The sequence below is a fragment of the Nicotiana tabacum genome, unplaced genomic scaffold, assembly GCF_000715075.1.
Source record: "Nicotiana tabacum cultivar K326 unplaced genomic scaffold, ASM71507v2 Un00083, whole genome shotgun sequence".
Lineage (NCBI taxonomy): Eukaryota > Viridiplantae > Streptophyta > Magnoliopsida > Solanales > Solanaceae > Nicotiana > Nicotiana tabacum.
Window position 1 is genome coordinate 49,032 of NW_027438321.1, and position 72,089 is coordinate 121,120.

The 72,089-nt window shown below is 38.9% G+C and overlaps 2 protein-coding genes across 2 annotated transcripts; one reads left to right on the plus strand and one right to left on the minus strand.

Annotated features, from left to right (window-relative positions):
• Positions 1–14,770: 14,770 nt before the first annotated feature.
• On the plus strand, positions 14,771–22,780 carry LOC107783124 (syntaxin-22-like). The gene is given in 9 exon segments (NM_001325354.1): positions 14,771–14,864; positions 14,867–14,874; positions 14,876–14,958; positions 16,247–16,340; positions 16,569–16,708; positions 17,139–17,213; positions 20,956–21,113; positions 21,195–21,295; positions 22,715–22,780. Coding segments are annotated over 9 exon segments (819 nt in total).
• An 893-nt stretch (positions 22,781–23,673) lies between these two features.
• On the minus strand, positions 23,674–26,641 carry LOC107783125 (uncharacterized). The gene is made up of 5 exons (XM_075248761.1): positions 25,471–26,641; positions 24,931–25,273; positions 24,690–24,856; positions 24,121–24,481; positions 23,674–24,025 (listed from the first exon to the last, which is right to left on the minus strand). Exons 1-4 carry the CDS (start codon positions 25,552–25,554, stop codon positions 24,200–24,202), a joined length of 876 nt encoding a protein of 291 aa, XP_075104862.1. The 5' UTR covers positions 25,555–26,641; the 3' UTR covers positions 23,674–24,025; positions 24,121–24,199.
• Between the last annotated feature and the right edge of the window lie 45,448 nt (positions 26,642–72,089).

The window sequence follows — 72,089 nt, forward strand, 5'->3', positions numbered from 1 at the left end:
AAAAAAGAAGTTGGAAAGCACCAAGGGAAAGTGGAGGGAAATATTGCCCGAAGTGCTGTGGGCATACCGAACAACTTTAAAATAAAGCACAGGGGAAACACCTTTCTCTCTAGTATATGGTGCCAAGGCTTTGATACCTGTGGAGGTTGGAGAGCCAAGTGCCAGATTTCGATACACTACCGAGAGCTCGAACAACAAGGCCATGACTACGACCCTCAAACTATTGGATAAAAAGTGAGAAGCCTCACTGGTCCGAATGGCCGCCCAAAAGCAAAGGATCGAAAGGTATTATAACAGGAGAACAAACATCTGACATCTCGGAGTCGGGGAATTAGTCCTAAGGAAAGTCACCCTCAACACCTGAAACCCTAATGAAGGAAAGCTAGGCCAAAATTGGGAAGGACCGTACCACGTCCTCAGAGTAATCGGCAAAAGGTCCTACAAACTCGGTACCATGGAAGGCGAACAACTTCCAAGCAATTGGAACATATCAATGTTGAAATGATATTATTGCTAAGGTGTCCGATGGAAGATTCTGAAACACCCTCGAGCTCGAGGACCTCGGGCTCTTAAAATCATGCGTTGCACTCTTTTCCTTTGACCCTAGAAAGGTTTTACCGGCAAAGTTTTTAATGAAGCAACAACTATATGCTACCTAAGGAAAACTCAACAAGTATTCAAGGCTTCTTTTGCAGTCAACCTCGGATAATTGGGGCACCCCCCCAAAAGGTCACCTCCTCGGAAAAGCCAAGATGTGATGAACGGGGTCTCGATAGGAGAATAGTGTACCAGGCCAAACGGTCGAACGAACCGTATCCGAATGAGAATAACCGAGTCCCTAACAACAAAAAATTATATACTTGTACTAAGTAATCGAAGAATACTTTCCATCAAAGTATTTCACGTTTCAAATAAGCTCGGTATTTTTGCAAAAACGGCCCCAGAGCCAAAATATCTCGAACACTTGGAAACTGGCGCCAACAACTTGAAGTTGTATGACCCCCGGGTTGGAGCTTCAAATTCGTAAGCCCTCAATAAGGCAACATCAAGATCACAAAACAGCCTTGGAGCCAAAAACGTCCCGAACACTTGGGGACTGGCATCGAAGACTCAAAGACCACATGACCTCCGGGTCGAAAACTCCGTAATCATAAGCAAGCCCTTAATGAGGCAATACCAAGTTTACAAGTAATGGCTCCCGAGCCAAGAAACTTTCAATGACTCGGGGACTGCCGCCAACCACCACCCCTATCGACTTATCAAATCCCGAGGCCATAAGACCACATACGGGCAGCCTCGATCTCGTAAGACCTATATAAGGAAACAATAGTATCTGTAAGACCTCAAGCAAGGCATGAACCACACTTGTACCAAGTGACAATATCTGTAAGACCTCAAGCAAGCCATGAACCATACTTGTACCAAGTAGCCAAAACTGTAAGACCTCAAAGGCATGTAAAACTTGTAAGACCTTACTAAAGGCATAAACCCGATCTTAAAGTTAAGGCTATATATCGAACTTGTAAGACCCTTAAAAAGGTATACCCTCGATATAGACGCCGAAACTACTTCACTCGGGGACTAAAAGGCTCTGGCCAAACACAATAACTACAGTCACAAGGCTGTACCAGCCAAACTAATACGACTCGGGGACGCCCGACTGTCGCTATAAAATCACAGGCCTTCAATTACTTCAAAAATACTTCGAAAAGAACCGGTTAAATAGGCTACCCTCAACATAGGCAAAAGAGCTTCGACCATGTTATATCCAAACTATAAGGCTTCGAGATACTCAGCCGTCGAGCTAAACCTCCCGAGGTGCTCGATTATCGCCATATAATGACTCACAATTGAGGTTTCTATCAAACCATCGAAAGAGCGAGACAAACACAATTCTAAAAAGTCCTTAACGAGGGAAGAATAAAGCCTATATAAGAGGTCGTACCAACCCAATGCGTAAGAGACACTATCGCCAGCCCATACAAGAGGTCGTACCGACCTAACGCGTAAGAGCCTAAGGGCCAACTTTAAATTCAAAAACTTGAGGGTCGATCGAGCTCGATCGAAACCCGACTCGGAGCCTGAACCCAAAACAGTTAACTAAATATGCCTAAGAGTAAGAGCATAAGAGCTCGAACGCCAACTCACACTAAAAGGTCGTACCGACTAAACGCGTAAGAGCCATTGTCGCCAGCACTAAAATTGAAGGTCGTACCGACCCAATGCGTAAGAGCCACTATCGCCAGCCCATACAAAATGCCTAACGCCCAACGCGTAAGAGCCACTGTCGCCAGCACTAAAATTGAAGGTCGCACCGACCCAACGTATAAGAGCCAAGCCTAACCCAAGAACACTCAGGGACTGACCTTCGACTATTACGAGTCGCTGAGCAATAGCAAAAACCCAAGGGTCTAACCCAAGGTCTGAGATCTCGGGTCGATTATCAAGAAAAACACCACACATTATTCCCAAAGGGAAAAAGAGAAAAGAAGTGATAAAAATGAAAAGCCTTTTATACATATCACTCATAGAGGTACGATTACAAGGCCTTTAAAAACCCTTACAAGGAAGGAGCCTAATAGAACCCTAATCTATTATCGAGCCTACATCTTTGATGGCTCCGCCAGAGGTTGCACCCCCACGGTTCCGGCTACAGCCCCAGGACCTTCAACGGCCTCTTTCCCGCTGGGGATTCCGCCTTCATTCTCATCATCTCCTAAGACACTACCTGGCTCACCTCCAGAAGAAAATAGGGCAGCAGCCTTCTTCTCTAGGGTCTTCACCCTCTCGAGCTCGGCAAACAAACTAATATCGCCCGTGTGTATATCCTCGAGAGTCTGCCTCCAAGATTCTAACCGAGCATGCTCTACGTCTCGAGTCAATTTCAATTCTTCCTCCACAGGCACTCTCCCGGCTTGAGCGTATATTACAACGACATCCTCTTTGTGCAAAGATATAAGCGCCTCAGCTTCAGTTTTAATCCCGGATAGTGCAACAACTAACTCAGAATGGAGAACTCTATACTTTTCACTATCCGCCCTCGCGTCATGAAGCTAGTGCCCGACTAAGGCCATCTTTTCCTGGAGGGTATGCCTCTCAGAAGTTATCTCTCTCACGTGTCGTTTGAGTTCGAGAACTTCAGAGTCTCTGGCTCGGAGCTCCTCCCTTAGTAAGGCACCTTCCTTCTCAAGCTGCATGAATCAGATCAAAGATGTCAAAACGCTGGGATCTGGCAAACATTCAGACAATAGCAAACGGAAACTAGGTAACCTGTTCAACAAGATGAGCCTTCTCACGCTCATGACGGGTCACCTAAGCCTGAAACTAGGCAAAAAGTCTGATTATAAAGCGTCCTAGCCTGAAGCCATGAAAAAGACAAGTTAGAAAGACAAAGATCAGGATGACAGGTAGGATTTACAAAAACTACCTGCTCATCTCGCTAAAGACAAGTGAAGTATCGAGCTCGGGAATTCCCTCGGGAGCGGCTAAAGGCCTTTCAAACACATCTCTATCTCCGATAGGCACCCCTACGTCGGAAGGTTCTTCATTCGGGGCATCTTGCGTTCCCTTAGGAGGTAAGGTCGTTCCCTGAGGGGAATCACTCACAACAACAACACCAATAGGGTTAATTGGGGCCACCTCTTGTCCCTACTGGGCTTCAAAACTGGGTTCCTTCGAACCACCTACCGAGTGCGTCTCAGTTCGAGGGATATTTCAGCCATCGACCGGCTCAGGGACATCACCCAATACTCCTTCAGTGGCCTCTCCATCCCGAAGTTGGACCATGATGACATAAAGCTTCGACTCGAGAGCCACCATCTCTATGGCTTGAGGGTCGATCGAGTTTTTCCCTCACTCAGACGCTATCAAGAAATTATTTCCCCCTCGGCTTCAGCTTGAGGACTTCCCATTGCTTTTGGAGTTAGGGCTGCCGGGTCGGCCTTAGTTTCTTCCACCTTGGTCTTCTTGGATTCCGAAGGTTCATTCAATGGTTCCCTTTGTCTTTTCTTCCCTTCATCATGTCCCGAAGTACCCTCTTCACCAAGCGACGTTCCCTTTATCAAGGGGACCTCCCCCATACCTACACGAATGCAAGAGATAAGTACATGGAGTAAGAACGCTATCAGTATCAATTCTGATTAAAAGGTACGACTGCAGCAGGAGTAAAGGCTCACCGTGGTCCTTGGCATCCCATCAGCTTGGGACAGATCACGCCACACTCACTCGGCGTATGGGCAAATCGAGTCCAGCCAGCTGACCCAGCCCGAGAGGTCTGTAACCGCGCCAGAGTAAACTGTTATGGCTGCATCAGCAGAAAAAATTAGCGTGTGAAAAGATTTACCTAAAAAGAAGCAAGGAGATGTTAGATAACGTATCTACTTATGTCTGTATTCCACCTTTCGGGGAACGACATCCTTTTCACCGGGATCAGGTTCGAAGTCCTAAATCAGACAAAACAGCTCATCCACCCTCCGTTCCCAACTTCGTCGATGCAAGCAAAAAGAGCCCTCGAAGCTCGGCAGCGGAGCTTAATCAGGCCCCCATGAAATAGACGGGGACTATACATCCTAACCAGGTGATTGAGGGTGAAGGGCATCTCCCCAATCATGTTCACATAATACCTGATCATGTAGACAATGCGTCAGAACGAAGGGTGAATTTGGCCGAGGGTCACTCGATACCGTTGGCAGAAGTCGAGAACCATGGGGTCTATTGAAGGCAGGAATGGCCCCACCAACCCAAGGATAAATGGGTAAGTATACACATTGAGAAAATTGACTTTGTATGTCGTTATATCCTCCTCTCGAAAAGGGATCTCCTCAAGCACCGTATCCCTCCAGCGGTAATCAGTCCTTACCCTTTCGACGTCTATTATTAAGCTAATACATTGAGACATAGACTCACGATGCCCCAGCTTTGAAGAAGGTTTTTCGACCTTGAAATCGGAAGCCGTTGCAAAAAACCCTGGAATGCATTCCTCAACACGAGGAGGCATTGCTGCTTTACTTTTAGATGAAAGCGAGGAAGAGGAGGATACATTCCCTTGAGAAGCAAAGGCGAAAGTTTTCGCCATTCTTAAAAGATTTAAGAGGAGAAAGAAAGAACAAAAGTAAAGGTAGAAGGAACTTTTTTGAGGGCTTGATGGTGTAGTGAACAATAAAGAACAAGAGAAGAGGTATTTATAGAGGCCCAATGGGCACGTTGAAGGAGGCCAAAGGATAGCCAGCCGATGTAATCAATACGAAAGCTTTTAAGGATGTGTGTATGCGACCTTTTGGCACCTTATGATTGCCATCATTATGGAAGTACCAGAGGGGCAAGAATTCGAGGTCGTTTCTTATCACTTTCACTCTAAAAAACACGGGGACTATCTGTACGCGATAAAATCGGAGAGTCCAATTTTCCATCGTTGCGATGCCTCGTGAGCACTTTTCGAAGGTTCGAGACTATGGTCGAGATTTATCCCCCGAGGACTATCGACACTTGACCTCGGGCAGTGCAGACCAACGGTTATGGTGAAAAAGTGAGGAGTTCCCAAGGCGCGTAACGAGAGTTGACAAAGTCTAGTGAGCTAAGTTCAGACCCGAATCAAGGCATTAAATGGTTGTACCAGCCCCATATCTTGGTATTAAATACATTTGTACTACGTTGGGATTCCCCCTCATATATAAAGGGGATCCTTGTCACTTTGTAATCATCTGATGCTCAATATTGAATACACAAGAACATTCTCTCTGCTCTCTAACATATTCTCTTGCTTTCATTACTACCATTTATTGCTTATATTTATTGTGTTCTAGTTATTGTTTTTCATTTATTGCTTATCATTGATCATAAAGAGCCATTGTCTTAGCTCACATAACTGTTAGTCCTCCCTCGATTGCTCCAAGCCAGCATCCAACTCGACCTCGAGGCCTCATATATGACAGCTCGAGGCCCCGATCTCCAGCCGTTTGGTTTGACTATTACATTGTTTTTGAGCTATAATCTTGACTTCTAACCTTTTACTTTAGCATCCATCGCCTAACAACTAGCATAAAAATAGATCACGTATTTTTAGAACCACAAAATCAAATTTAATTGTTATTACCATTTTCACGGTAAACAATACTATTTTAATTATAAATTATAGATAAAATACTAAATTTAAGAAATAAAAGAAAGTAAGCAAATAAAGTCAATATATTATTAATAAATTTAGATAATTAAAGAATTAAGCAAGCTTGAAAGTGAATCCAAGTGGTAGTCAAGCTTAATATGAAGATAGTTTATTAAAAGTGATCTAAATTATACTAAAAGGATGGTATTCAAGCTTGATAAATTTCTGTTTTGCTATTTAATTTTAAACTAGTATAGCACTCGGGTGATTACGTAATATACTAGTATAGAAAGAAAGAAATTTATCAGAAAAAGTTTTTTTTTAACACAACACTAGGATATTTTATATATATAATAAAAGAAATTACATAGGCATAGTAGATGTTTTTAGGGCACTATTGTTATCCATAGTTGTCAAATAGTTACAAACATTCTTGGAAATACTCCTAACACTATTACAAACTCCATGCTTGTTCTTGATCACTTCTTGTTCCACAAAAAAAGGTGGACAGACATGGTATAAACACTTAGATGATAGTAGGTTTTTGGCAGCTTGTTTGGCCAGTAGATGAGCGGCCATATTGCCTTCCCTGAAATTATGCTTCAGCTGCGGGATCTTCAATTGGTGCATTAACCATCTGCATTCAGAAACAATATTAGAATAGTTAGTGTTATCTTCATAAATAAGTTTGATAACTTCCGTGCAATCAGTTTCAATTTCCATATTGAGGAAGTTCATGTCCTTTGCAATTTTCAGTCCTTCTAGCAAGGCCAACAACTCTGCATGGATAGGAGAAAAAGCTTGGCATGATTTATGGTAACCCACAAGCCAATCTTCTTTGCTATTTCGAAATGCTCCACCAAGACCTGCCATTCTATTCTTACTAGAGAAAGCATCATCACAGTTTAACTTGATCACACCTTGAGTAAGTTTGTTCCAACCGATCTCTACATTGATAGTTTTTTCCACAAAGAGATTTTTTTCAGGGAAGAAGGTGAATTCCCATGATGTATGAATAGCTTTCTTTAATTCTAAATAGTTTTCTAGGTTGTTAATGTTATTATAGTTTCTGTTTTTTTATAATTCCTATATGAAGAAGGGGAATAAAGTAGTCCATTGTATATGAGGTTACAGTTTTTAATAAAAAAATCTCTCAATATAACAAATCAATTTTTGTCATTCCTAATATCCAATGGTGGAAGACCCATATTTTCCCAGAGATGTTTAGAAGTAGGGCATTTAGTAAAAATGTGTTGAATGTCCTCTACTCCGGATCTGCAAATTGGACAAGTAGCATCAATATTGATACCTATTTTAGCTAGGTAGGCTCGACAAGGAATACGGTTGTGCATGCATTTCCATAGAAATAACTTTAATTTATTAGGGCAATGAAGATCCCAAATTCACTTAAATGGCCTGGATGTAGTGTTGTTTTCAGAGAGGGGTTTATAGCATGATTTGGTGGAGAATATACCTGATGAGCTAAGATGCCAACTTATTTTGTCAACATTTGAATCCTTGCTAGGGACGGGTGTAATGTGTAGATTGTTGAGGATATCATTGGGCAGCTCAAAGAAAATAACTCTACTATTCCATTCTCTGTTGTGAATGAGGCTTTTAATTGAAAGGGTTTGGTCACTCTTATTTAGAGGCCCTTCAATTATGCTTCTAAGGGATTGCGAGTTGTAAATCCAATTGTCATGCAAAATGTTAATCCTAGAGTTAATACAAGGATGCCAAAGGATACCCTTGGTGCACACTTTCCATCCTTGCAAAATAGCTTTCCAGATGAAAGAGGTGTTACTGAGAGTTTTCTTTGTGGCATATTTGGCTATTATCTTTTGTAATGTTTTGCCAACTAATTAGGTGAAGCTTTTTAGTGGTGTTTGTGGAACCCCAAATAAAGTCCCTTTGGATTTTATCAATCTTCTTTAAGACTTTAGGGGGGAGAAGAGTAAATTGCATAGAATGAGTAGAAATTGCACATAGAGTACTTGAAGCTAGAGTAGTTCTTCCTGCCATATTTAGGAACGAGCATTTCTAGTGGGACAACTTAGATTTCATCTTATCTATGATAAATTAGAAGTCTTTAGTAGTAGGGGAATGGTTGAGGATTAGGAAGCCAAGGTACTTACCAAATTCATTGGTGGATTTAATACCAAAGAGGTTGATAAGGAATATTTTCAAATTCTGGGGACAATAATTAGGAAGGACAATCCTTGATTTGGCTTTATTAATGGCTAGCCCAGATTCATCACAAAAAAGATCCATGCATGATTTAATGCAATGGCTAGTGTTTTTGTTAGCTTTCCCCATTAGAGTAATATCATCAGCAAAGAAGATTTGGGAAAAGGAGGGGTCTTTATGTTTAAAATAGATTGGATCACATTGTAAAGTGTCTACTTGGTGGTTTATTAGTATAGATAGCAGTTCAAGGCAAAGGATGAATATATATGGGGATGTAGGATCACCCTGACGAATACCTCGACTAGGTTGGAAAAAACTTGTTCTAGCCCGTTTACTACGATACCCATAGAGCTAGTACAAATGCAATGCATGATCAGACGAGATAATTTAGGAGGAAAATTGAAATACTTTAGGGTCTTATAGACAAATGACCATTCCAAACAGTCAAAGGCTTTTTCCAAATCCAATTTGATATTATAATTTGACCCCAGGGAGAGGTAATATTCTGTAAAAATCTCCAAGCAAGACTTGAGAGTAAGACTAGATTTTTGGCTTTGGCTGGGCGTATACCCAAACCCCCCTCAGTTTTATCTTTTGTAATGTTTTGCCAATTAATTAGGTGAAGCTTTTTAGTGGTGTTTGTGGAACCCCAAATAAAGTCCCTTTAGATTTTATCAATCTTCTTTAAGACTTTAGGGGGGAGAAGAGTGTATTGCATAAAATGAGTAGGAATTGCACATAGAGTACTTGAAGCTAGAGTAGTTCTTCTTGCCATATTTAGGAACGAGCATTTCCAGTGGGACAGCTTAGATTGCATCTTATCTATGATAAATTGGAAGTATTTAGTGGTAGGGGAATGGTTGAGGATTGGGAAGCCAAGGTACTTACCAAATTCATTGGTGGATTTAATACCAAAAAGGTTGGTAAGGAATATTTTCAAATCTTGGGGACATTAATTAGGAAGGACAATCCTTGATTTGACTTTATTAATGGCTAGCCCAGATTCATCACAAATAATATCCATGTATGATTTAATGCAATGGCTAGTCTTTTTGTTAGCTTTCCCCATTAGAGTAATATCATCAACAAAGAAAATGTAGAAAAAGGAGGGGTCTTTATGTTTAAAATAGATTGGATCCCATTGTAAAGTGTCTACTTGGTGATTTATTAGTCTAGATAGTAGTTCAAGACAAATGATGAATATATATGGGGATATAGGATCACCCTAACGAATGCCTCGACTAGGTTGGAAAAAACTTGTTCTAGCCTCGTTTACTATGATACCCATAGAGCTAGTACAAAATCATCAGACGAGATACTTTAGGAGGAAAATTGAAATACTTTAGGGTCTTATAGACAAAAGACCATTCCAAACGGTCAAAGGCTTTTTCCAAATCCAATTTGATGATCATATCAAAGTTGGATTTTCTTGTTCTACGGAGATTATTCATAATTTCTTGGATGATAATGGCATTATCTCGGGCTTTTCTATTCTTTATAAATCTAGATTTCATTGGACTAATAAGGTAAGGGAGAAAAGGTTTTATCCTATTAGCAATGATTTTTATGATTATCTTGTAGGAAGTATTGCAAAGACCAATAGGTCGAAATTTTTGAGGTTATTTGCATTAGGAAATTTAGGAACCAGACAAACAAAAGTATCATTGATACCATTTGGTAGAGATTGGTACTCAAAGACCTTATGGCAGTAGCTTATAGTCGAGTTACCAATGATATACCAATATTTCTGATAAAAAAAAGGATGGATGCCATCCGGGCCCGGAGCCTTAAAGAGTTTAAAGGAAAATAAAGCTTTAGTGATTTCAGAATTGTTTAGAGGACTATCCAGACTACTTAGGTCCACTTTCTTAAGAAGGGAGACATCACCTATGTTAATGTTGCTTGGGGACGAAATTTTTGATGTTATAAAAGCATTCCTAAAGAATGCTGGTGCATGGTCTAGGATTAGTTTTGGATCCGATATCCTATTCCCGCTATCATTAGTGAAGTACATAATAGCATTACGATGTTTATGATTTGAGGCCATGATATGAAAGAACTTGGTATTAGCCTCACCCTCGTTGAGCCAATTTATTCTAGACCGTAGTTTCCAGAAATCATGTTCCATTTTTAAAATAGAGTTATAATCATGCTGTAATTTAGACTCAAGATCTTGTAAGAAGTAGCTATCATGGTAATTAAGAGAGGATTGGATGCCACTTAGCCTAGCAAGTATCCTTTTTTTCTTTTTAAAAATGTCACCAAAAGTTTCATTTTTCCAAATGATAACCTTATCTCTAAAGGTTTTTTGGGCACAAATAAAGTTATTACTAGTCCAACAGTGCTTCACTAAATTAATGAAGTCCGGATGTATACACCATATCGTTTCCAAACAGAAAGGTTTATTAAAATGATTCACATTTTTTGGGGAGAGACTTAGTAACAAAGGATTATGATCTGAGTGCGTTTTGGGAAGGTGGATTACCACATCCTTAGGGTACATATATAACCAATCCTCATTAACAAAGATTCTATCTAGTCTCTCCATAATTAAACCCTTAGATTTCTTCCTATGATTAGACCAAGTGTACTTAGGTCCTTTATAACCAAGGTCTAATAAGCGGCAATTATTGATAGTATTCCAAATAGAGGTGTTACGCCTACAATTAATAGGATTGCCCCCCAACTTATCATTAGTACTAAGTACATCGTTAAAGTCTCCTCCTAATAACCATGGACCCTTATAACTAGTACTTATATTTTCTATGTTATTACATAATTCTCTTCTTTTGTCAGTTTTAGTGCTAGCATATATGGAAGAGAAAAGCCAAGAGGAGTGAGAAGGGATTAGCTCAATAGTTGCATGAATTTCCTGATTTCTCCTAACAAAATTGTGAACTTTAACAATACTAGAGTCCCAGAGAATGACCATGCCTCCCGACTGACCATCACTTGGTACTTCAATCATCTCAGAGAAGGCAAAGTCGCTTAGAAAGGAGATATGATTCTCCATTCTCGTCTCCAGCAGTGTAACCATGCATGTCCTATGGGTATCTATCATTTCTCTGAAATTAACCCTAAAATTCTCATTATTTCCCCAATGGATGTTCCATATTATAATATTTGTAGGCCTAAACATCATTGCATGGTTTTTTGTCGGACCATTGTCCACCTAAGCTTGCAACACTGGGTTTCTCCTTAAAGAGGGCACTAGAATCATTGCATGGTTCCCTACCGTAGGATCCTGAGGGGGTCTCACATCCATTGAGCACTTGTAAAGTGCTGGAGGGCAACTGAGCACATATATCTTCTCTAGTAGGTCCCTGAAAAGAAACACTTTTACCTCGTTGAGAGTTGAAATTCTAGGACTGGTCCGGACCCCAGTAGGTTTATCTCCTCTTCCTCTTCCATATGAACATTTTCTGGTTCTGGAGCATTGGGAGGGGGTTGATCAAGTGGAGCTGGGTGAGGTACTGGTGGTGGAGCAAGATGTGGCATTTGAAGTGGGATATTTGGTGGATTTTCTTGTTGGACTGGATTTGCATGGGGAGGTAGTTGCATGTTGGGGTTGGGTTGAGTTTGTGGATTTTTCACTAGAAGGGACCATGGAATGAAGATGGGGTTCATGTTTGTGATTTCCCCTGGAGGAAAGAAAGGAAGTTCCATTTAGACATTGTGATTCTGGATAGGGTTGAAGTGGGGTGGTAAGCTCCATTGATTTCTCATGGCTTGAGCTTGATCTAAGTTCATCGAAGGATCAAGAGGATGAAGGATGTTGTTCATCCATACATGGTTGAGGTAGTTATTCATTGCCATGTGCATTCCCTCCGACACTAATTGGGCTAAGAGTGTGAGTTTTGGAGGACAATCACTATCTCCTGGCCATCTAGTACCATATTGAATGTTATTGCATGGCCCATTAGAGCTTGTTCCACCCATGAGAGGGGTTGATGATCTTGGGGTAGTGGAGATTGAATGAAGAATATTTGGTTGTTTGCTTGATTGTTTGGGGGGAGTGGTGGATTCGACATGTTTAGAGCTCTTTGGTGTCTCACTATTTGGACTAGGCGGAACCTTCTTCTCTGTGAGATTGGAATCCTTGGCATCTTTAAATGAGGGCTGATGGATTATATTGTAGGATTGTGTTGGATTTTCCTCTATTGGTATTGAGCTTACCGATGGAGTAGAGTGGTTAATTATAGTAGGGTCTATTTGCATATCTTTGATGTTGCTTGGAGGAGTGGGATTTGAAAGACTTTGGTTAGATTGTGTAGAGGAGACGTAGTTGGCTGCTTTAGCCATTTGTGTGTTATCCAGGAGTTGCATGGACACGTGTAAGTTGGTTAGAAGAGAAGGGTTATCTCCCATGCAATCTGAATTATTGTCATTATGGGTGATTAGAGGGTCATTTGGAAGATGGCGTGTATTGGGGGGTGGGGTTATTATGCATGTTGATAGGGTTGCTTAGGGTTTCATTACCCTTAGGTAGGGAATTATCGAATTGCATGTCATCTAATTGGTTGGGTTTTTATTTGCCATTTGTACAGTCATAACATGGTTTTCATCCACGTCATTAGCCATGCAGATTAGTTCGTTAATAACTATATTAGTTTTCTCTAAATTATCAAGCTTTGGCGGAGGAATCAAGGCATCAAACATATTACCAGTAGCAATGTACATTTTAGCTAGCTGGTTTTTTCCATGAATTTTAGGGGGTACAGTGGTAGTGCTATTACCATTATCAAGAGATTTACCTGGTGAAAACTCATTTAATAAGGGAGATGGAGACTTACCTGGAGGGAGGGTGATTGAGCCGTGAGACTTACCAAAGTTGGAGGGTATCACCTTTGTATTTTGATTGGATTTTTTCTTCTTGGGGGAACACAACCGTTTGCCAGTTGCTTTCCTTGGGCAGGAGAGGGAGATCTTCCATTTTGTCTTGAGGGCCAACCAATTCTTTGGATTGGTTACTGGCTTGAGCTCCGTGGGAGTTTGTAAGGGGGAGGGGTCCTTGATATTATGTAATGGCAATTGGCCATTGAATGCCCTAGTCTGCCACACTTTTTGCATAAAAAATTAACACCTTCATAGTGGATTTCTTGCTTATGTTGGCCAATGAAAATGTAAGGGGTGACTGCCACATCAAGAGGAACTTCAATGCAAAGCCTAGCATATCTTCCTCTAAGAGTGGATGAAGTACATGCATCAATCTTTAATAATCTACCAATTTTCTTACCCACTATTTTTTTTAAAAAAAATAAAGACCATCGTAGAATTCAGTAGGTAATTGTGGTAGTCGAATCCAAATGGCTGTATTTGATATTTTAGCTTCCGAAGCAATGAAGTTTGGAACCCATTTTTGGACTGAACGAAAGTGACTAAAAATAAACCAAGAGGCATTATGAAGTGCTTTAAGCATACTATCCTCATTATTGAACTTTATAATGTAGAATTCTAATCCTAGATCAATCAAAGGGAAATTTTCTTTTATTTTCCACAAATCTTGAATTTTTCTTTTTAGAATATGGTATTGGATCTTTTTCCCTTGAAGCTTGATTATGGTTGAAAATCTCCATGGATGGTAAATTCTTTGAAGATCCTCTAGAGATAAATGAACCCCTTGCATTTGATCCTTATCTAAGTGATTGGGATGATCTCCATTTACTTCACTATGTAGTACATAATTTTCTTCGGGAGTAGGATCAATGATCATGTGGATTTGATCTTTATACATTCCATCCATTAATTTTTGTTTAAAACTTGGGATAGAAAAGTCAGGCACTATGGTAGATTGTGTTCTTGCAATATCCGGCGGATTAAGAGGGATTTGGTGAGTGGACTTTTGAAGTTGCATTGTGACACTACCAGCAATTGTTTGAAGATTAGTAGAGGTAGTAGTGGAAAAGGTATTAGGCTAGAGAGAAGTTAGAGCTTCTCAAGTATTGTATAATTTCTATTAAAAAAATTGTTTACAGAAAAAGGTTAAGTTGGGGAGAAAAAATAAGGTTTAACAACTAATAAATGCCAACAAATGCATAAAAAGCTGCCGACATCCACCTGTTACATTATATAACCATGAGTCCCGCCGGCTATTACATGGCCCCTAACCTTCCCACCACGATCCCAACGCATTATCGAATCATTACGTCCCTTTCTCCACTATTTCCCCCAATTTAAAAAGTAAATCAATTTTTTTTATTCAGCTCTACTCCTTCAGTTTCTACCTCAATCGTTGCCCAGTTCTTCTCTTTTCCTTTGCCCAAAGTTCCCAGCCTCCTTTTCACCTAACCAATATAGCAGCTGGAAATTTTCCTCTTCTCTCTTCCCAAATTCCCCCCCAAAACCCCCAAATTCTAAGGTTTTCATTTTCAATCATCTGTTGAATTTTGGATCAGTGTTTCATTTTATTTCCCTTTTAGAGGTTCCGATTGTTGGGTTTGTGGGGAATTTTGGGGGATTATTTGAAATATATAAGAGAAAGAGATGAGTTTTCAAGATCTTGAATCGGGTCGGTTGTTGGGGCCCCGACGGGGATATATGAATGGGAAGCAAGACCCGACTCAAGCTATGGTTTCTGGAATCTTCCAGATTAATACTGCTGTTTCAACGTTTCAAAGGCTGGTCAATACACTCGGAACACCCAAAGATACCCCCGAGCTACGTGAGAAATTGTAAGCTTTCAAAAATTTTAGTGCAAATTGTTATAAATTGAAGTTGACTTGCATAGGGTTTTAGAATCTATTTATTAATTAGAATTTTTTTGGATTAAATTTCATTTTGTAATAGATTTGGAATTGGATTCGTTACGTGTTGAATTTGATGTTTATGTTGAAGTTTGGCTGTTTCTTGTTTTTGTGGACGTATTGTACTTTCAATTGCTGGATCAATTGAGGATAAGTTTATAACTTCTGTGGTGATTGAGGTCGTATAAACTTGTTCAAATGATACTATTTTAGGTTTGTTCTTTGGGGATTTCATCCTTAACTATTAATTCGTGAATGTTATAAGCGCACATTGAAAGAGAGCATTATACTTGATATTTTACATTTTGAAGAAGGGCTCTGCGAATGCTAAAAGTGATGTCTAATTTATCAATGAACATGTGCAGATGAATATTTTTAATGCTCGAGTGTTTTGATAGAGAGAAAAAGCAATAAGCTTGGTGAAACATTATTAAAAAATACGAGAGAAAATCATGTTTTTTCGTCCACCTTGATTTTGTCTTGATGATTAGGAAGGACAATATTTTGTTCAATACATGCTTCTGATAAATGATACATGTATTTACCCTAAATATATACATATCGTGGAAGAAGTTTGAAGTGTAGGTTCATATGCCTTATAGAGGTTCAAAGCTGTGCTTGACCCCTTTTCATTGTCAAAGTGGAATTGATTTTCTGAAGGCATTAACTAGCTGTATGGTGCACAGATTTTCTATGGAAATAAATCTAAAAGTGCTGCTCGCATACTATGTCTGATACTGAAACATTTTTTGTGTGCGCAACCGGTGCTTATTGTGCAACATTCTACAAAATAGCATTTGAGTTGTTTAGTGAGTTCTGGTAGGATGACTCAAAGAGGTTTGCCTATCAAATGCCTCTAGCCTGGACTGCTGTTGAATGTTGTGTCACTCATTCCTATGTGAAAAGTAAATAGAGTTGGTGATGGTCACTGGGAAAAATTGGGGTGAGGACAGAAATAATATGTGACCATCATGATCATGAATCAGAATCTGGCATTCACGTTTAACCATTACATGAGCAGATTATAGTTAATACTACCTCTTCAGTCTATTTCTATTTTCCCGTTTGTGCAGCAATGCTGCTGCTATTGCTGCAATAATGAGATTTTATAGTGTTTCAATGTGGATTCCCCGTTATCCTGTAGTTAGTACTGGTTATCATTCGATTAAAAAGCTTGGTTTCAGTTGGTGCTTATGCTGATTTTGCTTAAGTACAGGCACAAGACGAGGGTACATATTGGTCAATTAGTGAAAGATACATCTGCAAAACTTAAGCAAGCCAGTGAAACAGATCATCGTATTGAAGTCAGTGTAAGTGTTAAGAGCTCACCTACTTCCTCTTGCCTTCTGTGTTTGCCTTTGCTAGTGTGCACTTTCATGACATATTTTCTGAACACGCATGCTCTTCATCTTCTGTCCTCACTATTTATATGAGGTTCTCATGATTTTGGTTGATTAGCCTTATCTCTACGTCATACTCTTCTCTAGTCTAATTTTTCTCTTTCACTTATAACATATACTTCTGCTTTCAACTATCAGGCTAGCAAGAAAATAACAGATGCTAAACTCGCTAAAGATTTTCAAGCGGTCTTGAAGGAGTTTCAAAAGGCTCAGCGGCTTGCAGCTGAGAGGGAGACAGCATATACACCTTTTGTTCCCCAAGCAGTTCTTCCTTCTAGGTAGTACTAATTTTTTCCAGATGGTGGTTTATAGTACGAATGTTCTATTAGCTTTATAAAAATAGGAATTGTCTATTAGAAACCTGCACATGAAATGCATATAAGCAGCACCCTCTAGGATGGTAGGAGCGGAGCGCATGATGTGTGGCTGAGGTGCACGTTAAGTGTTTGAACCTTGCCGTAGACAATAGCCTGGTATTTAAGTGGAGAGGGTAGAGGGCAAGTGCATTGCTCGTCGAGTTTCGGACATTGCGTCAGTAGCCCTCGGAGATTTGTTGGCCATAAAAGAAGTACATATAAGCAACTTCTGATGCAGACTGCAGTAATGATAAATTCATGATCTCTTTAGTTTACAATTTCAAGTGAAATCTTTTATTTTCAAGTTCACGCATACCTCTCATGTTCTGTTTGATGATATTTTGGTAAACAGTTATACAGCCAGTGAGATAGATGTTTCTACGGAAAAGAGTCCAGAACAGCGAGCTTTCCTTGTGGAATCAAGAAGGTCAGTTAGCTGATCATGTTCTTCTACAGGTTTAATCTTTTGTGCTTGTCTGTTGGATTGTTAATATCATAATTATCAAATTCAGTTATGCATTAATTGAATAAGACACAATGATGATTAGATGACTGATTGCAAAATGTAGCAAGCAAGACTGATTTCAATCATATCAGGAGATTGATTGATGTCTGAATTTGGATCCAAGATGACTGCTGGGTAGAGTAAATTTGATGGAGGATTTTCTTGTGCAGCATAGAGGTTAGATGGCAGTTGAAGTTTGGGGCTTATAGTGTTAAACTTTAGCATGCAGTGTAAACAACTGGAAATTTTGTTAGTGGTAGTATCCTGTGAAGGAAATGTCCAGAAGAAATGTGTCATTTATGAGTGACTCAACTTGCTGTTTGCTCACTACCTAAGTCATTTGGTTAAAGCAAACTAAAACTAGTGATCCAAAATTTTGGCTTGTTCTCAACTGTCAATCAGAGTTGAGCAACTCCTATACTTTTGTGAAAAGACGAGGTAGAACTGTGTGTTAATTGTTTAGGCATTCATAAAATGACAAGGAATAAATTTGTTACATGAATGAGAGGAACATCAGAGGATGGTGAATTGTAAACCCCCCTTAATTTGGGCAGTTTTTAAAGCAAAGCTCCAGAAAAAAGACTAGGCGTTGGGGCTTCAAGCGAGAGTGAGAACGCATGCTTTTTTGGAGTAAAGCACACAATTTACACAAAATGCTCCCTACTATTTCCATTTTTCGGTGTTGCAAAAGATTTGACATACTTCTCTTTCTATAAAATTCACACAACTTTCAATTATTCAAATACATCTAACTATTCAAGTTTTGAAATGTGATGTGTTATATTTTCTCTTTCAAACTAGCTTTCAACCATAAATTTAATGTTCTCATCTATCACTATGCAATATTAGTCAAATTAATATCTTTAGCGGTGTCTAGTCAAATATTGTCATATAAAAAGTGAGAATAGTACAAAAATCAGCTGACATATATGAATTTAGTAGACATTGAAATGCAAACAACATTGCTAATTTCAATATACAACAATGACAATGTTACTTAGAACAATTAAAAGGAAAGATCATCTCAATGTTATTTCAACAAACCTATAGAAAGATAACTTTAAATGCAAATTAACTTTCAGCTTTGAATTAATCACTAATAAAAAGAAGTTAAATTCTAGCATTCAATTTCATATTCAGTTGCCTTCATAGTCATACTAATATTTAGTTTCAAATGCACAAGTATTTTGTTAATGGATCATCACAGAAAAACATATTTTGGTAGTGTGTGTGTATATACATACTAACAAAATATAAAAAGTACGAAGACCCTTAGCAAAATGTCGTTGGCCTTTTTTACCCCTTTAAAAATAGAGTCCGCACTAGACAAAATAGTCATTTAATTAATTTTCTAATATGTAGGAATAATTATTTAATTAGTTCCCTAACATTTATGAATAGTAATTTAATTATTTTCCTAATATTTAGGACTTTGAGTTTTCAATATTATCGTTTAATTATTTTCCTAAAATATTGTACTTTGAAATCAACTAAAATTTTAGTACTTATTAATTTTTTTCCTTATTTGAACTAGAATTGTTTCCTTTAAATAATATTTGAACCCCTTTCTTTCTATGTATGAACGTAGAACATCATTGTCGCTTTAAATTTGTTTTAAAAAGTCAATTATTATTTAAATTAAGGATTTACTAAATAACAATGAATTTTTTGCTAAGACTCTTTATGATGTATATATTTGAAGAGAAGTTAACGTAAATATAAATATAATAAAGAAACTTAAAAATGTAAATGTTAGTTATAGATACTTTGAAGTGCATTATAACATTTGTGATTCCCTCCATAGTTATTAGACCATCAAGCAAGGTTAATAAACATTTATAAATTATAGAAAAATACTACTGAATATTTAGCTTATGAACATGGTTTACAGTAGTTGAAAGCGATTTAGTTATAATTTTATTTCTTTTACAAATTTAGTTTTTATGTTTCAAAGCAATTTCCTTTTTCTTTCGTTATTTAGTTGTGGATGTTAAAAGTTGAAGCATGAGGTATGGTGCAAAAAATTTCTGTCTCACTTATAATTTAAATTTTGCTAATCACTATAATTGTATTGCTTACGAAAATAATGTATTATCTTTTAAAAGTTATATCCCATTAATTGAATTTAGAAGATTGTAAATAAACTCTTATATGGTATTAGTATGTATATTTGTAAATTAACCTACATTTGATATTATAAAATGGTACACTTAAATACTAGACAAATTGAAGAATGATGGTCTGTGTGTCGTTCAACGGGTCAATTGTTTTTTTGGCTCTTTACAAACTTGTTTTTAGTTTTATGACCCTACTTCTTTTTTAACACATGTGAGATTTACTTTTACACGTAAGAGATCTGTGTTTTTACACATAAGGGATATAAAAAGATCATTGTCTTAAATTCAAAATTGTAAAAGAGCATGATGGACAAATAGCACTCGTTCAACTCATGCAAACTAATTATTGTATATTGTGGCGTTAATGCATTTTAATCTTCTCAATCCTTATTTTTAATCCAAGTTATTCTTTTAAATTTATATATTTGATTTTAACATGTAAATTTATAAATAAATTTTGTTTGATATTATCAAGAAGAATATGTAAAATAAACTACATTTCGATATGGGACAAACTTGCAGAAAGATGATGTGTATTGTTTAACTCATGTGAGCTAATTATTATATACTGTGTAAATAAATTACACTACGATACTGAGCAAACTTGAAGAATGATGGTATGTGTTGTTCAACTCATGTGAACTAATAACTGTATATTGTGCATTGATGCATAGGGTAATAAATTCCTAATCTTGTTTAATCCTAATTATGAGTTCAAGTTTATATTCATAATTTTTTTAAAATCTTTATTCTATATACTTTTATTGACAGATGTAAAATTCACGTGCAACGCACGTAAATTAAAGCTAGTTGCACGTAAATTAATACTAGTGAAAACATATTTTGTTAGTATATATATATATATATTTCTGACAATTAGCCTAGAAACCAAGAATAGGAGAACAGAATGTGAAGAAAATACAAGAAAAAAGAAAGGAATAATGTTTGACAGCAGATAAGAAGCTTAAAGGCAGAATTTGTAGGAGAAGAGGCTTCAAGCAAAAGAACAAATAGAAATAGTTATGTTTAAGAAGAAAAACAGAAAGAAAGAAGTAAATCAGTACAAGTAGGGAGACAGAAAAAGAAGGAGAGAAGTTATTATAACGAGAAGAATGTTAGAAAGTACCTGGATACCGAGTCCTTGTATTCATATTGTATAAGGCCTGCATTTTCTTCTCCTTTTTCTTTATCCTGTTCATATTTTTAAAATCAGATTCTTGCTTGGGTTTTTCCCTGTTCAAAGTGTGTGGTTCTTCGAAGTCACGCTGCTTCAACTATGAGAAAGCGGTAATCATCGATGGGATGATCATTTTTACTAACATTGAACCTGCAGGCGTGGATGTGGTTTTAATGAAGCTACATATCAGAGTTCTCCTCAGTTGGTCTGATGGTCATATGTTGAAGTCATATTTTGTTGAAGCTTAAATGTGTTAGATGAAACTATATTTGATGATGTTGTGATCTAAGACCAATGGTGTTGCCTCATCAGAAGTTGTATCTCCTTCTCTTTTCTGTATTCTGTAACTTTATATTGCATTGTGCTGCAGACAGGAGGTTTTGCTATTGGACAATGAGATTGCTTTTAATGAAGCAATTATCGAAGAAAGAGAGCAGGGAATACAAGAAATACAACAACAAATTGGTGAAGTGAATGAAATTTTCAAGGACCTTGCTGTGCTTGTTCACGAGCAAGGAGCTATGATTGGTAGATCACTCCTCTTTTGTTTTAGTATTCAAATCTCCATTTTGAACATCATTTTGATATTTACAATTCTGTTTTCTGCAGATGATATTGGTTCCAACGTTGAGAATGCTCATGCTGCAACTGCACAGGGGAGATCGCAACTTGCTAAAGCTGCAAAGACCCAAAGATCAAATTCATCTCTGGTACTTCATCACATTTAACCATTCATCTTCCTGAACATAGAACCCTATTTGGTATGCTCAAGCCTGCTGCATTTTTGTGAGATGCCTTTTAGTAGCTCTGTTGAACTTGTATCTGATGAGAAATCTGAAGGAGTAGTATCACTTATAAGACTATTGGCTGAATGCAAAGCTTCTATAGGCTTATGATTCTGATACTGACCACCACCACCAACAACCAAAATTCCAGTGAACTCCCACAAGTGGGGTCTGGGGAGGGTGAGATGTATGCAGCTTTACCCCTACCCTGAAAGGCAGAAAGACTGTTTCCGGAAGATCCTCGGCAAAAGCAAATATAAAAAGAAGTAATGGGCTAATGGCAACAAGTATAAACAAGAAGAAGATAAAAAGAGGATCGAAGCCATGTTAGCAAGTTACGGTAGTAATAGCAATCTAAGAGTAAAAGGGATAACAAACTAACTTTAATGCTATCGAATTGAGGAAGACAAAGGGAAATGCTCAACTACCTACTAACGTTTTACCCTAATCCTCGACCTCCACACTCGCCTATTAAGAGTCATATTTTCAGTAAGCTCCAGCTGTGCCATATCCTGCCTAATCACCTTTCCCCAAGACTTCTTTGGCCTACCTCTACCCTTCCTCATACCCACCACTTCCTAACTGAGGCTTCTGTGCGTCTCCCCGTAATATGCCCAAACCACCTCAACCTCGCCTTTTGCATCTTATCCTCTAAAGGGGCCACTCCCACCTTATCCCGAATAACTTTATTCCTAATCTTATCCAACCTAATATGTCCACACATCCATCTCAACATCCTCATTTCAGCTACTTTAATTTTCTGGACATGCGAGTTCTTGACTGGCCACCACTCTACCCCGTACAACATGAACTGTCTAACCACTACTTTGTAGAACCTACCCTCAAGTCTCAGTGGCACATTCTGATACTTACCGGCTACCACTAATTGCGTTTTTATGCTTAACGTTATTGCTTAAATAGAAAAAAACAAAAGTGAAAAAATAGTAAGACCATTTAGAAGATGGTGAGTAGTGCTTTGCACTTGGGCATTATCATCTTTTATAACTTTTACACTTTAGAATATGTTTGGTATAGTTGTTAGAAGGTCGATCATGGCAAGGTGTCTCATTGGTCATGTTTTCTTAATGGAAGTCATGAAAGGAGAACTTGGGGGTAAGGTTGGGTGTCCATCTTTTTGGGGGATGCTTTGGATGGTTTTGATTTTAGGTCATATGACCCGTTCTATTTTTACATTATCCTTTTATCAAATTGAGGCGAGAAACCGTTCATATTGTTCATTTTCTTTCCCCTCGGAGTACAACTTCTAAATTTTGCACTTAATATTCCTTACACTGAACGTATACACTCTATAGATGATTTCCTGACCTGTACTATTTTCTGCAGACTTGCTTGCTCCTAGTGATTTTTGGAATCGTGCTCCTCATTGTGATTATAGTACTTGCAGCCTGAGCTGAAAATTACTGGGATATAGAAAAAGGCCCCTAAACTCTGTTCAGCCACAGAAGTGATTGTTTTGATTCGAAAAAAGGTGACTGCTGTGATTCGCCTAGTTTCAAAGGCGCCCTGGAGCTCAGTCATCCTGATCCTTGGTTTCTAGTCATAGGAGAGAAGTTGTGTAATTAGGAAGTGGGAGACCAAAGGTTTCCGTTCAATGTAAACCTGGTGCGATGGTTGCAAGATGTCTTGCTTCGATGTAATGGTGGATAAAATTTTATTCTTGTTTGGAGGGTCAACCTCTTCTATTTGCACTTTGGGTACACTCCTAAACCAGTTGACATTTGACATTCAATTCTTTGTTGATTCTTGTGTGTGAAGCTATCATTAATTTGATTTGTTGATTTCCTTGTCTTGCCCTGGTGGATAAATCCTGCATGGAAGGTTTCCTGCTTCTATTTTCTGTAGCGACCTGATTTGTTCGTAATTTTCAGATAAAACTTACTATTTTGCTCGAGCTTCTTTTCCTTAGAAAGTAGCATGTTCACTGTTGCTGGAAATGGGACATCGGGGTAACCGATTTGTACATAGAATTAAGATCTTAAGGTGGTAAGATATTAGATTTATATACTTAATGTACTAAGGCCCTCAAATTCCTGAATTTTGAGAATATAGTTTTGCCATCATAGAAATGTTGGTTTATTCCATGGAAATGAGAATATAACCGTGGGCAACTCGAGTAGAAAAACATTTGAGATGGAGCTATGGTTTAGTCAAGAGAGGAATGATATAAAAGGTACACAGAGACCGAGCATCTAAATGCAAGTTGATTCAAAGAGTTTCTTGTCTAGGTGAAGTCTGTTACTGCGAGGAAAAATTGAATTTGCTTATACCATCAGCATGCATTATTTGGTACACGTTCAAGAGTATACCTTGTATTTGATAAAGTGAAAAGGTTTATTAATGTTTGGGCAAAAATAATCACTCTTATACAATAAGTATACCAAAAAATAGAAAACCTACACAAAATAAGATTTTCGACATGCTACACTCAATCTTCTATAGCTAGAGGGATCTCACGGGTGCACCAACAGGAAATAAGGATAAGAGACGACTCCTCAACTGTACATAATTCTTCTCTACCCCTTCAAAAGCTCTTCTATTTCTTTCTCTCCATACAACACACATAAGTGTTAGTGGAGCAACATCCAGAGCCCTGCTCCTTCTCCGTGTGCCAATGTTCAGTGTTGTAACTTGTAACTATAAAAGTTTAACATAAATGTAGTTGATCTAAGAAATTAGTAATGACAAAAGCAACCAAACATTTTTAAACATAGATAACTGATGGAGGTTACCTAGCATCAAGTGAGTTTCTCTTGCCAATGGTTAAACGTCCAGAAAGGGGAAAGAATAGGTGCCAAAGTTAATCATTACTCACGGCTGTTTCAACGCTGTTTCACCAGAATACCTAATTGAGGCAACAATGATGAGAAGAGCTGATACAACAGCTGAGAAGAAAGTAAACGCAGATACAATTTCCATGTGTTCTCTACTTCCACATCGTACTTCCCACAAAGGATGACGATCATTCGACTCTGCACTCTGTTTGTCTAGCGAAAACAAACAGCTCATGTCATGTTGTTTTCCTTTAGTGTTGCAACGCAGAAACAAGTCAGGTGCAGCAAATTCGACTCTTGAGAATCTGTGTCCTAGTGGCTGCCAAGAAAAAGTTGGGATTCAATAGTTGAGAAGCTTCTAAATAAATGTACATGTGGCCGCCTCCCAGATTAAAAGGGCCTAAAATTATGGTAACTTGCATATTTTCTAGTATAAAGTATCAAATAAACTTCAAGAGAACAAAAATGACTACCTTGGATGCTTGATACGTACTTCAGCGATTCCTACATAATTTTACGTGATGTACCTGATAACGTGCATGTAGAGGAAGTTCCATGTGTATTTCCTGTTCATCCTTTTGTTCTGATATTAAATTGGAACCCATTTCCAGATGAACCTCAACAAGTGACCGGTTTGACCGAAATGAGGGCAACTCTAAATTTGTATCTCCAAATACAGCACCTTCCCTAAGAACTGCAACAAAATGTGGCAAGCCTCAAAATCAAGAGCTGCAGTGTTAGAAACCTATAGAATCTAATAGTAATTACCACCACGCTGCACAAGGTGTTGTAGCTCAAAAGGATCTGCAAAGACTCCAGAAGGCAGTCTTTCAACAATTATCACCTCACAAGATTTTGGAGGCCTGGAAACGGACTCCGATGACATCTTCAATCTGAGAGATGATGACAGACGCCTATGGGAGCCTTCACCAATCAGATTTCGATGTAAAGCAGATAGTTTTGGTACAAACTTGATGTTGTCTTGCAGTGATACACATGCGCTGGACAGTACGTCATGTGCAATAAAATCTTCAAACTTCAAGTCTACCAAATTGTCATGTTTCCTAAAGTAGGATTTTGTAACATATTTGTCAAGATAAGGTGCATGGACCTGAAGAAGATGGGAAAAGGAGTAAATCTGGTGAATTCTGGAAACAAATTAGTGGTTGTCTCGAATTGTGTCTAAAGTTTTGTTGCCGACTAGATTAACAGTTTTCTGTAAATTTGTATATATTACTAAACACCCTACTGAACGTATCGAGAAGTAATTGCACATCTTGAGATTGTTTAGCAGCTTGGACACTTCACTTGAACTGCAGTATCTAGACATGAGCTGATCCTAGCAATTAGTATCACTGAAATGATCATTGCCAGAATATCAAGAAGTTCCATTGTAAATCTGAGCAGGTTGAATGGAAATCAGGCACTGGCTATATATTAAACACGCAGAGGCACTAGATATATTAAGAATATAGATTTATTCTTGTAAATAAAGATTGTAGCGTCCAGCATAGCTCATCGGATACTACCACATTGGTCAATTTACTAATGAAAGAAGAATGGTATAAGAAAGTCAGATGACTTCGTCCACATGAGATTTGCACATAACTTACCCATTCTAACATAGGTTGAGGCTTCTTAGATTCAAATCTAAAAATCCATTGCAGCAGGTCAAAGACATGGATATGATTTTAGATGTGAGGGAAGATTAGTTAGATAAGTCAAGTGAGTTACATAATGAAGATGATTAGTGAAGATGTGAGTACACATCAACATCAAATAAACAAGTTCATGAATTAATAAAGGAGCAGTGGAGGAAGGTAGCAATGGAAATCTGACAAAGTCTCTTATCTAAAATTTCTTCTTCTCCGTTTTCCTGCTCCATTCTTCTTCTATCTTTCTTTATGATTCTCTCTCTCTTTTTTCTGAAAGTCTGTGTTTGTATTTACTTCTTGAGAATGCCCTACAAGTTATTTAATTAGAGCAATAATTAAATTCATTTTTCCCTCAATATTGACTTCTTATGGGTTTATAACAACATTGAATTCAGCTTGAATCTATTGCATTTTCCTAGCATTCAAACTCCATCTCCATATGATTATATGAACCCAACGCTTAGCTCCACTATACCAAAAGAAGGAAAATCATGTTCAAGTGATAATTCCCAATTTTAGGCCAACACGAACAAATTAGAGAAAATAAATGCAACTTCACCACACATTCACAATCTACCTGCAAATTTATTTTCTTTTCTTTGTTTTCCTTTCAAAACACAGAAGTAGCATTACGATAAGATAAAAGACTTAATTTTTAGGGAAAGCCCATCATTATACTTCAATATGCAATGTTATGAATCAAGTTTAAGCGAGCCAATATTAATATTAAAAATAAATGGGACAAATAAAAGGTTAACGATTTTATAGAAAACCAATAAATTTGAAAGTTCAAAGATGAAGAAAGCTTGGCAGAAATGGAATCCGACTACCTGTGAGGATTGATCTGATGTTTGTAGGTAGAGAGAGCGAGATGTTGCAGCAAATCAGATCCTATTCCAGGGGAGGAGCAATTGGTAGTGATTTACCAGTGAACCCTCTGCTTAACTTGAACCGGTAACAATAATGCAGGGCCGTTCGATCGGTTCTTTAATACTTTTCTCTTAATGTACTAGTAATTTTTTTAAAAATTTCTATTTTAACATACTTTCTTTTTAATTTGTTCTTCAAAAGTATGACATCTGAAAACTACGTCCCTACTTTACCCTTAATATATAATTTATTGAAACATTCACCACTAATCGTTTAAAATGAAAAGACATACTCCGTTTTAATTTACGTGGACCCATTTGACTGGACACGGAGTTTAAGAAAATAGAGAAGACTTTTGAACTTGTGGTGTAAAATGAGGCACATATATTTTGTGTGGCTATAAATCATTGCATAAAGGTAAATTATTTCCAAATAAGGAAAGTGGTCATTCTTTTTGGCACAGACAAAAAAAAAATAGGTTCACATAAATTGAAACGGAGGGAGTATGTAACATTGGTTATTATCGAACCAACTATATAAATAAGATTTATTCGACTCTATTCACAAACATAATCATTTTAATACTAAACATCACTGTGACCTCTCAAGTTAAACTAAATTACATCTAAAACTAGATGATCTCTAAATTCAGCACTAACTTATTTTTGTTACGATAAAAATTAAAATATGGTGGATGTCTATTCTTCCTCCATGATCTTTCTCTCAAATGGTTAATGACATATTCCATGACATATTTTCTTCACTTTTCATGCCTATATAAAGACTTTGTAATAGATAGAAAAATACACACAATTGAAGAAGAAAATTTCTTCCTTCTCTCTATCTCTATTTCTTGTTCATGTTTTACTAAATTGCTTTTATTTCTTGTTCATGTTTTACTAAATTGCTTTTATTTCATAACACGTTATCAGCACGATGCTCTAACCAATTGTATATATATATCTACAAAAATTTTCCTACATCCAGAAAGATTACAATTAGAAGTCATACATATCATCACATAGTTAAATGTAAAGAGAAACTACATATGGTAAGTAATGAAATGTAAGAAGGTATGATTATCTTATACTTGTCATTCCTTTAAAATCTCATATGCACACAACTTTGTACTACACCTGTATTGCATAAGCACATATTAATATTACATCTTTTATATCACATGAATGGAATAAAATTTTCGAAGTTCTATATGTTAAAATCATAGTAGCAGTTAATTGTTGATATGATGCATGTCATGGTAACCAAGGATATTTTATATAAATTGTCTTATGCATATTTATGTGTTAACTATCTTCAATCTGTCCTGCCGCTTTTAACATTTTCTTTTACTTGGATGAATATTTTTTTTTCTTTTGGATTTTTACACTTGCATATAGTACCAAAAAAAAAAGAAATAAAAAATAAAATAAAATTGATCATACTGATTAAAAACATAAATCATCTTGAAGAAAACAAGAAATACTTCACATTTTTATCTAGGTTGATTAATTACTTCTTTGAAATTTGGAAAACAAACCAGCTATTGAGAAAATATACTTCATAATTTATGGTCGTATCATTTGAAAGCAAACAATGATTAGTATGACTACTAGAAGAGGTATTTTTGAGTATCCATAACCTACTTGATGTTTGCTACTAACTTACCATTTTTAAGTATTTTATATGAATGATGCACAAGCTACAACTGGTAAGTTGTTACCTATAATGTCACTTTTCAGGTAATATAAATGCTGAATTTATGTATTAGTACTATATATGTGTTGTTACCTATATGGTGTACTTTTGATAAATTTATTCACTAATTGCTTGGTTGAATTGAATAAAGGAAAGTCATGGCGTTAAATCAAATCCAATAGGTAGGGTATACCCCGAAAACAATAATATTTTTGAGAGAGACTCAATAAATATTATGACAATGATTTTATGATCCTTTTAAACTCTAATAGAATTTAGAAAAAATATTCTGACTACAAACGATTGTATTTCATATAGATGCTACAAATAATTAATAAAGCTTTACGCTGATTTGAGATTTGTACACTTATTTAAGAAAGCAAATTTGATTTGCTAAGTTGCAAATTAGTTGTGCATAACTTTTTTGGCATGTGATTGAAATTAAAGGCTTGAGAATGAATCTCAATATTGTTTAGCCTATTATGTCATTAATTGAGGAATAGACATCGGGATCAAGTCCTGATGCTCCATAATGATAAGAGTTGGGTTTGAGTCCCAATTTATTATGGCCTAACATGCCTTTATATTGGTAAGACATTGGATTTGAGTCCCAATGTACCATATTGATGATATAATGATGACTAAAGAAAAATAATATATTTTTCATGAAAAAGCATGAAAATTGTCCCACTTGATTTGCTCCATTCTTGAAGTGAATGTAATAACAATGCATAATAAGTTTCAATGAAGACAAGTGGTTGAACAATGAATGTGGGCGTTCCAAATATCAAAATAATAATAATCATCACTATGATTATAAAAGGAGAACAATAAGGGTTCTCAAAATAGTCCTTCAAAATGTGAAGACAATGCTTACCATCAAATTGGTATGAAAATAATAAAGCACGTCGCTGATTATGATCCATTCCTTGAAGAGAATGTGACTTATGATAAGCATTGAGAATGCAAACTCATTCCTAAAGTTGAATGTGACAATATGTGATAAAAGCAATGAATAAAGACATGCTCATGATTATATGAATACCACACAACTCACCTCTAAGGGAGGTTTGAGTAAAATAAAGAGAATAAATATTATTGTGTGGTTACATGAATATGTCATTGGTCGCGTACATGTGATATGCCAAATATTATTTTGTCATGCCTTATAAAAGTTATTAAAGGCAAAATTAAAGCAAGAAATGATTTTGCTTATGATGATTTTGACCATGACAATTTATTATGATATAATTTTCTCCGTGAAGGAGACATTTACCATATGAATGGTATGATAAAAGATCTTGTAGTACAAAAGTTGTTAAGAACTCCACTAATTTGTTACTACCCGGATGAATAAAATTATTCATGACATTGATATTGTAAAGTCTCAAAAAAAAAACTTTTTGAAATTCAAATATATAAGTCAAAGTGATTGGCATATTGAGACTATAAATGAAAGAAAGATTGAATATCTTCATATTTCTATAATCATACCGGGTAAATATGAAAGGTTACCCCATCTTCTTTCTATTTGTACTACACAAATATAAGCATGATGCTGGAATAATATGCCACAAGTAAACTAGAGATTTACTAAAATAAATATTAATTGGCATGACCGGTTGACCATATCGGTTCAATTATGATGCGAAAAATTAATTAAGAATTACATTGACACATATTGAAGAATAGAAGATTCTTCAAGAATCCTCTTGTGCTGCTTATTCTCATGATATACCAGTTAAAGGTTGGGATTGAATCCTTTGATTTCTGGAAGGAATAAAAGGTGATATATATATATGGGCTCAGTCACCTGCCATGTGGACCGTTTACTATTATATGATTTTAATAGATACATCTATTTTATGGTCACATGTGCATTTGTTATCAACTTGCAGTTTGGTTTTTGCAAGATTGCTTGCTCAAATTATCAGAGCACAATTCCAGAATATAAATTATGATGATTTATCTTAATAATACTGGTTTAAATCCAAGTTGGTTTAGCAGAAATTGTATGCCTCCAATTATAGCTAAATCATTGGTTATGAGAACAAAACTCCCAAAAACGAAATTTGGTATGAGATTTATTATTTAATATACAGCAGCACTTGTACGCATCTAGCCAAGTTATAAAAATTTCTCCCTATCACAATCGGTTCAGGGTCAGGAACCAAATAATTTCTATATAGAAATATGGATGTGCTATATGATTTAATTATGCCACCAAAATGCACAAAGATGGGTTCCCAAAGAAGGTTGGGAAATGTGTTGGTGATCCCAACATTAGGGGGAGAAAATGGATAGCTGAGAAAGTGATACGTGAAATGAATTATTATGAATACATATAGATCCTCGTACAAGAAAATATGAACTTGAAGTTCAAGTGATAATTAATTTATAAATTATTGCCAAACGCATTTGCTAACCCAAAGCTAAATGTCATATTTCAGCTGTTAATGCTCCAACTAGAATAAAGTCCATGAGGGACAGAGTCTATGGCATGCATGAAGCGTAACAGGCCAATCGGTTCTAAAGATAAAACTCCTTGAAGAAGGAGAGGGGCAAAATGGTCATAATAAGGAGGCAAGTGCTCTAGAAGAGCACCACGACATAATACTTCGTAAGACCTCATGTGAGAGGCTCAGGTACCTGAAAATAATGAGATAAAGAGATCTCAATAAGTTATGTCTTTATTGTGTAATAATTGAACCGATATAAAATGATCGTCGACGATACTGTTAACATAATGTAGCGCTCAATATTATTAATATTGACGAGGATCTTGAGCTCAAATCTGTCATGAAATTTGGACAGATAAAAGATTGGCCAAATAAAAAATACGCAATGAAATTGACTTCACTTGGAAAATGTGAAGTTGGACGGATAGTCCAACACCTGAAAGTATAAAGTCAATTGAGGTATAAATGTGTTCTTGTGCGAAAGGTTCAAGTCGATAGACATAAAGACGACTCGTGGCACAAGAAAATTAGTAAATATCCTCACATTGATTATATGGAGACATGTTCTCTTATAGTGGATATAGTCACTTCAGGTTTTAATCTGGCAATATATGAAAAACTTGATATGCGTATAGTGGATATCGTTGAAAGATTTAAATTGTCTTGGAGCATATTAAGGTTTCCAAGAAATTTATTAAATAAATCTTCAAAAATCCTTATACGGATTGAAACAATCAGGGCCCATGTGGTATAATCGCCCAAGAGAATACTTGTTGAAAGAAGAGTATAAGAATAATTCAATTTGTCCTTGTGTCCTTATAAAAGGATATGAATTTGAATTTGTTATAATCGCCATGTATGTTGATGATTCAAATATCATTAGAACTCCCGAAGAGCTTCCTAAAGCAGTAGACTGTTTAAAGAAAGAATTTGAAATGAAAGATCTTGGAAAGACAAAATTTTGTCTTGGTCTACAAATTGAATATATGAAATATGGAATTTTTGTCCTTCAATCAGCATACACTTAAAAGATTTTAAAGAGCTTCTATGTGGATAAAGCACATCCATTAAGTACCCCGATGGTTGTGAGATTACTCGATATAAATAAAGATCCACTTTGACCTCATGGAAATAATGAAGAGCTTCTTGGTCCTAAAGTACCATATCTTAATACAATTGGTGCACTAATATATCTTGCTAACACTACAAGGCATGACATAACTTTTTCAGTTAATGTCTTAGCAAGATATAGCTCCATTCAAGGAGAAATTAGAATGAAATCAAGCACATATTGCGTTATCTAAGGGGGATTACCAGTGTGGGCTTATTTTATGGCAATGATTGCAATACCGATCTTGTTGGTTATGTCGATGTGGGGTATTTATCTGACGCACACAAGGCTTGATCTCAAACATGTTATGTGTTTACATGTGTGGCACTGTCTTATCTTGGCGATCGACTAAGCAATCAATCGTGGCTACTTCTTTTAATCATGCTGAGATAATTGCTATTCATGAAGCAAGTCGAGAATGTGTATGGTTGAGGTCTACTATACATCTTATTCGAGACAAATGTGGTTTGAAGTATGATAAACTACCCATAGTTTTGTATGAAGAAAATACAACATGCATAGCCCAATTAAAGGGAAGATTCATAAAGGAGTTAGGACAAAACACATTTCACCTAAATTATTGTTCACACATGATCTTCAAAAGAATGGTGATACTAATGTACAACGGATCCGTTCAAGTGATAATATGGCTGATTTGTTCACCAAATATCTATCGGCGTCAACCTTCAAGAAACTAGTGTACAAGATTGGGATACGAAGGCTCAACGATGTGAACTAATGATCTCATCAGGGGGAGTTAATACGCGTTGTACTCTTTTTCCCTTACAAGGTTTTGTCCTATTGAGTTTTCCCTGCAAGGTTTTTAATGAGACAACCAAAATGCGTATTTCTAAATATGTGTACTCTTTTTACTTCATTAGAATTTTTATCCCATAGGGTTTTTTCCTAATAAGGTTTTAACGAGGCACATTATTTATGGACATCCAAGGGGGAGTGTTATGATAAAAATCAAAATATGGTGGATGTCTACTCTTCCTCCATGATCTTTCTCTCAAATGGTTAATGACATATTCAATGACATATTTTCTATGTTCAATGACATATTCCATGACATATTTTCTTCACTTTTCATGCCTATATAAAGGCCTTGTAATAGATAGAAAAATACACACAATTGAAGAAGAAAATCTCTTCCTTCTCTCTATCTCTATTTCTTGTTCATGTTTTACTAAATTGCTTTTATTTCATAACAATTTTATAGATTTTTGGCTTTTATTTTTATTTTTTTTGTTTTATTTTCCTCCCCCCTCTAAACTACAAATTAGCAAGTATTACTGGTGTGACACGACAATACTATCATAACATATAATCTTTACTGCAATACTGACCTACCAACAGAGAGAATGTAAGAGTGAATCCTCCCATCACTTAATGACCGAAAGAAAATAATTTACGACTAAGTCTCTAAGAAAAAAAATGAAGATCTTGACAAACATTAGATCTTATACATAAAACAACTACTAATTAATATGTCACGACCCAAAATCCCACCTTAAGATTCGTGATGCCACCTAGTCCCTAAGATTAGGTAAGCATATCACACAACAATTCCAAACAGAATATCACAACTTAATATTTTAATAAAACTGGAAAAATGGATCAAAACATAACAAATAGGATAATACAACAATCACAATCTCAAAATCTGGTAATACAGGGTCATAAGCTCTATAGGAGGTACATAATGAGTCTCAAAATACAGAATTGTTTGAAGTACAATAAATCAGTAGAAAGGAAACAATAGAAGGTGACTCCGAGGCCTGCGAGTGGAACAACAGGTATAACCTTGAAGTCTCCACAACAACTCAAAATCATCTAACTAACGACCGGCACACTCTGAGGTACCTGAGTCTGCACAAAAATGTATAGAAGCGTAGTGTAGGCATATAAAATTTATTGAATTTAAATTCAATAAATAATTTGGACTATACGTTAAATGTACTAGTCCAAATAAATATTATCGGCTAATATAATTGATTTAATTATATAAATTCAAAATATATGGATTAAATAAATAAGTCTTAATCCATTGGGCTAACCCATTTAATTGGGCTACAAATGAAGAGCCCACTTCATTAGGCCCAAGATATCATCTTCCTAGACGCCCAGTTTGGTGTCACGTGTCAAATGATGTGGTGCACCAAGTCAAACGGAAGAGCCAATAGGATCATGTCACGTGTCAAAATGACAAGGCATGCCAAGTCACATTAAAAGGCCAATGAAATCGCGCCATATGTGCAAGTGACATGGTCTGGCCAATCAAATGTGGCCTTTTCACGCTTCAATCTGATTGGTCGAAAAGAGTTTGTTCTTATCATAACTCCTCCCTTCCACAACTATAAATAGGGGTCTTCATAACCCAAAAAAGACACCAAAAATTATAACAAGAAGCAAGAGAGAGCACGTGGATCAAACACTGCAAATTCCTCCACAAGTTTCAAGCTTCAAGCAATCAAGTTCAAACTCAAGAACGAAGAACAAATCAAGTTCAAGCTCAAGAACGAATAACAAATTAAGGTCAAGATCAAGCAATCAAGCTAAAATTCAAGAACAAGATCATCGTTTGTGGCGACAACTACATATTCAAGATCAAGCTCAAAGGCCCTTGAATTTATTTATTTTGGAAAGAAGAATCAGGGGAACCATAGAGATTGTACACTCATATTATTTGAAATCAAATACTACGATTGTTGTAATATTTTTCACTATTGATTTTATTTTCTTGACGCAAATTTATTGTCTACAAATTCAGGCACGCCCAGTGGGACAATCTCTACCTCTCATCTCAGCTTTTCAATTACCAAAGTTCAAGAACATCGAAATGGCTTAAAAAAAAAATCAACTCCAGTTCAACTTCTAACAAGGCTGCTAATTCCAGGTTCTATGCTGATGTGGAAAACATACTCGAAGTTACCTTTGGAAGCTTTGGACCAGATACAAGGAGCAAAGCAAGCTCGTTAGGACAACAAGCACCCCAAGTGTCATCCGCATCTACCCTTGTTTTCGGATCTTCATCCTCAAAAGGAGAAAGATCTTCCACAAACGCACTCGAAGGAGGAAGCGATGTTGTTGAAAAAATCAAGAAAACTCTTGCTCTACTTGACCTCTCCGGATCCAAGCACTCTGCTGTGAAGGAAGATGATGATGCTTCAAGTGATGGATCCTCTCCACTTACACCACATAGCATGAGCCAATCAAGGATCAATCTATGTGACGATCCATGCTACTCTCCATCGTCCACAACAATCATGCAAGCCATGGTGACAAACACTTCATCTGTGGAGGAGCAGTTGGCAAACTTGACGAAAGCAATCGCAAGGGTTGACCAAATGCATGCAAAATAAAGATGCTAGAATTGACAAGCTAACCGACAGGGTGGGAATCTTGATGGAAGAAAAATCCACCCATGCACCTGGAACACTCCCAGAAGTTCAAGAGATTGATCCTCCCCCATGACAAGTGGCATCCACTAAGGAAATTCCAGTGTCTTCGGAAGGGATGATTCCAATCAATCAACTAAAGGAGTTCATTTAAGGGACTATAAAAAACAAATATGAAGTTGCTTCCAAGTCCTCCTTTACCTAAGCAAAGCCATACACTTCAAGGATCGATATGTTGAAGATGCCTACTGGCTATCAACCTCCAAAATTTCAACAGTTTGATGGCAAGGGAAATCCAAAGCAACATGTGGCGCACTTTGTTGAGACATGCAACAATGCTGGGACTCATGGAGATTACCTCGTCAAGCAGTTTGTCCGCTTATTAAAAGGAAATACTTTTGATTGGTACACAGACCTCGAGGCTGGATCTGTTTATAGCTGGGATCAACTAGAGCAAGAATTTCTCAATTGCTTTTATTGCACGAGACGTACTGTAAGTATGATAGAACTTACAAATACTTATCAACAAAAGGGTGAACCAGTTATCGACATTATCAATTGTTGGAGGAATGCAAGCCTCAATTGCAAAGACAAGCTTAGTGAAGCTTTGGGCATAGAGATGTGCATCCAAGGCATGTTTTGGGGACTATGCTACATCTTGCAAGGTATCAAGCCTGACACATTTGAAGAACTTGCGACTAGTGCCCATGACATGGAGTTAAGCATGGTCTTCACTGGAAATGAAAGGTTGCCTATCTATGAGCCTCGCAAAGGGAACGACAAGCAAGAAGTCAGGAAATGGAGCAAGTTTGTACCCAAATCTGAAAACAAAGAAGTTATGAATGTCAACATATCACATGTGAAGTTCATAACGAAGGTGAGCAAGAAGCAGAGTACGAAATCCACTTCTTTTCAAGATAAGCCAAGTGAAAAGTTGACTCTAAAAGAAATGCAAGAGAAAGAGTACCCATTTCTGGATTCTGATATGCCAGCCATTTTTGAAGAACTCCTCGAGTTAAATCTTATTGAGCTTTCAGAGATGAAGCGACCAAATGAAGCTGGAAAAACGAATGACCAAATTACTACAAATATCACCAACTTGTAAGCCACCCTCTGGAGAAGTGCTTTGTCTTCAAAGACAAAGTTATGGACTTGGCCCGTGAAAAGAAGATCGTGCTTGAAGATGAGAAGGCAAGTGCGAACCAAGTCTCTATCAAATTACTACGAATGACCGTAGGCGCCACAAAAGTAGCCCATGAAAAGAATCAATAGAACAACCAACAAGGAAAATGATGGTGAAAAGACCAAGGAGATGGAATCCAGTTAAGCATTTGAAGAAAGCAAAAGTGGAGGTGCACCATCCTCAAAAGTCATGACATCCAGTGACTTTGGAGGAGTTCTTACCAAGTTGGTTCCGCACGAAGATTTCCCATGAGGGAATTGATGCCTCTTGTTGCCATACTGACAAAGAGGAAGAAAAGAGTGATGACCTACCATTGACACCATCTTTGGAAAAGCTCGTCGAGTCCATTCCTCAAGAAGTTAATGCTTGTGAGGTAAAAGTTACATTCACAAATGACAATCTTCTACTTGGTGACACTCCTCATAACCGCCCATTATACCTGGTTGGCTATATGTGCAACGAAAGGGTAAATCTAATTTTGGTTGATGGAGGATCCTAATTGAACATCTTACCAATTCGCACTCTGAAAGAACTTGGTATTCCCATGAACGAACTCTTAGAAAGTCGTATGATGATTCAAGAATTCAACCAAGGGAGGCAAAGAGCCGTAGGCGCGATCAGGTTGGGAATCACCATTGAAGATATGCAATCAAGTGCATGGCTGCATGTGATCTATGCAAAGACTTCATACAACGCCTTTCTTGGGAGGCCTTGGATACATGAGAATAAAGTAGTTTCATCTACCTACCATCAATGTCTAAAATACAACGAGGGTGAAGTCTCAAGAAGAAGATAGTTGCTGATGATGAGCCATTCACTGAGGCTGAGTCACACTTCGCCGATGCAAAGTTCTACTTGAAGAACCGCATTGTGAAGGAGCTGAAAGCTGATAATGTCATGAAAAGCAAGAATGACGAGCCCACAACTAAAAGAGCTAAGGTGACTGTTGGTAGAGACAAAGCTGTTACTGAGGAGGTACAACCCAACGCGAATAAATCTTATAGAGGGAATATTGCGTCTTATGGCAAGAAAGTAAGTCCTACGCTCCAATATGTCCCTAAAAGGAAGAAATATGTAGGTGAATCATCTAATATCTAACCTAACATGCTAAAGGAGTTAACTCTTCTGGTAAAATGAATTGAGGCAGTAAAGTTGTCCTCAAAGCCACTTGCAGGGTTTGTGGACCAAAATCATTTGCAGAATGTGGCACTCCCTATAAAGCGAATAGATGAAGGTTTTGATCCTAACGCTTACAGGCTATTTGCAAAATCTGGATACAATCCCAATGAGCTGTCAAAGTTAGGGAATCTCCCATCAGAAGCTGTGATGAGACAACTACGTGAAGGTTTGGAAAACAAGCAACTGTCACTAGTGCGCATCTCCATAAGAAGGACGAGCAACAATTATAGCACTGTAAAAGATGAATATGCCGCTTCTAACAAGCCTTCTATCTTTGATCGACTTGTAAAATCAACTGTGAGGACTTCTGTGTTTGAGAGATTGGGTCCATTAAAGAAGGGGAACAAGTTCCAGAGAAATTATCAAAGCATAAGAACACACACTTTGCCCAAAATCCAGAAGACCTCTAAGGATTTCCAATGTTTGGTTCCTTCTAGAATGAGGCGACAAACAAAACTTGTGGTTTCATGTAAAGAAGTACTGAAGGTAAACCCATAATGTAATCTACACTAAGGACCGTGATGAAGACAAAGAAAGTGTGGGTTCTTCGTATCATATTACTGCACAAGGAGCACGATGTTTCATCTCTAATAGAGGATGGGGAGAAATTGGAGGATGTTTCACCATGTTATCACATATCCTTCAATGATGGGGACCATCAAGAACCTGATGATGTGAAAGATGCTCCCCCAGAACTTGAAGAAGGGGTTGTCATGACCAAAATTGACGGGCCTCGATGAGTGCCTGAGTCCTACTTGTCGAACACCCTTAAACATGCATCTAAGATGTAAACATGAATAACATACGTGAGGGAAAACTATCCAAAAGACATATATACATATACATGCGGAATACAGTGGGGTGAGCCGACAAGGCTGCTATAGACAACAATATTCCCAAAACTGGAAGCCGACAAGGCCACATGCTATCCAATTATACATAACTATCTACAGACCTCTATTAGAATATACAACTGTACAAGGACGGGACTGGGCCCCATCATACCCATATATATGCATACAAACATATCGTACCAAGGTCAAAAGCAGCTCCGAATCAAATGGAGCACACCAACTCTCACTGATCAAGGATCCTAAGGAAGGGGACCGTCAGCTCGTCTACTTGCACCTGCGGGCATGAAATGCAGGCCCCAGGGAATTGGGAGTCAGTAGGAATAATGTACTGAGTATGTAAGACATGAAAATCAGTACATAAAAGACATATATAAAACATGGAATGAAGATTTCCGCATGTAAGTCCAAAAAACTTTGTAAATCCTAAAACATTTATGATGTCATGCACGTGCGTATAAATATCGTGTCATGCATAGGTATAGGTGTACATAATATCATCAAGCCTCTGAGGGCATCCCATCATATCATCTCGGCCACTGTGGGCAAAATCATCAACATATACCAGCTGATCAGGTGGTGGTGCGTATATAACACCGTAACCTTTTCCCATATCCCATATACATATAAGTACATATATATACGCGTATGTAATGCCATCTGGTCATGAGTCAATATACATGTATAGATGAATGAAATGCATAAAAATATGTTAATAAGATCAATATACTTTTCGGATAAACTTTATCAACTACGTATTTTTCTGAGACCCATGAATAGAAGATGTAATAATAAGATACATGGGAATTCAAGAACATAGGAACCTCTAATACTCCTATGAATAGAGTCATTTATGGAAGTTATGAATTTGCTCGTTTCGTTTGTATCGTATAGATCATGTCAAAAATAAAGAAGGGATAGCCTTAACATACTTGAGCCGGTTCTCTAGAAAATCCCTCTAACATACGACAATCGCGACAAAACATGTGACGACAAGATCAAAGTAGGGAAAATCCGTATGATTATAGAGAAAGATTGCACCGTACTCCCTTAAAATTTGCAAAATATCACGTTGCTAAAATGCTTAAGAAATCTCGTTTGTTTTAAGAGAATCATGTTACTAAGATGCTAATATGCCAATCTTGAAAACCCGTAGCTTACCATTTTTTTTATTTAAGCACATTTCTTGAATTTAAAGGGGTTTTATGCTTTAATGGGAGTGGGCCCCACAATTCAAGGCTTTGGTATCACATAAACCCTTTAAATGTGCCACCTTCAAATCTTCTTTAGGAGTCATTAAAGGGTAAAGAGGGTGCTTCCACGTTGGGGGAGGGGGGCTAAGTTAATCCAAAATCTTTAATTAATCACCCACTAATCCTTAATTAACTTGTTAATTCCCCCATTAACCAATTATCCACATAATTAAGAATTATCTCAAATTACTTAAAATACTACTCACTTTTAACATACCTTATACACCTTACTATTATGGTCATGTAGTACTTTGTATGACACTAGTCCATAAATACCGGGTATTGTAGCTCAGACCGTATTTTATCCCAAATCGACAACCTTCAACGAAACTTATTTTCTTTGATTCGTTTACCCTTTATCCTTCACAACACTTACTTATCGCTTGTTATAAATATCATAAAAGCGTGTAACCTCAGGATAATCTCATTCTCGAGTCTACGTCGATTAACTGAAGACGAAACTTTAACGTACGAATACGTGAGATGTAACATCCTTCCCACCTTAGAAATATTCATCCTCAAATATTTTACTCCCCGGGATCTATATAAACTTTGGCAGAGTCGCCTTTGTAACAATACTACTACCAACTCTTCTGTAGAAACTCAATAATTCAATGCCACATAGGCCCACAATCATCAATAACGACAATGGCCTCACACGACCAATGACAATAACTAACACAAGAATCCATACACGTACCTTAAGGTTGTGATGTCTCAGTCGGACCCTTCTCTGGAAGAGGAAATAAGTGAGGATATCTAGATTTCATGTCTTCTTCGGCCTCCCAAGTCATTTCTTCCACATTGTTGTTTCTCCAAAGTACTTTCACCGAAGCTACGTCTTTAGTCCTCAATCTCCAAACCTGTCTATCTAGTATAGATATGGGAGTTTCCTCATATGATAGCTGTTCTATGACCTGGACATCATCAACTGACACGATTCTGGAAGAATCTCTGATACATTTACGAAGCATAGACACATGAAATACTGGATGTACAGACTCCAAGTCCGAAGGCAAGTCTAACTCATATGCTACTTGGCCTACCTTACGTATGATCCTATATGGTCCAACGTATCGAGGGCTAAGTTTTCCTTTCTTACCGAACCTCATGACACCTTTTATCGGAGTTACCTTTAGGAATACCCAATCATCAACCTAAAATTCCAAGTCTCGCTTCGATTATCCGCATAAGACTTCTGACGGCTTTGAGCTGCTAATAGCCTTTCCTGTAGAAGCTTAATTTTCTCAATTTCCTGTTGTACCAATTCTAGTCCTACTAACGTAGTTTCCCCAACATCGAACCACCCTATAGGCAACCTACAATTCCGTTCATGAAAAGCTTCGTATGGAGCCATCTGAATACTGGAATGGTAGCTATTATTATATGAGAAATCAATAAGCAGAAGATGATCATCCCAGCTACCCTTGAAGTCTATCACACAAGCCCGTAACATATCCTCCAATGTCTAAATAGTACGCTCAGCTTGTCCGTTTGTCCAGGGATGAAATGTTGTACTAAGACTTACCTGAGTCCCCAATCCTTGTTGGAAGGACCTCTAGAAGTTAGCTGTAAATTGAGCTCCTCTATCCGAGATAATAGATACAGGGACACCATGCAATCATACTATCTCCTTAATATAAAGCCTTGCATAATCCTTTGCGAAATATGTAGTCCTAATGGGCAGAAAATGGGCTAATTTTGTAAGCCTATCAACAATCACCCATATAGAATCCAACTTACGCTGGATATGAGGTAAGCCTATGATGAAATCCATATTGATTACTTCCCATTTCCAAGTCGGAATCTCCATAGCCTACAATAATCCACCAGGTTTTTATGCTCAATCTTGACCTGCTGATAGTTAGGGCATCGAGCAACAAACTCCGCTATATCCTTTTTCATTCCGTCCCACCAATATACTTCCCTGATATCATGATACATCTTTGTTGCTCCTAGATGAATAGAATAATGAGAATAGTGAGTTTCTCCAATAACCTGTCGATGTAGCCCTGCAATATTAGGGACACATAATCGTCCTCGATATCTGAGGACCCCATCTTCTGTAATCTCAAATGGTGTCTTCTCTTTCTGAGGGGTGGTATCCCTATAATGAACTAACACAGGATCCTCATACTGGCTTTCCTTCACTTCAATTACTAAAGAGGATGTTGTCGTATCCTGAATAGTAATTCCAATATCACTTGAGTCCAATAATCGAACTCCAAGACTAGCTAGGTGATGAATCTCATGGTCTATTCCCCTCTTCTCTAGCTGTAAATATGACAGGCTACCCATTTATCTACGACTGAGGGTGTCGGCTACCACGTTCGCCTTCCCCGGATGGTATAAAATATCAATGTCATAATCTTTAAGTAGCTCCAACCATCTCCTTTGACGTAAATTCAATTCCTTTTGCTTGAAGATATACTGGAGGCTCTTATGATCCATATAGATATCAACATGAATTCCATACAAATAGTGCCTCCACATCTTTAGTGCATGAATCACTACGACTAACTCTAAATCATGGGTCGGATAATTCTTCTTGTGATTTCTTAGTTGCCTAGAAGCATAAGCTATAACCTTACCACACTGCATCAGTACACAACCCAGTCCAACGCCCGAAGCGTCATAATAGATAACATAACCATTGGTCCCTTCTGGGAGCATTAGAACTGGTGCTGAAGTTAATATGTCCTTCAATGTCTGGAAACTCCGTTAGCAAGCATTAGTCCATTGAAACTTTGCTCCCTTCTGAGTCAACTTTGCCAGAGGCGCTGAAAGGGAAGAAAATCCCTCTACAAATCTCCTATAATAACCTACCAAACCGAGAAAGCTACGAATCTTTGTTGGTTTTGTGGGTCTAGGACAATTCTTTACTGCCTCAAGCTTTTGTCTATCAACCCGGATACCTTCACCCGAAATAATATGCCCAAGGAAAGCTATAGAGTTCAACCAGAATTCACATTTAGAGAAATTGCATACAACTTCTCTTTTGTAGAACTCTGAGCATAGTACGCAAGTGATCTGCATAATCACCCTCTGAACGAGAATATACAATTATATCGTCAATAAATTACGAACAAATCTAAAAAGGGTCTGAACACACGGTTTATCAAGTCTATGAATACTGCTGGGGCATTGGTCAGACCGAACGACATAACACGAAACTTAAAGTGCCCATATTTGGTCCTGAATGCTGTCTTTGGAGTATCTTTCTCCTTAACCCTTACCTGATGGTACCCGGACCTCAAGTCTATCTTTGAGAAATACTTGTCACCTTCCAACTTATCGAATAAGTCATCAATCCTCAGGAGCAGGTACTTATTCTTGATTGTCACCTTATTCAATTGTCTATAATCAATACACATCCGTAAGGAACCATCTTTCTTCCTCATAAGTAACACGAGTGCTCCCCATGGTGATGCACTAGGTCTAATAAAGCCTTTTTCAAGCAAGTCCTTTAGTTGTTCCTTCAACTCTTTCAGCTCTTTGGGGGCCATTCTATAGCGAGGAATAGATATTGGATAAGTATTTGGTAGTAGGTCAATAACAAACTCAATTTCTAGCTTTGGCGGAAGACCTGGAAGCTCATCAGGAAAAACATCGGGAAACTCACTAACCACAGGGATGGACAAAATTGTTGGTGACTCTACTTCCACATCCCAAACCTGAACTAAGTGATAAATATAGCCCTTTCTGATCATCTTCCTTGCCTTGAGATAGGAAATAAATTTACCTCTCGGCGATGCCGTATTACCTTTCTATTCTAAAACAGGCTCCCTTGGAAATTGAAATCGGACCATCTTTGATCTACAATCAACGTTGGCATGACAAGAAGCCAACCAATCCATACCCATTATAACATCAAATTCTACCATATCTAACTCGATTAGGTCTGCTATAGTAGATCGATTATGAACTACTATTATACAACCTTTATATACTCGCTTAGCTATCACTGAGTCCCCAACAAGTGTAGACACCTTAAAAGGTTTAACCAATTCAGGTTTTATTCCAAACTTACTAGCAACCAACGGAGTAACATATGATAAAATGGAACCTGGGTCAATCAGTGCATACATATCATATGAGGAGACTGATAATATACCTATAACAATATCAGGCGATGACTCCTGATCCCGTTAACCTGCCAATGCATAAATGCGGTTCTAAGGACCGCTTGATCTAGATGCTCCGCCTATGCCTCTACCATGACTCATTGGTGCTTGTGAACCTTTTCCGTGGGGCGTATGATGATGATGAACCAGCTACAGATTCCGCTGACTGACCTATGCTTGCATCACCTCTCATCGGACAATCCTCATAATGTGGCCCGGATAATCACAAGTATAACAAACACCTAACCCCATACGACACTACCCCGTATGCTGCTTACCACACTGAGCACATCGTGGCAAGGGCGGCCTTATCTGACTTGACTCACCCTTATACTGAGAACCTGAGGCCCTAGAATTCTAACTAGGCCCTGAATATGTGGAACGATCAAATCTCTTATCGCCAACTGATGGGGCACGTTAGTCGATGACTAGGCTAGATACCTCGGGTATTGTTGTCTTTGACCACCTCGAAACTCACCAGAGGGACCCGAAGACCTCATTCTCTTATTTTGGGCCCTATCATGCTCACGATCGGCCCTTTGCTTCTGCTTATGCTCCTTTACACCCTGAGCATATGCCTGAATATAAGAAATATCCGTGTCCGCCTAAATTAGTGAGACCGACATACAATCATTAAGCAAGTGCGACTCTAACCCCATCACGAACCGATGAACCCGATCATCCATCTTAGATACAATAGCGGGGAGCATACCTAGCAAACAAGTCAAACTGAAGACTGTACACCCGATCACTCATGTTACCCTGCTGAAGGGTCAAAACCTATAAACTCTGGCCTGTCTAAGCTCTGATGGCAGATAATGATGAAGAAAAGCTTCTGTAAACTCCTGCCATACTGTTGGAGGGGCTTCCTCACCTCTAGACAATTCCTAAGACTCGTACCAATTAACTGCAACATCTTGGAGTCTATAGGAAGCTAGCTCAATTGACTCAGTCGCAGTGGCCTTCATTACCCTCAAAGTCCTCTGCATTCTATCGATAAATACCTGAGGGTCCTCATTTGGATCTTCCCCAGTGAATACTAGAGTGTCCAAGTTAATGAAATCACAAACCTCATACTGACGGACCTATCTACATGACCAATACCTACTTCCTGAGGCCGAGCCTATGCGGCTACTAATCAAGTTAACAGCTGACTCGGTGCATCTGGCTGACAGGCTGAACATACAAGGGAGGGTGGTGGAGCTGGTGCCCCTCGAAGCTCTTCCAGAGAGTGCGGGGTATGTGAAGTCTGAGATGGAATCTCACTATGAGACTCTCCTTGAGCCCTAGTAACTCGTGGCGCTTGACTAGTAGTCTCACAAGCCACGAACTTTCCCTTCTGGGTGGTTGTAGTCTTTGGAGGCATCACTGAAAATATAAAATATCATTAGGAACATGAATTCTCATATCGCACGATCTAAGATAAGAAGAGAGGATTATATCCTATATATCTTGTAGCCTCCTGTTTATAAGTGTGGTGCACAACACGCCCATAAACAAGACTCTACTAGACACGGTCTGTAGACAACCCTAGGACAAAACTACTCTGATACCACTTTTGTCACGACCCAAATCGATGGGTCGCGACTGGTGCCCGAATCCTACTTGTCGAACTCCCTTAAGCAAGCGTCTAAGATGTAAACATGAAAAACATACGTAGGGGAAACCTGTCCAAAAGACATATGTACATATACATGCGGAATACAGTGGGGCGAGCCAGCAAGAACAATATACCCAAAACTGGAAGTCGACAATGCCACATACTATCCAACTATACATAATTGTCTACAAACCTCTATTAGAATATACAATTGTACAAGGATAGGACTGGGCTCTGTTATACCCATATATGCATACAAATATATTGTACCAAGGTAAAAAACGTCTCCGAATCAAATGGAGCACACCAACTCTCGTTGATCAAGGATCCTAAGAAAGGGGACTGTCACCTCGTCTACCTGCACCTGCGGGCATGAAACATAGGCCCTGGAGAATAGGGCGTCAGTAAGAATAATGTACAGAGTATGTAAGGCATGAAAATCAGTACATAAAAGACATAGATGAAACATGGAATAAAGATTTCCGCATGTAAGTCCAAATAACTTTGTAAATCCTGAAACATTTATAATGTTATGCACGTGCGTATAAATGTCAGATCATGCATAGGTATAGGTGTACATAACATCATCAGGCCTCTGAGGGCATCCTATCATATCATCTTGGCCACTATGGGCAAAATCATCAACATATACCAGCTGATCAGGTGGTGATGCGTATATAATGCCGTAACCTTTTTCCATATCCCATATACATATAAGTACATACATATATATATATATATATATATATATATATATATATATATATAAAAGTGTGTGTGTGTGTACTTATATGTATATATATATGCGCGTATATAACGTCATCTGGTCATGAGTCAATATACATGTATAAATAAATGAAATGCATAAAAATATGTTAATAAGATCAATATACTTTTCGGATAAACTTTATCAACTACGTATTTTTCTGAGACCCATGAATAGAAGATGTAATAATAAGATACATGGGAATTCAAGAACATAGGCACCTCTAATACTCCTATGAATAGAGTCATTTATGGAAGTTGTGCATTTGCTCGTTTTGTTTGTATCGTATGGATCATTCCAAAAAGAAAGAAGGGAATGCCTTAACATATTTGAGCCGGTTCTCTGGACAATCCCTCTAACATACGACAATCACAACAAAACACGTGACGACAATACCAATGTAGGGAAAATCCGTATGATATTCTTGAGAAAGATTGCAACGTACTCCCTTAAAATTTTCAAAATCTCACGTTGCTAAAATGCTTAGGAAATCTCGTTTGTTTTAAGAGAATCATGTTACTAAGATGATAATATGCCAATTATGAAAACCCGTAGCTTACCATTTTTTATTTAAGCACATTTCTTGAATTTAGAGGGGTCTTAGGCTTTAATAGGTATGGGACCCACATTTCAAGGCTTTGGTGTCATATAAACCCTTTAAATGTGCCACCTTCCAATATTCTTTAAGAGTCATTAAAGGGTAAAGGGGGTTCTGCCACGTTGGGGGGGGGGGGGGCTAAGTATATCCAAAGTCTTTAATTAATTACCCACTAATCCTTAATTAACTTGTTAATTCTCCCATTAACCAATAATTAACCAATAATCCACATAATTAAAAATTATCTCAAATTACTTAAAATACTACTCACTTTTAACATACTTTATACACCTTACTATCATGGTCATATAGTACTTTGTATGACGCTAGTCCATAAATACCGGGTATTGTAGTTTGGACCGTATTTTATCTCAAATCGACAACCTTCAACAAAATTTATTTTCTTTTATTCGTTTACCCTTTATCCTTCACAGCACTTACTTATCGCTTGTTATAAATACCATAAATACGTGTATCCTCAAGATAATCTCATTCTCAAGTCTACGTCGATTAACTGAAGATGAAACTTTAACGTATGAATATGCGAGATGTAATAGGGGTGAAGGCAACGATTGATGCCTTAAAAGAAGTTAACCTTGGCACTGATGAAGAACCAAGACCAACCTACCTAAGTGCTTTACTAGAAGTTGATGAAGAAAGCACTTATATTGAGTTACTCAAGGAGTTTAGGTATGTCTTTGCTTGGAGTTACAAAGAAATCCTGGCCTGGACCCTAAAGTAGCAGTCCATCACCTTGTAGTCAAGAATGACGCTCATCCTGTTAAGCAAGCTCAAAGGCGCTTTAGGCCGGATTTGGTTCCCCTGATTGAAACTGAAGTTAACAAACTCATTAAAGTTGTATTTATTCGGGAAGTTAAATACCCAACATGGGTTTCAAGTATTGTCCCTGTAAGGAAGAAGAATGGCTAGATTCGAGTACGTGTTGACTTCAGAGATCTCAACAATGTGTGTCCCTAAGATGAATTCCCGCTTCCTATTCCAGAGCTGATGATCGATTCTACTACTGGGTATGAGGCAATGTCATTTATGGACGGTTCGTCGGGCTATAACCAAATTTGCATGGCACCAAAAGATGAAGAACTTACTGCATTCCGTACCCCCAAGGGTATTTATTGCTACAAGGTAATGCCTTTTGGCTTGAAGAACGCTGGTGCTACTTACCAAAGGGCTATGCAGAATATTTTTGATGATCTTCTCCATAAGAATGTCGAATGCTATGCTGACGACTTGGTGGTAAAATCAAGAGAGAAGGGAGACCACTTGAAAGACTTGAGAATGGTATTTGAGTTGCTTCGGAGGTACCAACTTAGGATGAATCCATTGAAATGTGCCTTTAGAGTTACTTTTGGAAAGTTTCTTGGTTTCATTGTCTGACATCGAGGGATCGAAATTGATCAAGCCAAAGTGGATGCCATTTTGAAAATGCTTGAGCCTCGGGATATTCATGAATTGAAAAATCTGCAAGGAAAGCTAGCATACCTTAGAAGATTCATCTTGAACCTAGCTGAGAGGTGCCAATCATTTAGTCGCCTTATAAAGAAAGGCGTTCCTTTCAAGTGGGACCAAGCTTGTAGCAATGCCTTTGAAAGTATCAAAACCTACTTGATGAAGCCTCCAGTTTTAACAACTCCTATACCTGGAAAGCCATTGATACTATACATTGCAGCACAAGAAAGGTCTGCTGGAGCACTGTTGGCCCAAGAAAATAGTGAGGGGAAAGAAAAATCTCTTTACTACTTGAGCAGGATGACGACACCAAATGACCTGAATCATTCACCAATTGAAAAGTTGTGTTTGGTGCTAGTCTTCTCAATTCAAAAGTTGAAGCACTACTTTCAAGCTCATGTTGTCCATCTTGTTTATAAAGAAAATCCCTTCAAGTTTGTGATGTCAAAACCTATTCTTAGTGATCGACTAGCGAGATGGTACCTCCAATTTCAATAATTTGAGATTTTGTACATCCCTCAAAAGGCTATAAAAGGACAAGCATTGGTAGACTTCTTGGCAGATCATCCGATACCTGATGACTGGGAGCTAACTAACGAACTACCTGAGGACGCAATGGTCATTGAACTTCAATCTCCATAGAAGATGTACTTTGATGGTGCTACGTATTGTGAAGGAGCTGGTGCTGAAGTAGTATTTGTCACTTCCCAAGGTGAAGTCTTTCCCTACTCCTTCACCTTGACACAACTCTGTTCCAACAATGTTGCTGAGTATCACGCATTAATACTTGGGCTTGAAATGGTCGTTGATATGAAGCAATTGTAATTGTAAGTCTTTTGTGACTCCAAGTTAGTGGTAAATAAACTTTTTGGTAGTTACAAGGTCAAAAAGCCTGAAATACACCTATATCATGATTACACTAAAAAGATAATGGGGTGGCTCGGTGATGTGACTATTTAGCATGTGCCAAAGAAAGAAAATAAGAAGGCTGATGCTTTAGCTACCCTAGCTTCATTGTTAACCCTGCCTGATCAAACACAAGTTACTATCTACCAAAAATGGGTAGTACCGCCATCAAATGAGGCTGAAGGTGAAGAAAATGAACTCAAGCATCTTGTCGTTGTTTCTGAAGTTGAGAAAGAAGAATGGCGACAACCCATTATTGACTACTTATGCTATGGGATACTTCCAGAAAATCCAAGGAGAAGGACTGAAATCCATCGTCATGCACCTCGCTTCCTTTACTATAAAGATACTCTATACAGAAGGTCATTCGAGGTACTCTTACGATGCTTAGGGGAAGAAGAAACACTCCAAGCTTTGTAAGAGGCACATTCTGGGGTATGTGGGTCACACCAGTCCGGACCAAAACTCCACTTCCATATAAAAAGAATGGGATATTATTGGCCAACGATGGTAAAAGATTGCTTGGACTACGCTCGAAGATGCAAGGCTTGTCAATTCCATGCGAATTTTATTCATCAACCTCCAGAAGTGTTGCACCCGACTGTTGAATCCTGGCCGCTTGAATCTTGGGGATTGGATTTTGTTGGACCACTACCAAAGTCCTCTGGTGGGCACCTAAACATCTTGGCTGTAACTGCCTATTTCTCAAAATGGGCTGAAGCTGTTGCTCTTAAGGAAGTAAAGAAGGAAAATGTTGCAAGTTTCATCTGAGTAAATATTATCTATTGCTTTGGCATTCCTTGTTACATAATAACGGATAATGGCAAGCCGTTTGACAATATGTTGATGAACAAGTAAGTAACAAGTCCAAACTATGGACTGATAGGTAGTAACTGTTGATACCCAATTTTTCCTCATATATTTTTTAATACATATGTCTACTTTCAAAATAGCACTTATGCAGTTATAAGCATGCATAAGCATTTTTATAATTTTTCTATAATTTTAAAAGCTCCAAATCAATTTATTTCTCCTCTTTTATTTATAAAATATCCAATAATTATCTTTCAAATTACTTTTGTGATGATTTAGTCATTTAAGTTCATTATTTATGCCATCATAATTGTTTAAATATTTTTGGTGCATTTTTTATAATTGTATTTACTTTTTAGGCTAAATTGCACATCTTTGCAATAATAGCCCATGTTAACGTATAATTACATTATTTATGCATAAAATGGTCTTTTATATTTTTAAAATGTTAAATAACTATTTTTAAATTATTTTAGTGTACAAAGATATTTTTTTGTACTCATTTATTATTTTTTTAAATTATTTAGTTATTAAAATTGGCTATTTAAAATCTGGCCCTATTTTTATTCAATTCTGATCCTAATACCCATCCCAATTTTAAAACCTAGACTATTAACTAGCCCAAATTCCTTATAAACCAGCCCAGGACCAATGCCCCACCTGCCCCAACTCGATACCCGGCCAAATCCTGGCCGTTGATCATTTTGATCAATAGTCCAGGGTCTCCCTTTCCAAAATTAAACCAAACGACCACCAAACCCTAGTTATTTCTCACATACGGTTGCCCTTGAATCCTTTCCTCTCTAGTTCTCTCTGAAACCTAACCCTAATCTCCAATCGCCGTCACCCAAAACCAAGCCCTAATCCTTTAATCCCTGTCCGATCTATGGCATCCTATGGCTATACGAAACCTCTACTTGTCTCCTATCCCCTTGGTTGTTTGATTATGTGGTTTTGTGGAAGGAACTCGAAGAGATCTGGTCCAGATCTCGTTTAAAGCTCTTCAAAGGTTCGTCCATGGTTTGCGAGTGATTCCTACTAAAATCCCATGGTTCAAATCTCTGGTTCAAACCATGTTTTCTTTACCCCTCCCTTTTTTCCTCAAAACCCTAATCTTTGGACATGAATCCGTCCGATCTTTGTAGATTTGGAACGGTTCTGAGTTTGTCCATGACTTTGCTCTAAAGATATCTTGTTTCTTTACTGCCAACCGATTTTAACACTATATCTTGGTTTCTTTGCTATCTACAGTTTGAATCTCTGCATATTTGAAAATGTTTTCGAGTTCCTGTGGTTTTTCTTATGGTTAGGGTTTCCCGAAATTTTCTTTCTAAAAAACGTTTAATGATTTTTGAGTGTTTAATCTTCTGTTTCTTGTGTGTTTTGACCGATTTCATGAAGATTGCTTTAACCCTAATTTGTTTATGCTAAAAGCCCTAATTTTTCGACATTATTATTTGGATTTTGAGTTTGTCTAGATTACTTAGGTACTGATTTTGTCCTATGCTTTGATTTCTGTGATTTTTCTTAGCCTAATTCGATGTCTTTTGATCCTAATGTGCCTCTACTGATGTTCTTGGTTTGACTCTTCTACTGATTCTATTGTATATGTTCATTTTTTTACCTATTCATGGTAAACCTATACTTTTTTCCTTAAATCAGTGATTGACTTGGATTCTTGATTTATCAGTTTGTTTTGTTAAGACCTATTCCTATCTATTTCCTTATTTGCAATCCTGAGCCGCTTTCTTACCTTGTTTGATTAATTGTGATATTTACCGATTCTTTACCAATCATTTCCTTAATTAAAATTCTGTCTATTTAACCTTAATTATTCATTTGATTTTATTTTCTTAAATATGTTCTGCCTTTCCCGTTGGTTGATTACCCTTAATTAAGGGATAATTATACTAACTGATGTATAATTGATTCTGTGACTTCCTTAATTGCTGAAGGGTTGATTCCCTTTACCTTATTTTCCTTGTTCTTAACTGCTATATATGCTCTCCTTACTCCTCACTTCTTGACAGGGACACTAGTTCATCCATACTCTCACACTCTCAAAGCCCTATTCTCTTCTGTTACTTGTAATTCTTATTAATCCAGCCGGCTGTAAGCCAAGGCTGACTACTTGAACCATCTCTGCTTTATACTCTGTATTATCTCCTTAACTGATATGTCTTGATTCAATTCACATTCCAAAAACTATGTGTTTCTTGGTTGCTACAGTTCATTAGTTGTAAATTCCAGTTCTAGTTGCTACTCTATTTAATATGCAGTCAGCATGCCTAGATTACTATATCACACAACATGTTTAAATCTATTCTGTTAGAAGCTATAACTAGTACATTGTTTAGCATGCCAATACTGCTTTGGATAACTTGTTCACTAGTATGTCTAAGCTACATTTTGTGTTTACTGTCTCACCCAGCATGTCTAGATTCTACTTGTTTTGTATATGATTAGTATTTCTAAAACCTTGAATGCTTCATAAAGTGTTTATCTAGTTTGTACATCTAAGTTTAACTTGATCTACTTCACCCATGAGATCCTGTTTGTGTCTAAGACCTGTGTGTTCTCAACTTAACTTTGCAACTACAATGTGTGTATTTGTTTTCCATCACTAAGGTGCATTCTAGGTGTTCCCCCTACCCCTTTCCCTTGTGTGAAGTCTGTTCTGAAACTGTATGTTCTGTGACTTGCTTTCTGATCCCAACATGTTCTTCATGTTTTCTCAAACTGTTTTCCACTCAAACCCATACAGGTTTTTAGAAAACTCTTTTTCTAAGACCTTCTTTATACTATTTACCTAACTCTTTCAAATAATTATGCACTCTCACCTTACTCTTAGATTTCTAAGTTCTTCCCCTCTGATATGTGTACTGCCTTGAGACCCTTGAGATCTCTTTGTCATATCAGGGCTGGCACTTTCACACTGCACATAATCAGTCTTTGTTTGAGGAAAGTCTGGGTGTGAGCATTGCCCGGGATCCTTGAGATCCTTAGGGAACTCTGACACACTTAGACGTGAATTGGGCTATGAAACTTTGGGTATTTGAGACCAGTGAAGGCTTGGTACACCATGACTGTTTTGGGTTTCTTTCAAGCTCCCTATAGCTTAGCTTCTATTTATTTAGTTAATTCATATTTATTTCTTGGTCTGTAATAATTATTATAAACAAACATTGGGGTGGTTACTGAAAAAGGGTGGGTAGTTGTGTATTGTGGGTAAATTGGGTAGATAACATGCATATAAGGTCTATTTTGATTCAAAATATGATCTGTTAGATAACATGCCTATAGGATCTGCTTTGGTTTAAAATAAATTCTGCATACTTTACTTTCACACAATTAGAAACCATGTCTATAGGATATAAATGGATTTAATAATAGAGATCATGCCTATAGAGTGTAAAGTAATTGAAGTTCAGTTTTCATTACAGCATGTATTCAAATTCGTCTCCCTAGAAATCATGCCTATAAGTTCAAAGTCAGCTTTTAATACTTAGATACCATGCCTATAGGAATTAAAATTAGCTATAATAGAAATCACTATAGAACTTAAAACCAGTTTAGTTAGAAAAGCAGTTTAATTCATGTTTGTTTATTTTGAATTGGATTAGTCAATTAATCTGTCGCTTCTTTAATAAGTTTTCAAACACTGCCTTAAATTAATACCGTTAGAAAGCATGTCTATATGATATCAAGTTGTCCATTTAAAATTGATCACTTTTTTACTACATTCTTAATCAATATAGATATCATGCTCATAGGACATCACTATTACGCCTAGGCAAGCCTGTAGGGCGATTAAAACTCTGTGACTATAAAACTGCGCTTTAAAACTGCTTGCATTCACAGGTCTAAAATCAATAGGTCTTTGACACTTCAGTCCTAATTCAATGATGTATACTTTCTACTCACTTAGATAACATGTTTTAGGGTTTTCTCTTAAATACTTGAAGCTGTTGTTTTAGATGTGCACTTGATTGTTATGATTGTGGAGGTAAAATGTGAGCCTTTATTTGTTCCTCCTTTAAGTGCAGTCCTAATTGTTTTGATTAATGCCTAGACTTTTATCCTTTAAAACTTTAGGATGGTCTAGAACTACCTAAAATTAGAGGTCGTAAATACCTCCAGGGCCACAAGGAAAGGACGGGTAGTGCACGCATAGGATATCTTTCAAGGTTGCTAGAACGCTTTAGGCTATGACCAAGGGAGGGAATTGGGTAGCAAGGAATATGATGACTATGTGCTAATGTCACGTGTAGCCCCTCGTTGAGGAGTGTTTACCGGGCATTGTGTGCGTATGATCCTGTAGCTAACCAACCTAGGACCCCTCTTTCCCAGCTCACGTCGTTTAAATAAATTTTACTTTCCTTTATATCTGTGTCACTTGTTCAAGTCTTTTCCTTTCGTTACTTGAATATGCACGTGCTTAAAAAATACCAAAACATGCTTTTATTTGCAAGTATGTGTTTAGACTATTTATTTGTTAAAAGGACTAATTCACATAAGTATAAGTTCGGTCGGGACCCACCGTTGTGGACTGAGAGGGGTGCCTAACACCTTCCCCTCAAGGTTATTTCGAGCCCTTACCCTAAATCTATGGTAATGCAAACTAGTCTAAGAGTTAATTGTTCTAGGTTCCCTAACACACCATAATCCATTAGGTGGTGACTCTTCAAAATACCCAAATCCCAAAAGGAAATGAGTTTTTACCCCCATGAATGTCGAAACCTGGACTTCTCTCCGCGGAGGGAAAAAAGGGGGCGCGACACAATGCTGCCACCAATGGTCTAGCCAATGCATTCAACAAGACTCTATGCAACTTGTTAAATAAAGTCATCTCCAAATCCAAATGGGATTGGGATGACCGTATGGAGGAAGCTCTGTGGCATATAGGACAACTCACCGCACGCCAACACAAGCGACCCCTTATGCACTCGTTTATGGAGTTGAAGCCGTCTTGCCACTCGAGCGTCAAATACCTTCATTACGATTAGCTATTCAAGAAGGAATCACTGATGAAAAAAAGCTCGACTTCGATTAGCAGAGTTGGAGGCCCTTGATGAGAAAAGGTTGGAAGCTCAAAAGAGTCTTTGAATGTTATCAAGCTCGATTGTCTTGCGCCTTCAATAAAAAAGTTCGCCCAAGATCCTTTCAAGTAGGAAATCAAGTCCTTGCCATAAGAAGACCCATTATTACTTCCCATAAACCTGTAGGGAATTTTACTTCAAAATGGGATGGGCCATATGTCATGCAAGAAGCTTATTCAAGTGAGGCTTACAAGCTGGTTGATGCAGATGTCATGAGAATCGGCCCTATCAATGGCAAGTTTTTGAAAAAGTATTGTCCTTGAAGTTGAAACGCTCCTTGATACACGAGCCTAAACTGTATATTCCTACACTCTTGGCCCGCATGAGTCTAAACTGTATACGACCCACAAAAAAGAGAAAAACGTCCGCTAGGTTAAAAGCCTCGAAAGAGGCGGCCTAGGAAAAAGTTAGGACATAAAGAAAGAAAAAAAATCATCCATTCTGAACTACGATATGGCTTGATACTCTTCACCAAGGTATGTAGCAACTTATAGTTTCATTCTGAGTTTAGTCGTATAAGTTCAAAAGATACATAATCCCCCAATCATTGTCGGAATGAAGTACGAGGGAATGTAATCCATTCAATCAACACTTGAAAATCGAGCTGAGATACCATTCATCTGTTAAAATTTGGATCCCATTTGATTTAAAGGGGGAAAGACGCTATGGTAAATTGGTGTCTTTAATAAAATGATTAATATATTTTAGGAGGCTACCAAGCGTTTGCATTGAAGTCCGGGATTCGCTATGCCTTCATGTTCGCCAAACCTTCAAGTTTTTTTGGTAAAGCCTTCACGACATTTCTAATTCAGTAAGACTTGAACCCAAGATATTTGGTGAGAATAAAGCTCTTGAATTTCAATTTGGAAAATAAAAAAGGTCTTGTGATCTCGAGGCTTCCACATCATGATACAAAATTTTTGGTAAAGTCGCGCTAATTTGGGATTGTCGACATATATATCAGAAACCAAAGTCGACTTCGAAATATCATCTGAAACTATCCTTAAGGTATTAAATTTTAAATTTTGGATATGTTTTAGATTTTGAAGTTTAGTTTTCAAGAAATCAAGTAGTTTGTGATTTCAACATCCCCATATCAAGATACAAAACTTTTGGTGAAGTCGCGCAAATATGAAATCGTCAGTGTGTCAGAATTTAATATTATTTTCGAACTATTATCTAAAACTATCCTTAAGGCATTGAATCTTGAATTTTGGATATGTTATAGATTTGTAAGCTAAGTTTCCAAAAAATTAAACGGTTAATAATTTCGACATTTCTACACCATGATACAATCTTTTTTTGATGAAACTGCGCAAATCTAAAACTATCAACATATTGGAATTTAAAGTTAGATTCAAAATAATATATGGAACTATTCTCAAAGTGTTTGATTCCGAATTTTGGATATATCTTAGATTTTGAAGTCTAGTTTCCATGAAATCAAATGGTTCATAATTTCAATTTTCCTACACCAAGATATGATTTTTTTAGACTGCACAGATTTGAAATTTTCTACGTGGTTGAATCTAAAGTTAGTTTTAAAATATTATTTGGGTCGATTTTGAAGGTGTTTGATTTTATGTTTTGGATATGTTTTAGATATTGAAGTACAATTTTCGAGAAATTAAATGGTTCGTTATTTGGACTCTCCCACGACAAGATATGAATCTTTCGTTACAAACGCATAAAGTTGAAAATTATGTGACTAAGATAAATATCGGGCAATGTAAAGCAAAAGAGAAGCAATCTTATTTAAGATGAAATAAATATCCACTAGGTCAATCTAACATAAAGATAAAAAGGGAGATAATGCTAATAACCTAATCTAAACAAAACTTATAGTTGATTAATTCTTGACAGCTAATCTCAAGGTTCTTCTTCTTCTCCTCCAAATTGGCCGAATCATCAACAATCAGCAAATTTACGTTGTCATATGAAGAGACCTCAGTCTCGGCAACTAAAATTTTTGCTTGAATCTCTTCAACCTCCTTTTGAGTAGCTTCTATAACACCTTCGAGGTTCTCCCTCTCTTGTTGTAATGTCTGAAACGTCTTCACAACTCTCTTCAGTTTCTTTTCACTAGAGGAAACTTTCTTGACTTTCTCACTTGCTTCAAGTTTGAACGATTTAAGACGCTCTTTAGCTTTGGAAATCATCTCTAGCTTCTCATTTTCACTCGTCTTATCAGCCATATTGGATCGCTCTTGGTCATATGACGCGACAAGCTCAAAAAGAGAATCCAGTAAATCCTCTAATGGAGAAAGATCCAAAATATTCGTCTTCTTCATATTCTCGAAAATCTCAATGATTTACTCCCTATAAGATGAGAGTAATTATGCACGAGTTTTGGAGAGTCTATTGCAAATATCCTCCCAAAGTTCCAAGATGAATTCCTTTTTGCGATTAAAGACAATGCTCTTTCCTTCAAAAATAGATACTGTTGTATTTGTCATTGGTGGAACGCGAGTTATATCATTTAGAGTTTGTCTTGTTAGGGATTTGTCATGAGGAAGAGATGATGCCTTTGAAGATGACTTCACTTTAGACGTAGACCCTCCAATAGATTCATCTCTCACTTGCGGCTTGTCATGTGGGGATACCACCGGATGCCCAATGTCGTTTAATTACATAAGGAAAAGGAAAAGGAAAAGAAAGTGGGTAATTTTTTAGTGAAACTATTCGTTAGATTAAAAAAAAAGAAGAAAGGGCAAGGTGAATGTATTTTTACCTCCTTTTTATAAGCCATATGCGTTCTTGAGGGACTATCAACACTTGGAGCCTCTACGATCTCTACTGGGTTAGGCCGTTTCCTTTTCCAATTTTGATCTTCATTGGTACTCTGGTTTGTATGAGGAATTTTGTTTATCATGAAAATGGTAACAACAATTAAATTTGTAAATGAGATTCTAAAAATATGTGATCTATTCTTGAGCTAGTTGTTAGAGCAGTTAATGCTAAGAATGCTAAGTTTAACGATGAAATGCGGGGTAAAAAGAGGCAGTAACCAAACCGAAGGTGGGGGCTATTGTCGGATGCAGAGATGGTCGATGGGACCTCGGGGTCGGTGTTAGTATCGATCTTGAACTATCGAGGATAGCCGGGGATGGGATAACAATTAAAGATATAATTAGACAAAGCTCTTTCGGCCGATATTAAGTTATCTAATGAAGAACAGGTTAAGAGGCGTTGAATACGGAGACGGCCTCGAGCCAGTACCAAGTGATAAACAAGAAGAATGACCGAAAATAAATGGCTTTGAGCCAAGGGGAATAAGTAAATTATAGAAGAGAGGAAGAGAGAAGATATTATTGCCCTTGAGTAGGATGATTGAAGTTGCTCTACAAGATGTTGGTGACCCCTCTTTTATAGGAAGGGGACGCCCAAACTAAGTACAAGATGTGTAGTGTGACAAAAGAGAATGACATGTGACAACCTGTTAGCCTTACGTCGCATGTGGGCTGACATCGAGCCGCTTGAGTAGATTTGATCGACCTCGGGTGCATTCCTCGGGGGGATTCCTACATTCGTCGGGGCTTCAGCCGATGTTGTTCTTGGTAGGGCATCGACAGGTTTCGAGGGAAGCGACTGACCCGAGATCCCGTGTTTCCGGGGTCACTCTTCGAAGCATTATGTCAAGGGGAAATCGGTCCCCCGGATTTCACAGCACACAGATAGTCTCCGCGTTTCTTAGAGGGAAGTGATAAGAAATGATATCGACATATTATTTCCCGATCTCTTGTAGCAGCGTCGTGTCGATGATGCTGCTCTCCTGTGACATGTATCGAGGTGCTTCGCCTTTTTGCTTCTTCAGGATCACCCAAAAAATTACGACCCTTCGCTCTTTGGAATCGTACCGTTGCTATGGGTTCAGCTTCTATGAACGCATTGATTGCGCCTGCTGTTACATTTTTCGAGGGCAGTAATGACGCTGTCGGTTGCTTTGCCTCCCCTATAAATGGGGCTCCTTATGGCTGGCTTTTTTATTCAAACTCCCTTCAATTTTTTCCTTTCCTGCTATCTTGCATCTCTACCGTCTTGCCGTGTTTGAGGCGCGAGGTTTCAAGATTTTACGCCATATGCGCCTTGACTCCTTTCTTGGTCTCTTTTCGGTTGGACGGAGTTGCGCCGCCGTGATATTGTTGTTGTTGTTGCTATTATAGCTATTGCTGTCGGCCCGGGGTGATGAGGTAGAGGGTCGATTCCTTCCGACCCTAGGGGGTATTTTTGGACTATGCACCGCTGCTCAAGAGGGGGCTCGGATTATACATCGCTGCTCACCCTCCTCCCTTGGCTCAGCGCATTGCACCCTTTTTGGATTCCTGGGGGGTGTGGTGGCAGTACCTGCTGGCTGTTGCCTCCCAGGCCGAGGCAACGTCTCAAGAAGTGTCTTGGTGGGATTGATACTGGCGGGGTTCATGACAGACAGATTTTTCACCCAGCCAATTCTCATCTCCTTACCTCATCTCTCTTCCTTTTGAAGATGCAATTCTAAGGAATCGTGATGAGGTCCTCTAGGGCCTCGAACTTGGAAGATATTGTCTTTGAGGTCATATGCCTGAGGGGATGACGATAGAGATGCCACATAAAAAGTAGGCTAGACTCTTAGGCTTTTGCTGTATGCATATCTTTGGATTTCCTTTTATGCATGATGATCCCCTTGCGGGCTTCTGTAACCATATGTAAGGACCCCTCGAGGGCCGTTGTTTATGGATATTTATGAATATGAATATACCTTTTCTTGACTCTTGCTTTCAATTCTTGCCTTGCTTTTGTATGTTCTTATGCCCTTCGAGGCCCTTGGATGTCTTCCTCTATTGTTAGCTGCCGATGCTTGGCTCGGACGCGAGCGTTTTTCCTGATCTTCTGTTGATTGGTATGGCTTCTTTCGGAGCCTGTTGTTATACTTCGGATCGAGCCTAAGTTGATCTGATAGGCTCGGGCCGTCGGGTTTTACGAATTGCATGGAGATAGTTGGTGGAGTCTTGGGTCTCGAGAATGGTATCCTGAGAGAAGGTCATTTTTAGGTACCTAGGGGTCCCTTTCGGACTGATTGTACATAGCCCTTTGGAGCATATGCGATTGACTTCTGTTGAGGAGTTACCCATGCTTAGGTGCTACTTTGATCCTTCCTTGAGCCTTTGATTGATAAAAATGGCTTCGCATAGGGTCCTTCGTGTTCTGACCCTAAATAAGACCAGTAACCCCGGGCCGCTGGATCCTTACCGTGAAGGCGTGAGTAGTGTTTTTGGACTTCGTAGTGGCCTTTGAGAGGAGGCTTGCTCGAGGGCTAGTGGGTTTAGGGATGCCGATGGCTTCTTTAATGCGGTGTCCGGGCGGAGGTCTGCCTACGTTTAGACCATCCAGATCGACATCCAGGGCCTATTCCGTATGAGTGTATGTTAAAAACAACTGCATTTGCTAGCTGGCTTCCTTTGGTGGAGGCCGTGCGCCGATCTTGTGTTGGCAAAGACATTGTTGGCCTTCTGGGGCTTTGTTTTACCGTGATGGAGGCCTCCGAGGTTGACTATTATAGCGGCGCTAGATATAGTGTTGGTGGCAGGTACTCTTGGTTGTTTTTGAATTGTCGCCGCCTTTCCCATACGCAATGTGAGGCTGCTTTCACCTCCTGGGGTCGTCGGAGCTTGCCTTTAATGGCTGCTTATTTGGGGAAAGCAGAGACCGGGTTTGGGTGAATCATTCCTCCTAGGTGTTAGCTGCTGGTGCCACACCTTTGAAACCCTCGTTATTTATTTGAAGAGATGAAAAGATGCACTTTAGGTGGTGTGCCTCACGCTTCGTCGGCTCTACCTACAACGATGGCGAATTTAGCAGCCGTTCCTCCTTCCTCTGCTGGACCTTCCTCATGTGGGCCTATAACGGGCTTAGGTTCGAGCTGCTTTGTCAAGGGGCCAAGCCTCAAAATATTCTGGATGAGGGCGAGTCCCTTAGGCTCCTTAGCAAAGAGAAGGAAGATGAGCTGTAGTATTGGCGATATGAGGCGTATCGGAGCCTAAACTACGAGAGCTATTTGATAGAGCATGTGACTTCTTGTAGTACACACTTCACCCCTTTCTACGTTAAGGCTTAAGGGCAACGTCAACTACGTCAGAGTTGTTTGTGGGGAGCTAAGGGCTCAAGTGCAGGCTCAAGCTTCGGAGGGGACGAATGCCTCGGCCAAGGTCTCTGCCTTCGAGGTCCAATTCCTTGTGGCAGCGCCAAAGTTCATCCTGGTATGATTGGGAAACTTCAAATCTGATCTTCCGAAGTTTTAGAGCTGAGATAATTGATGCTTGGGCCGAAGTGGCACTAAGCCGAACCAAGGCTGATCGGGAGATGGCAATTTGTATGAAGGGTGCTGCTGATGCCCAAGCTGAGCTGAAGCGAACCCTCGACCGAGAGAAGGGGATCGAGGAATATGTTCGTTGCAGATCCTGAAGAGAAGCACTCAAGGAGGTCGGTGCAAGGAGCTCCGTTTTCCCAGAGGAATTGGCTCGAGTAAGAGGGAGTAATCGTGGCGCTTTGTCACTTCATGCTGAAGTTGTAGAGGGCGAATTTTGACAAGTTGTAGCCCTTTTAGTGCGGAGTGTAGATTTTGCTGCTTTGTCGCTTTGTTTCTGATATATGCAAAATATGCCTATAGATGGAGAATACGCCTTTTTTGCGCATGTAATATATAAGAAGGAATTTGAAGCTTTATCTCTTATGTACCTTTTTCTTTGTTATTGATTTCGACCGGGCGGGCTGGTTTGGATGTTCGGTGGGATCCTCGTAGGTCCGGGACTGATCGGACAGGTCCAGGGGCTCTTAAGCATGATCCTTGACGTGAGCAGGTGCCGGGGCCTCCGTACTTGGCCTGGCTGTTTAGGCTTAGTCTCTGAGTCGGGCTTCGGCTCGAGCCTCCTCACCCTTGCATTTTTTGTTCCCGTGCAGGTAGGTAGTATTTGCTTTTATCTCCTGCCCCTAGACATTTGCCGTTCCAATCATTTTGGGTCCAGTCACCGAGTCGCATTGTGACTCGAGCTTCAATTGACCCTCAAGCTCTTTCCTGCCTGCATGGGCGGATGATGATGGCCCTTTGTGTTTTGGGTTGTAGTGACCTTACGGGCGCGTGACCTGGAGGTTTACTCGGTCGGTGACAGTGGCACTTATGCTGTGCCCTTAGGCACATTACAATTTTCGGGTCTAGTCTCCGAGTCGCATTGCAATTCGAGCTGTAATCGACCCTTAAATTTGTTTTTTGAGTTTTTGGTCGGCGACGGTGGCACTTATGCCGTGCTCTTAGGCACATTACAGTTTTCGGGTCCAGTCTCCGAGTCGCATTGCGATTCGAGCTGTAATCGACCCTTACATTTCTTTGATTTCCTGGCCGGCGATAGTGGCACTCATGCCCTTAGGCATATTGTAGTTTTCCGGTCCAGTCTCTGAGTCGTATTGCCATTCGAGCTATAATCGACCCTTAAATTTCCTTGATTTCCTGGCTGGCGATGGTGGAACTCATCCCCTTAGGCATATTGCAGTTTTTGGATCCAGTCTCCGAGTCACGTTGCTATTCGAGCTACAATCGACCCTTAAATTTCCCTGATTTCCTGGCCGGCGATAGTGGCACTTATGCCATTTGGTCGTTGAGACCTTTCAGTATGTAGCCCGGAGGCTTGCATAGTTAACTATTTTGGATCCGGTCTCCGAATCGGGTTACGATTCGAGCTCATTTTAATCCTCAAGTTGTAAAAATTTTTTAGCTGGCGACAATGGCTCTTACGCTGTTTTTGCCCGTGGGTTTTTTTGTAGGCTTTATTTCCACTCGTTAAGGTCTTTTTAGAGTATTTTTGCCTGACCCATCGTCGGTTCCAGAGGAACCTCGATTTCAAGTCGTTGTCGGCAATGTTTCGAGCACCTCGTATGGTTCATAGCTCGTAGGTCAAGTGGATCGACGCTCTTGTGGTTTGGAGCCGACGTGGTTGGAGCTCGTTTTTGCCTGTTGAGGGAAGCCTGTTTTAACCGGTTCTTTCCGAAGTATATTCGAAGTAATGGCCTGCAATATTTAGCGATAGTCGGGCGTCCCCGAGTCGCGTTATTTTGGCTGTATCAGCCGTTTTGACCATAGTCATATGCATTTGGCCATATCCATTTTTGATCCCAAGCGATAGTTTAGGCGTCTACACTGAGGGTATGCCCTTTAGGGATTCTTACAAATGCGATGTATAGCCTAAACTTTGGGGTTTTGATGCCTGTTGAGGTCTTACAGTTTGTCATGCCTATTGAGGTCTTACAGTTTGTCATGCCTATTGAGGTCTTACAGTTTGTATGTTATAGAATAGATCTGGTTATGCCGAGTCTACCCATTAGGGTCTTACAGTTTCAAATTTTCCAGTATACGGTGATTGGCGATAGTTTCCGAGTCATCGAGTTTGTTTAAGCTTGAAAACCGCTTCTCGCAAACTCGGAGTTGCATTGTGAGGGCTTTGTGAGCTGGGGGTTTCGACCCTGGGGTTGTGTGGGCCCTGAATCGTTTAAGTCTCCGAGTATCTTGGGACATATTTGGCAGAGAGGCTTCTGTCGAGAGTATACGTATTGTTGGAAGATATTCTCTGATCCATTGGCGCAGTACACGTATTGTTGTGGTGAGTCGATCTATTTTTAGGTCGAGCTTGGTTGCTCCGATGATTTTCACTTTGCCGTAGTCTGAGAAGGAGCCTTTCTCTTTTTTCATGGAAAAAGGGGTATTTTTTGATTGCCCGATATAATAGTACATGCTCCCACTTTGGCGGAGTCTGATTACATCGACCGTTTGGCCCGATACATCGTCTCCCTGTAGGAACCTTTGCTTGGCATTTCCCCACCTCCTTCGAATCGGGTGGCTTCCAGGGGGAATGCCCCTCGCCGCTTGAAAGTTGTTCGTAAGGGTGGCTTCGAGCAATTTGTGGAGTTTCCCCTTTAGGCAGCTTCGCAGACATTGCCTCATTAAAAACCTTGTCGGTAAAAACCCTTCTTTTTTGGGATAAAAACTCGGTCGAAGGAAAAAAGTGCAACGGGCGCGCTTTTGGGGGTCTCGAGGCCTCATGATAGTGTTAGCGTTCTGGTATCTCCAGTCGAGTGCCTGCACGAGGCTTATTTCTTAATCCGAAATGAAACAAAAGGAATGGTTGTACCTTAAAACGAGATATGCTGGTGGCGCCTTGAGATTGGCTTATTATGACCGCCCGAGGGCGGACATGCGATGCAGATTTCTACTTCGTGTTGTCAAACTCGATCGGGGTTGAGACCTGATTTGCCCGCTGGCTTATTCGGGAGCGGGGGTATGTGCACTGATAACACGTCGTGTATTGCAAACATTTCCCTTGCCGCGTGTTGTTCCTCATAGATGGTTTTGACCCCGTCTTTCGTCGGGAATTTTATCATCTGGTGGAGGGTGGATGGTATTGCTCTCATGCAATGTATCCACGGTCTCCCAAACAAGGCGTTATACCTCATATCTCCCTCGATGACATGGAATTTGGTGTCTTGGGTTGTTCCGGCCATGGTAATCGGAAGGACGATTTCTCATTTTGTTGTTTCGCTCGCCATGTTGAACCCATTGAGGACCCGAGTGGCGGGCACGATTCGTTCGAGTAGTCCAAGCTGTTCTATCACCCTCGACTTGATAATATTGGCCGAGATACCTGGATCCACGAGTACACGTTTTATCTGAAAAGAATTTACAAGAAAGGAGATTGCCAGGGCATCATTGTGGGGTTGAGACAGGGCCTCGGTATCTTCTTCGCTGAACGTGAGGGCACTTCGGGATCCCCGATCCCGTTTTTCCCTGGTGATAGATATTTTTGTTCTCCTCATCACGGGTTCCTGCGGGGCATCGGCGCCCCCCATAATTATGTGGATGACGTGTTGCGGTTCGTTTGCCTCGTTCTTCTTGGTTGACTCCCTGTCTCGAAACTGTTTTTTGGCCCGATCGCTAAGGAATTACCGAATGTGCCCTTTGTTGAGTAGCCGGGCACTTCTTCTCGTAGTTGATGGCAATCCTCGGTCCTGTGACCGTGTGTATTGTGGAACTCACACACTAAGTTGTAATTTCTCTGTGAAGGGTCCGACTGTATTGGTTTGGGCCACTTGGTGTCCCTGATTTTGCCGATAGCGAACATGATGTCTGATATGTCGACGTTGAAGTTGTATTTCAATAAGTGGGGCGCGTTTGTCAGCACCATGTTCCGATCGAACCTGGTTCTGTTAACGAGCCCCCGAGGATCCTGTCCTCGATCTATCCTCCGATCGTTGCGGGGTAGGTTACGCTTCGGGGCATTCCTTCTGTCTTCATGGTACGATTGGTACCTTTTTTTGCTTGGTTTCGACTCTTTTTCCAAGAGTCTGTTCGGGTATACTGAGCCCGAAGGGGTTCCCAGCTGGTCATCCTTGGCCTTGATCTTTGACTGGTATCGGTTGTGAACGTCCGACCAGGTCACGGCCGGATATTTGATTAGATTCTGCTTCAACTATTTTGAAGCCATCGAGCTTCGTTCGTTCAGGCCTTAGGTGAAGGCCTGCACCGCCCAGTCGTCGGAGATTGGTGGCATCTCTATTTGGAAGCGGGATACGAATTCTCACAATATCTCGTTCTCTCTCTTCTTGATTTTGAAAACGTCGGATTTCCTCGTATCTACCTTGATGGCTCCGGCATGTGCTTTTACGAAGGAGTCTGCTAGCATGGCGAACGAATCTATGGAGTTAGGAGCCAAGTTATGGTACCACATCATGGCCCCCTTTGAAAGCATTTCTCCGAATTTTTTCAGCAACACAGACTCAATCTCGTCATTTTTTATATCATTGCCTTTTACTGCGCTAGTGTAAGCAGTGACGTGTTCGTTAGGGTCGGAGGTGCCATTATACTTGGGGAGTTCCGGCATTCTGAATTTTTTCGGGATAGGCTTCAGGGCTGCTTTCTCGGGGAACGACCTTTGAATGAACTTCTTTGAATCCAAACCTTTGAGGATCGGGGGCGCACCTGGGATCTGATCGACCCTGGAGTTGTAGGTATCGACTTTTTTGTTGTTGGCTGTAATCATTCTCTCACCTGATTCGATCCTTTTGGTGAGGTCCTCGAGCATTTTTACGATGACGGGGTTAGCCACTGACCCGTTGTTGCTTGACCTTTCGAGTGCTCGCTCGGCGGGGGAGCCGTCTCTAGCGCCGCTATGCTGGGGGTTCTCGTATGGCTTTGCAGCTGAGCAATATCTAGTTGTTGTGCCTGCAACATTTCAAAAATAACATGAAGACTAACTTCCTGTTCTTCCCGGGCTGGGTTTTTTTGAGATTCCTGTTGGTCGCTGTGCCGTACGCTCCTGTCAGTGTGAGAAATTTTGTTGACTTGTTGTGCGTCTTGTGAATCTGCGTCCGCTAGGATCGGTCCGGGAGTGATATCAGGATTCCACGGAGGTGCTCCAGCGGCCGGGACAACCACACTATTTTCCCTGTGATTTTCGAGGTTGTCGTTCTCAACTCCGTTTACCAAGCTGTACATTTTGGCCTGAAGTCAAAGGATCTTGGACAAGAAAAAGTGTGAAAGCTGATGTGTATTTGTGTAATGAAAACCAGCAAGAAAATAATCACTATTGTTTTTAGTCCCACGGTAGGCGCCAATTTGTTTACCGTGAAAATGGTAACAACAATTAAATTTGTAAATGGGATTCTAAAAATACGTGATCTATTCTCGAGTTAGTTGTTAGAGCAGTTAATGCTAAGAATGCTAAGTTTAACGAATACGGGGTAAAAGAGGCAGTAACCAAACTGAAGGTGGGGGCTGTTGCCCGGATGTAGAGATGGTCTATGGGACCTCGGGGTCGGCATTAGTATCGATCTCGAACTATCGGGGATAGACGGGGATGTGATAACAGTTAAAGATATAATTAGACAAGGCACTTTCGGCCGATATTAAGTTATGTAATGAAGAACAAGTTAAGAGGCGATGAATACGGAGACGACCTCGAGCCAGTACCAAGTGATAAACAAGAAGAATGACCGAAGATAAATGGCTTTGAGCCAAGGAGAATAAGCAAATTAGAGAAGAGAGGAAGAGAGAAGATATTATTGCCCTTGAGTAGGATGATTGGAGCTGCTCTACAAGATGTTGGTGACCCCCCTTTTATAGGAAGGGGACGCCCAAACTAAGTACAAGATGTGTAGTATGACAAAAGAGAATGTGATATGACAGCCTGTTAGCCTTACATCACATATGGGCTGACGTCGAGCCGCTTGAGTAGATTTGATCGACAATGGGTGCATTTCTCGGGGGGATTCCTACATTCATCGGGGCTTCAGCCAATGTTATTCTTGGTAGGGCATCAACAGGTTTCGAGGGAAGCAACTGACCCAAGATCCCGTGTTTCTGGGGTCACTCTTCGAAGTATTATGTCAAGGGGAAATCGGTCCCCCTGATTTCACCGCACACAAATTTGTGTGCTAAATAGAAGAACCGGAGGATATTTCTCTATATCTGTTGAAGTGCATACCACCTCTTTCAAAGCTGCCTTTGAGGATTTAAACTTCCTTTTCTTATGTTGTGTAACCACTTTTGGGATTGGAGTTGGTGGTTCTTTGACTTTTGAGAGCATCTTTCTAGCACCTTGATCTTCACCTCCTAAAGGAATAGTAGATTTTAGCCTAACATTGTCTACCAGAGCTTGTAAATTATTCTCAAAAAACTTCCCATGTGCTTTCTCCCACCAAGACATATAATTGGTGGAGAAAGGCTTCTCCACATGATCTCTGGTTGGGGGGGGGAGGGGTACCGCATGTGACATAGACCGATACAGTATGAAAATCCTCAAAAATCTGAGTCCTTCATCTAGAGAGGCACTACGGATATCATTCTCCAAAAAACCGAGGACATTCTGGTAAAACCCAAATTGATGACCAAACTGATGCAGGCTATATGGTTCGATGATGAATGAGTTATCATACCTCAAAGGGAAGTAATTAAAACGTAAGCTCATGAAGTAATTTGACTTCAACTCTTGAGAGGCATCATTATCCACATAATAATAAGGACGAGAATTGGTTAACATTGTTCGTATCCAAACTATATCCTCCCCATTGTGGATGTGTTTTCTTGCATCCTTCTCGTCAAAGTAGCTCGCAGCTCCCTCTCCTAAGTATGCCACCATCAAAAGGACAGATGGACCCTTAGCAAGTGGATAATGAGTTTTGAGGTAATGTGCAAGCCAGCTGTAAACATAATGAATGGAAAAACAAACTTTGACCTGATCAAGTTGGAATGAACACGAAATCTTATTCAAACCATGATAAATACTCGCCAAAACTAGGATCACAAGGCTAATTTTTCGCCCGCTTGCCATCATGCTTGCCATCTTAAAAGTCTCGGGACGAATGAAGTTCTCTGCCTTATAGAGAAACACAAAAGCACATAGCCATTTTGATAAGAAGGCTACTATATATGTTTCATCTTTCTTGTCAGACCTCACCCTAAGCTTGGAGAATATAACTTCTTGATCACTCGACCACTTAGTTGTCTCGGGAATAACTCCGTTAGGATTATGTGTCGACTTTAGGCGCACAGATTTCTTTTCCTTTGGCAGTGGGGCAGGTTTATATATTAAAGCTTTTTTATACCAGAAATTTGTCCACTTGCTCAAAGAGACCTTTTGGTTAACACCCGTACCTTCCTTAAGGTGATAGAAGACAGCAAATAAATACTCGCAAGATCGAGGAATGAATCTCATCTATTTTTCGGCCAAACCGATAAGTTCTCTTGTCTCAGGTATCACTTCTTCATACGGAGAACCATGAACGAGCAGACCTCCAAGGATATGTAAGTCCCAAAGAGAGATAGATAGTTCCCCAGATGATGTAAGAAGCGTGTTCGTCTTGGGGAACCAAGCCTCACAAAATGCTTGCAAAATGTTCGAGTTTCAATCATAAGTGAAAAGTGAGGCATAAAAAGCATCATAAATCTTTGCTGTACTCAGGGTTTGTTGGCTTCTGCTAAGTACATCTTCAGCCCATTCCCAATATCCTAGAATATGATAATACTCGCCCTCGATTGTTGTTGTGTTTCCCCAACGTACTTCGCCTTGAATTATGCGACACCCTAAGTTTTTACGTGGCGATGGATTGGATCTTGGAGAGACCACATCTTGGACAATGGATTAGAAGTATACTTGTGCTCCAAGGTCCAGTTTTCTACATAAAGGGAGTTCCTCAAAGAAGGCCATGAGGCTTCATACCGGCTAGTTTGTGGGGTGTGAACCAAGAGCTTGGTTTGTTCTATGCCATCTTCAGTCTCGATTACGAGATATCTAAGTTTGGAGGAAGGTGAGGTATAGTCTCTGAAATTTGTCATCTCTTCAGGCTGCAAAAAAAGTCATCAAAGTCCAAATCAAGAATATTAGAATAGGCACAAAGGTCTAAATGGGCGAAATGGCCTCCGATGGTCGGGCCACATTGAGAGATAATCTCTCTGATAGTCGGGTCATTTTGAAAGTAATCTCTCCGATAGTCGGGCCATATTGAGAGTAATCTCTCCGATAGTCGGGTCATTTTGAGAGTAATCTCTCCGATAATCAGGCCACATTGAGAGTAATCTCTCCGATAGTCGGACCATTTTGAGAGTAATCTTTCCGTTAGTCGAGCCACATTGAGAGTAATCTCTCCGATAGTCGGGTCATTTTGAGAGTAATCTCTCCGATAGTCGAGTCACATTGAGAGTAATCTCTCCGATAATTGGACGATGAGAGTAATCTCTCCGATATTCTAGCAAGGATAAGTACTCATCCCCTCACACCCTAAGATTGCCTTCTTCATGCGTGGATCATCTTATTAAAGAAGAACATATCTTTTCTCGATTGGCCTAAAAAAAACAAAAAGAAAGATGTAGGAAAATGCAAAAAAAAAAAAAAAAAAAATAACACCTCACTGGTACTCTTTGCTCTGCGATCGTCAAAGGGCACAACAAATTTGTGCTTACAAGTTGAATAGCATGCCTCTATTTATAGGGATGCCAAAGAGTATACGGAAAAGGTGTTCCTCGATGTGGGATCAACAGGAAAGGCGACTAACAATTGGTTTCCGTTATGAATTAGGATGTTGTAATTGTATTCCTACTCAAACTAGGAAAATGCTAGCCATGCATAATGCATTTGTATTTTAATGATGCTTGTCAAAGAATGACAGGCACGTTTCAAAACACATTCGGAAGTTAAGTGTGGCAAATTGCATATTTGTTCACCTTATTGGAGACAACAATGGTAAAAGCTTTCATCACTTCATATGTATCTCACGTGGGAATTGGACATTGGAAAAGATGAAGAACATTGTCTTTAGTGACATTGTCTTTATTTTCATTATGATATTCACAATTGATTTTGAATTTACACGGGCATGTGGGATACTTAATTCAACGGGTTGGAAAGTTTTTCCAACTTTGCAATTGCATAAACTTTAAATAAAATAAGATTGAAAATTGATAGCTTTCATCTATATGATAAGCAACTTGCAATTTGCTCAAGCGTGTAGGCGTAGATACTTCAAGCCTAGTCTTTTAAAGTTGCTAAGTTGATATTTTGTCAAGTCTGGAGTAGAGGCATTTGTAGGCATATAAAATTTATTGAATTTAAATTCAATAAATAATTTGGACTATACGTTAAATGTATTAGTCCAAATAAATATTATAGGCTAATATAATTGAATTAATTATATAAATCCAAAATATATGGATTAAATAAATAAGTCTTAATCCATTGTGCTAACCCATTTAATGGGCTACAAGTGATGAACCCATTTCATTAGGCCCAAGATATCATCTTCCTAGAAGCCCAGTTTGGTGCCACGTGTCAAATGACGTGGCACACTAAGTCAAATGGAAGAGCCAATAGGATCATGCCATGTGTCAAAATGACAAGGCATGCCAAGTCACATTAAAAGGCCAATGAATCACGCCACGTGTGCAAGTGACATGGTCTGGCCAATCAAATGTGGCCTTGTCACGCTTCAATCTGATTGGTCAGAAAGAGTTTGTTCTTATCATAACTCCTCCGTTCTACAACTATAAATAGGGGTCTTCATAACCCAAAAAAGACACCAGATGTTATAATAAGAAGCAAGAGAGAGCACGTGGATCAAACACTGCAAATTCTTCCACAAGTTTCAAGCTTCAAGCAATCAAGTTCAAACACAAGAACGAAGAACAAATCAAGTTCAAGCTCAAGAACGAAGTACAAATTAAGGTCAAATTCAAGCAATCAAGCTAAAGCTAAAGAACAAGATCATCGTTCGTGGCGACAACTACATATTCAAGATCAAGCTCAAAGGCCCTTGAATTTATTTATTTTGGAAAGAAGAATCAGAGGAACCATAGGGATTGTACACTCATATTATTTGAAATCAAATATTACGATTGTTGCAATATTTTTCGGTCTTGATTTTATTTTCTTGACGCAAATTTATTGTCTACACGTAGTATGAGTACACCACAGTTGGTACCCAGTAAGTATCAAGACTAATCTCGGTGGAGTAGTGACGAGGTTCAAGTTAAGACACACACTAGTCAAATAACCTGTACAATATATCAAAGACTGACAATAGGAAGAATAATAGAAGGCAATAACTAAAATCTCATCAGAACAAGTGATAATAACATTATACAAGCAAAGACTCAGTTTCAACAACGAGTCATCAAAATAAAAAAAACGAGTCATCAAATAGATCGCACACATACGACACCTCGTGCCCACATTACCAATCACCCTCTCACGATAAAGTCCTTGTACCACAATATCAGTCACACTTGCAAAGACCTCGTACCACAATATAACTCACACTTGCATGGCAAAGTGACGAACGCAAGAACAACACAAAATTATTGCTCGCTAGTAAAAAATAGAATAGTTTA

Excerpts from the sequence above, each read along its gene's own strand:
- LOC107783125 (XM_075248761.1), bottom strand. The coding sequence starts at position 25,554 with ATGGAACTTCTTGATATTCTGGCAATGATCATTTCAGTGATACTAATT. Across the intron at positions 25,274-25,470 it reads GTCTAGATACTGCAGTTCAA|GTCCATGCACCTTATCTTGA; the intron begins GTGAAGTGTCCA and ends CATCTTCTTCAG. Across the intron at positions 24,482-24,689 it reads CTCTACATGCACGTTATCAG|CCACTAGGACACAGATTCTC; the intron begins GTACATCACGTA and ends TTTTCTTGGCAG.